Below are 72,089 nucleotides of genomic sequence, written 5' to 3' on the forward strand. Positions count from 1 at the left end.
TTCTCTGGATCAGGACCAACTTTAAACAATATCCAAGGGAGGATAGATTGAAAATATTTAGAAGTACCTATGCTACCTTAATTAGGAGCAAACTTCTCTTTAATGGTCTTAGCTTCTTAAAATTAATGAAACTTACTACAGCAGAAGTAATGTTTAGAGAGAAGATTTCTTTAGGTATAACATTCACCAAAACCTATGCCAATCAATATCAGTGAGATGAAATATTAAGATAAGAACGATTCCTATGAGGTGTGGGAAAGTGCAATGGTAAGTAATGCAACTTAGCTCTCACATCAGACTTGAATTTGGTAGTTCCCGATTCTGGCTGCATCGTAGAGCCATCTGGGAGCTTTAAAAAATGCAGATGCTAGGGTTCCACCCCCAGGGGTCTGATTTAATTGGTTTGAAGTGAGGTTTGGACATTAGGATTTTTTAAAGGTAAGTTTACTGTATAGCCATATTGGGAAGCACATGTTGAAGATACCATCACAGGCAAGTTTAGTAAGGAACAGAAGAAAGAAAATAAGCTTTTATGCTATGGTATTAATGGAAGGACTTGATTATCATGCTTCCCCCAAAATAAGACCACATCTTATATTCAATTTTGCTCTCAAAGACGCATTAGGGCTTATGTTCAGGGGATGTCATCCTGAAAAATCATGCTAGGGCTTATTTTCCAGTTAGGTCTTATTTTCGGGGAAACACGGTATATAGCCAAAGAGGAGTACAATATAAAACCAGGCTTTAATTAACATTAAGCTGACGACTGGGCTGAGAGAGGAAGGGTTATGTGGGCACGTCTGTAGGTATGAACTAAAGAAAACCAGTTTGTAGGCTGAGGCAATAGGACACCTGAGAGGGGATAAAGGTCTGAAATAACTTTAAAATAGGGAAATAAATGCAAAGGAAAGATTTTCTTTCTGATAGAAACAGGAGGCAAGCAGAAAGGAACATGTCCCTCCTCACTCTTCTAAACTTTCAGTCTCCCTCTAAATTAAACATTGTCTTTCAAATTGCTCTCTCTCTCTATTTTCAATGCAAAAGGGATATTTTAATTATTCATATACAGTATTTCTTTCTCCAAAATAATCTCTAAGAGAATAAATTTTGCATGTATTCTAATGAATAGTTGAAATTTAAAAAAATATATGTTAGCATATTTAAATCTTAATGAAATCAACACATATGTTCTCATATCAAAGCTCCTTTTGGAATAGATTACAGAATGTACACCTGCGTAAGTAAAGACCTTTGAAGGAACTTCATGTCAGAATAAGATCCTGAAAAAAACTAATGAAAACCTGCATTTCTGGTATGTAGATTCTACACAACAGGCTCACACAGCTCAGAGACAGCAGATTATCTCACAAAATTAAAAAGTTTGCTACAGCTTGTACTTGTGAAGCCGAAGTCCAAATTTCTTTGTCTTAAAATAAATAAAAGGAAATCGCATAACTCTCTGACGTTAGCTCTACTAGCTGTATTTCAGCTTCTCCAGTGTGTTATGGTGCCTCCCTTCTTTCTTCCACCATGTATTGACCTGAGCAGCTCCAGGGGCAAGTGTCTGCTGGGGTGCCACCTTTCCTGGAAATCTCTCTCTAACCCCATAGCCCATGTTCTGAACATTTACCACCAGACACAGCTTCCCTCAACTATCACTGTCTGTAATTACACTGCCATTTTAAATCAATTGATTAGTATCAGTCGCTTAGACTAGACGGTTGGCTTTGGGATGGTAGGAAATGAGTCTGCTTTACTTTTATATTTTTAACACCCAGAAAAGTGCTAGACACAAAGCAGAGCATGAGGATGACTGTCAAGAAAATAGAAACCATATCAGTTTCTGTTTTATCACAGAGATAGTTTAAAATGGAAGAGCATCATGGCACACAACAGAGCATAGAAGGGTGAACTTGGAGCTGAGAGTCAATGGCTTCATAACTAGCACACCTAAAGAAGTGCCTAGTACATAGGAGTTATAGAATACATAGTTGGAATAAATGAATGAGTCAGGATAAGCCAAATTAATGAATAAACCCAAAGGAAGAAGGTAATGAACAAAAAGTGGAATGTACTTGACGTATCCTATGAAATAACACAAGAATATTAGACTAGGGGTCCAAAATCTAAGTTCTAACTCTGTGTGTCCTTGAGCAAGTCACTTAACATCTCTGTGTCTTAGATGCTTCTTACATACAATGTGGTGTTAAACAAGATATTCTCCAATGTTTTTTCCAGCTGTGAAATTTCAGTCTCTTTTAGTTGATTCCTTATGGTGTCATGGAGTTTTGGGTTTCTCACATACTCCACAGTGATATGCTGAGCAGCAGCAACTAGCATGGAAAGGTGTGTTATTAGGGAATGTGGGTGGAGAGTGATACAAACTTGAAAACACCATTTTAACCGTAGCCCAGGGAGAGGGTAAATGTTCCCTTTTCTGTATTTGCCCTGACAATTTATACAGTCCCATATTATTATACAACTTATCACTTTGTATTTGAGAGATCAATTTAATTACCGTTTGGTTTCCCTGTTAATCATTGACGTCTGAGACCCTGATATTTCCATTCTTGAATTCCGAGCATCTGGTATATGATAGGTTCTCCATAGAATAGTAGAATTTAGTGAAGAACGTTAGCTAGTGAGGATAGGTTGTTTAGGATTAATTCAATTTTCAGGCTTCTCAGTGGATTGACTTAGGTCATGTTTTCTACATATTCCTGCCAAAAATAATAGTTTTGGACTTTATACCAAAACAGTAACAGTGTCTTCTTTGAAATCAAGGAGCCTCATGTAGATGGGAGAAGACAGAATTTGTGGGGGGGGTGAATCATAAATGAATTGTCAGTCCATCCACTAAATGATCTTCATACCTCAGACCATACCAAACAGAGAATTTATAAAGTCACTAAAAGAAACTGCAAGACATGATGCTTCTACTTTAAAGACTTAAAGTCTAGCTGGGGAGGTCAGTATGAACAGTATACGACAGAATCTAAGAAGGACAGTACGTCAGAAATTTTTTTTTAATCTTCCAAATATATTTGGAATCTGCCCACCGATCACCACGTCCAGTCTGGCCCAAGCTGCCACCATCTCGTGGCTTCCTCACTGCACTCCATGGCAATAACCTCCTCACTGGCCCACCTGCGCTGCCCTTGCCTCATTGCAGTCTGTTCTCAACTCAATGGCAAAGTTATCCAATTAAAGTCTATACCACATCAGGACACTTCTCTCTTCAAGTCCACCAAAGCCTCCATTGCTTTAAGAGCAAAACAACCATCTTTGCAATGCCCTTTTACAATCACCTTTCAGTGACTTCTGAAAGTTACTTCTCTGACCTCCTTGGTTATTGCTCTTCCTCCCCCTCACAACTGAGAGTCTCACTCAGAGATGTACAACCTCTCTGGCAAAACTTAGAAATTTTGGAGATGATAGTCAAATAATCCGAGATTCAAGAATGCTTGGAATTGGTTATGTGTATGTGTGTATATCTGCCTCTCATAGTCTAAGGGGAGCTGTGTGCATAGCATTGGAGTCTGACACATATAAGTGACAATCCTGTCTTGCTATGTACTAGATGTGTGACTAGTTATCCAATATCTCTGAGCCTCAGTTTCCTTTTCTATGTAATGGGCTTGATCACATTTCCTCTTGGGTTGTTGTGGCTTAAAGGATATCATGACTATTAAAAAGATTTAGTTCTGCATTTGCTACATAGTAGATGCACAATTACTAGCTCCTTTCAGTTTTGTTTGTGTCAGGATTGGGCATTTATGGTGCAAAAGAGCAGGGCAGGGGTAAATGCTCAATGTGGGCTCACTAAAATGGCAGCTCTGATCAAAAAAGAGATCCAGGCCTAATAGAAGTGGGATGGATAAGAATGGGTTAAAGGCGCTAACAGGATGCCCAGCTGGACCATTCTCAATCAAGGGCCTGCATTAAAAGCCAGCAGGAACAGAAGTGGGGGCTGGCCATGCTGAGAGTGCCTTGGAGGCCAGCCGCTGAGAAGTTGCTCATCTCTTGGTTCAGCCTGTTGTCAAACCCTGGAGTGGGGGGCTGGGGGTGGGAGAGGCAGGATGGCCTTTGTTAAAACCCTGAGAGAGAGAGAGAGAGAGAGAGAGAGAGAGAGAGAGAGAGAGAGAGAGAGCAGTGTTTTATGTTGAGCCTGACAAATAAAAGACCAACCTGAACCATCTGGTTCTGCAACATATGGGGAACACAGATTTCTATTGTAGATGACCAAAATATTAGCCTATTGAATCTTAAGGCATTTGACCATCAGGAAGAGATTGAATAATGGAAAAAAATAACTCTTAGAATGGTCACTCTGATGAGGGGAGGGATAGAAGAAGGTTTAGATATTGCAAACAAAGTGATTATTGATTGTGGTACAGTGCCTCTCATTGCAGGGCTCCCTTGTTTAGAAATATTAACTCACTGATCCTTAGAATATCGCTGGGTGGGAGGGAGAATTGCTCCAGAGGAGGGGAGAATGGGGAGAATGAGCACACATTAGCTGAGAAGTCAGACTGCTATTTGAGCAGGATGGATCAGAAGTGACAGTGGGACTAAAGTGCTGCCTCCTGTTCTTATTTTTATACGATGTCTTTGATGCATTGCGAAACAAAGATTAAACACAATAACCAGAGCCTGTTTTTAATTGAGCCCAAAGAAGAGCCCTTGAAAAGCCTGCTGGTATGTAGGCAATTAGTTAAAAAATGTATCAGATTATTTGACAATCATTCAAGGGTTTTTATTTTTAAAAAGCTTTTTAAAATGTTTTTTAAATTTTCTTTCTGTTGCTTTTGAGGCCAGGTTCTTCAACCCTTAGTAACAGAATGGGACAAAATTTATGCAAAATTGTACTATAAAAGTAGATAGAGAAAAATAACATAGGTTGATAATTTCCATGTTAAGCAAAAAGCATTATACAGAGTTTGTAGTTGAAGAGCAGAATGCAAGAATAACTGATGACAAGCCCAGTGGGTATACCACAGCTTGATTGTAGCAAAACATTTGCAAATTCTTAAAATTTATCTTTCAGTCTTACCAAAATTGACTCGGGCAGGCTTGAAAGTGGCATAATGCTTTAGTAAGTTGATTTTTAAATGGTGGAGGTAAATTCTAACATATCCAAAAGGGAGGTGGTACGCAGAAGGCATTCAATGTTGCTGAATTGTGTTGCTAATTTGTAGAGTCCTAAGTGACATCTGCAAAGACAGAGGGGTGACAAGTGCCAATACTAACCAAGGGTTTAAATAAAGAGGTCCAGAATGATCAGAAGTATTAGCAAGAAGTGAACGGGCAACAGCTTGAAAAAATAAAAATACATTTGTGGAGGGTACACTGAAGCTGCAGATGTTCAACCTGGACCGACTTTCTCATGACAGGCAGCAGCAGAGTCGATAATAATAATGTCTGGTATTCATAAAGCATGTGTCTTTGGGGATTTCAAAGCGCTCTGGGTGTGTTTTATCTCATTCAGCACTGCCCCCTTTTGTCTGGAGGAGCCCAAATGGCGGCCAGGGGGGATGCGGCCGGCATGCCTGCTGGAGACTTTATCTTGTGTTTAATGACATTGAGGCGAAGTGTCTGGGGCAAAGGTCATTTCAGAGAGCTAAGCGACCCGGCAATTTTGCACTCTGAAATTTCAGAAACTGGACTGTGACCGTTCTCAGCTTAGCTGTTTGCACCTGCTTTTGATAGGGGATGAAGAGGTGAGGGGAGTTGAGAATATAGGAAGAGGTATTACCTGGATGAAACTGAGGCACATAACCATGGAATGAACTTGAAAGTCACACTGCATACTGGTAAATGGGAGTTAGTCTCCCTCAAGAGTCAATGCTGGGCTTTCTGATTGGGTGTCTGTATAAAGATACCCTTTAACATTGAGGTGACCATCAAAGGGGATCATGGGGTGCTGGCCATGGAATAGAGGAGGCAATATCCACTCAACTCTGGCTGACCATCTTGGAAAGTGGCAATATAATTGTATTCCTTATTATCAAGAAGATGGAGACAAGTTGGAGTCATACAGGGCTGCAGGCATTCATTGTCTTGAGGTTAAATGAGCTGCCGGTTGTGGGGAAACACTAAATCTACGACAATGTGTGAGTAAATCTGGGAATAATGGGCTGTAATGAAGAAACCTTTCAACAAAAGAAATCTTTTAGACGGTGTGACAATTCTAAGTCCGCATCATATTGTTGATTGAAAATAACATGTATAGTAAGTTCTATCTTTGCTTTCTGAATGGTGAAACACATCTTGCAATCTATGATCATGATGCAATCAACAAACACCTTGCAAAGTTTTGTGCATTGGTCCTTACTACAAAGCATCCAATGATAACCTGGAAAGATTAAACTCCACATGATCTTTGTGGGGAAACACAGTTTCTAACTTTATAGCTGATGCATTTCACTGAAAGAATGAGAACAACTTCACATAAGCCCACGGTCATTTTCAGTTCAGCACAGAGTCAAACCTTAGCAACCTGATTTTCTATTTTCCTGGAAGCCCCCAGGATGAAGGATAACTGCTACAGAGAAAAGTAGAAATTGTGGTGATGCTATAAAAAGTTGAGCAGTTTGGCTCTAAAATCATATAAAATATCTTGATTCATGCATTCAGGCAGAGCTGGTGAAAAAAATTTCAGAAATAAACACCATTATGATTCCTTCAGGAAGTGGTAGCTGTAGCCAATATAAGCCACTTCCTATATGATTCTGCAGTGGTCTTGAATATATCCTCGCTCATTGTGCTTATAGTAAAAACAACTGATTAGAGTAGGGGAAACAACAGTCAAACAGCCACGTTATACAGAGAATGCACAGAGACAATTAATGAAACGTGATCAGTCTCGACATTTTTCATATTGCAAGTGGAAACGTGCGTAGGATCTTATTACCTAATAAACTCTTGAGCGCACTGAAAAATTCTGAACACAGTGCTAACTGTTCTGGCACACACATATTTCTTTCTTTTCCAGATTTTTGTTAAACACATACAAAAATGCCCACCACAATAAGTAGAGCCACTCACATGCCAAATCCCATTAATAACGTATTATAATGGTTCTCTCATGATGCAGTTTTTTATCACTGACCTTGTAGATTTTATCCGAAGTATGCCTGACCTGCTAGGGTCATGCCAGGGAGTCTGTGCTCAATTTCTAAACATCAACAGGACCACTCAGACATGAAATCGCTGTGTCCGAAGAAGTAAAGCCAGCTCCTAGCTGTTTTAAAAGAAGCCTCTTCTGTGTTATGATTTTTTTTTTTTTTTTAGTATTAGAGTCCTGATTTCACCAAAAGACTAAATTAAATAAATGAGCAAGTGATAATATGTAGCTATTTCTTCAACTTTCCTGCTCACTCCCGCTCAAATGAGTTGGCAGCCTTTCTAGGCTGGTTTAAACTTAAACAATTACAGGCTTCCAAACTAATTAGGGAGCAGAACATTATAGGACTTGCAGAATTTGGCAGCTATTGCTAAAAATAAGAGTTTAAAACTATCTGTTATGAAAATGACTGGAAGTTTCCAAGGAATAGCAATAGTAAACCATCAGCATGGCCCTGACCAACTCTGCTTCCTTTTGTGCACCTTTACTTCATTTTTCATGCGAGTTGCTAGAGGAAGCTGCACAGCTCTCTGTGCCAAAACAATGCCACCCGCACTTAGTCTAATTTACAGAATCAATGCATCAATGCCTTCGTTATTTCCCCTATAAAGCATCTTTTACATTTTTGAAAGTTCTGAGGTTAAAACATTATTACACTTGTCTCTAAATGTTCTACTGTGATACTGGATTTTTTTTTTTTCTCCTAAAGAACTGTTTCTGCTTTAATATACTTTCTGAAAGGAAGTATATGCCCTGACTGAAAGCTTTCTGGGAAAAATTCATAGATTGATGAGAGTGCATATCTGCTAATTTATAATTTTCAAGTAAACTATAATTAGGAATTAACAATACAGCCACACAGAAGTAAAATATTAGGTAAAGTATTGTTATTATCATATGAAGAAAGAGAGGTCTCAGAAAGTTGGGTGATTTCCTCCATGCTCCCATAACACATTTGCATGGGGTGAAACCTGATGGAGAAGACAGCTCTTTCCCTTCTACCTTGTTGTCCACACATGAATATGAATGCCTAAGTCTTTTACGTCACAGGGCAGAAACCCTGACCTTGGCTATGAGTGTGGGAATAATAGTGAACAGATTCATTTTGATTCTTATAGCAGAAGGTTTAATTAATGAACAACCAGAAACAACATAGCCTGATTCATAATGAAATCTTGCCACATGCCCCCAGGACAGAGCCAAGTTGAGGCCACAATGCACGTACACTCATGCAGATACATATAACGCTATTTTCTCTTGTACATCTTTTCACCCTCCTGAGCACTCACTGAAATTATAAAATTTAGTAAATGAAAACATCCAAACATCCTGTAGTTAGCTTGAAAATGTGCTAAGCACAAAACTTAGCGCATAGAAGTGATTGATAAAAATTTGTTGACGGGTTTAGTTTTAGTCAAATTGAGAGTTGTTCTTGTATATAGTTGGAAAATACTGCATTTCTCTCTCCACACTCCCCACCCTTCCTCCTCCCCCTCCCCCTACCGATTCTAGCAGGACATAATGGAAAGTCATTTGACTCAGTACTGAGGGTGAACTTCCAAGGCCCTGGAGTAGATCTTCACTGACTGGCCAGTAAAGGAGTTAAGCCTAGTCTTAATTTGGACACGTGTATATTTAGACAAAGGTGATATTGTGTAAGTGCAGCAGAAGAGCACAATACTCTTTTTTCTCTTTTGACCCCCTTACATCACACTACCTTCCCTTTTATATTTTAATGTCCCCAAATAGCTGTGTATGCTTTGTACCTATACCGACACAAAAAGAATACAGTATTGTGTGCAGAGCAGTGATTTTTTTAAAAAATCAATCCATGTTTTATTTTTCATATATCCATTTCTCCCCAACAGCAAAAAATGGAAAAAAATAAAATAAAAAAAGATTTTAATGAGATAGCAAACTCAACTTGTTCGTATCTCTCCACCTCTTCTTCATAGCCCATGTTCCCTCCTTGTCTTTTATTCTCATTCCAATTAATGATTCTGTCATCTAGTTGGTCATCTAGGAAAGAATGTGTGGATTCTCTTATTTCCTCTCTGCCTCACTCTTCCTATCCAGATGGTAAAGTTTGCACAAATCTGTCTGTCTCCCTAACTGGTGACACACTCCACATCCTGATTATCTCAATGTAGACTATTGCCATGGTTTCTCCTCTGGGGTCCCTCCTGTCAGGACTGTCCCCTTACAATCAGTCTTTACCTTGTCCCCTTTCAGGCTATTCTTATCAAGAGTCATTGTGGTCCTATTAAAATACATGTCAGATCATTTCACTCTTCCGCTCAGAACCCTTCAATGATTTCCCATCTCACTCTGTGAAAGCCAAGGCTATCTTCAATTGCTTTTTCTCTTTTTGTGCGATGTTCATTTTCCTAATTCCCATTGAAAGGTTTATATACATTGGTCCCTGCATTAATTAGAATCCTCTGTTACTTTCTGCATCCTAAATATTTCTTAATAACCACCTCATTTATCAATTAGTTTTGTAATGTTTTTCTTTTTACCCTGCTACACAGAAAAGATATTATTTAAAATTTAATGTGGTTCTCTGCAGCTGAACTGTACAAATTGAGAGTCAAGGAGTGTACCTTACATTTCTTTTTATCCTTCACAGCTTGGTCCATAGTATAAGATCCAAGAAATGTTTGTTCCTATTATTGATTATATCAACATTACAAAATAAGTGGTACTAAGCCACAGGATTCTAAATATATATACTTTACTGGCAGAAGCGTTAATTTTGGTGGTCCAGGAGCCCTAGACCTTGCTAACCTATGAAGGAGAAATAGCTTGGTGTTCATCTAATTAACAATAGCCACAAAGCTGACCTCAAGAAACCAAGTGTTATAGCTGTCTTTTCTGTCAATATGGTGTCAGAGCCCCTGAAAATATTTCTGATTTGCAGCTGTCTAAATTACATATCTCCCTGAGATTAGATGGATACCCTACTCAGAATTAGACTAGCTTTTGGAGAGTTTACTTTTGGCTCTTAACCTTTTGGGTGTTATAGACTGCTGGAGATTTTGATGAAAACTGCGACCCTTCTTCTGCCCAAATGCCCATACACATAGTCACTTAATATTTCTACAATTTCAGGGCTCAAGTTATTAAAAGCTGATCCATGATTTTCTAGGATTCCATAGATCCCAGGTAGAGGATCACAGAACTCATGGGCCAGAACTATATTTTTTTCCCTTATTGCCCTAAATGGTCGCGTGATTTTAGGTAAAGCACATACTGTATTTGTGCCTTCATTTTCATTGTTTACAAAAAAAGGAAAAGCTCCTAGTGCCAATGTAGCACACAGAGGGTGGGCTGATCAAATCCCTTGGGCACCATGCAAATTAAAAGCATAATTTTATCTAAGAGGAGAGTTAAGTCCATAACTGAGAATTGTGACGCTTTACGTAGTAGTAACTCACCTTAGTAAATAGTCATGGTAAACTGAACCCAGTTCACCTAAATGCAATGGAATATCAGCAAAGGGGAGAATCAGCTTATCTCAGTAAATGCTTCATTTGAAAGTAAATAACTGTAGTTCTCAGAGCCAGCCAGTCCTTGCTCTACTTTTCTTAATCTGTAAAACAGCTCTTAGCATCAATCTCTCTTTATCCTATGATTAATTAAGCAATCATCTCTTTTAAAGATTTATTTCTTTTTTTGTAAAAACTGATGGCATGTTTTTAATGAAATTGTAAAATCTGATCAATGTTCTGCAATCCCACAAAAAAAGAATACAGTATTGTGTGCAGAGCAGTGATTTTTTAAAAAAATCAATCCATGTTTTATTTTTTATATATCCATTTCTCCCCAACAGCAAAAAATGGAAAAAATAAAATAAAAAAAATTTTAAGGCAGTAAAGAGCAACAGTGTTTTATAAACAGTTCCCTTAAGTGCCCTGGCATTCAAGAGGGCTCATGGATGGTGACAGGGCCCCTGGCAGGGCTACCAGATGAGATTTATGGCACTATTCCTAAAGGGTGGTTTCTCATTGCAAACCTTTGCCAAAATCCAATACGATATGACATGCTCATGATACAACCACATATCCAGGCTGGTTCCAAAGTGTCTAGACTGCTGTGTTGCCTGTGTCACTTGTGAATGAAAACTCATTCCCTTAGAGTTACGTCTCACCTCCTTCCTTCTACTCCTCCCCTTCCACCTCATCATTATCCCTCACTCCCATTTACTGAGCATTTAATAGAGGACAGCCACTGTGCTATTTTTCTAGGTCATTACCTTATCAGCACAACCTCACAAAGTAATTATTAATCTAATGTTCCATTTGAGAAAACTGAGGCTAAAATGAGTTAAGCAGTTTTTTTCCAGGTCTTTAGTAGATAGTGGCCAGTAAACTGGAGATAAGTTAAGGGGAAGGACACCAAGGCAACCACAAATCAGAGGGTGAAAGGTGGAAAAAAGACTATGAGCGAATTTAAAAGTGTTCTATGAAGTTGGGATAAATATAATTTCACTGAAAGGAAATCTTACAAGTAGAAAGGAAAATAGATACGAGTATTGACCGTGTTTGAAAAACAGAACTGTTAGGGTAGAACACAAAGCTACACGAAGACCCTAGAGTCAACACTTCCTCCTCTTTTTCACCTTAAGCGCACAGGGGCTGAAGGTCCTTCCTCCTCACACGAGCTCCTCCAGCGACTGAGAGGGAGCAAGCTCTAGACGGAGGGAGGGATGAAGCAGAACCACTGGTGGAAGGGGTCAGCCATTCAGCCATTGTCCAGAGTAATTCTGCTCTTGTCCCATATTGCATTTCCCACTCCACAAAGTTGCCCTGCAGGTAGCCAAACCCACATCCCTGATGGCCTTCTGCTGTTCCTTGAGCCTGTGCCTTTAGAAGGGGCACCCTGCCCTTCACCGGGTTGACACCTGTCTCTCTGACAAGAGTTCTGATCATTGAAATCAATGTATCCTATTTCAGTGATGTTTTAGCACCCCCATAGGTTAGAGACCTGAGCATCTTCCCAGAGGCCCGCCCCTTAAACGTATATGTGCTTTCAGCTAGTCACTAACACAATAATTCATTTCACAATTATTATTGTATAGATAGCTGTCACTGTGAACAAAATAGGTATTACTCCTTCACATGTGAACCTTACACACACACACACACACACACACACACACACACACAGCCAGAAGTGGAAGAACAAAAGGAAAAGGGAAACCAGTGCTCATTCTATGCAGATCATGTGCATTCTTGTTATGTACATGGGAAGAAGGAAGGTCACATCATAAGGATATTGCTTCTTTCAGTCATTGACTTTATCACTTAAATGAAAAATTATAGTTTTCTGTACTTACAGCAACAGGAAGAAAGAAGTGGTTGTGATACTTTTCTCCTCAAATCATCCTCCTTGGGATGGAGTGTATATAACCTACCTACCCAGCAGAGAATGATATCGCATCTCTCCTCCCCATGTTGCTTGGATGAAACCCACTCTTGAGTCTCTAGGGCTCAGGGGAGTTCACTGGGCTAATAGGCAATCCCAGCTGAACCTTGGCAGACCTTCCCACCAGACCTCAGGGGTTACTGGATTTGTAATGCAACCCCAAAGGCATTTATGAATCAGCTGCAGTGGAAGTGCTTGCCTGTGGCATCTTGCCAAGACCCTATTACAAGTCTCTCAGAAGAGCCTGACAACAAATATTATAAAGGCTGCAGAAGGACGATTATGGTCTGTCATTTGAAGAGTCTACACATGGACTACACATTTAGTTTTCTTTATTATAGATGAAAATGAAAATGCCCCTAAATAAACTGTCTAGCCAGTACCATCTACTGTATACTGGCTGCAAATACAGTGAAGGTCTTTTAATCATCTCAACTCTCGTGTGGGATGTTGGTAAACTTAAATGATGAAAAGTCCATAATTCTGGTACAATTTTGGTATCGTCACCATATTTAACCAATTCCTGGTTTAATGCATCATCTTTTTTTAAAAAAGGTATGACTAGGCACTGAGAAAGACATATCTCTGGGGCTGGCACTTGCTCTTAGAATCAGATATACTCTGTCTGGGTTTCGCAGTCTGAATGTGAGGATGTAACACACGGAGACAGTGCTGCTTAAAAAAAATAAGAAAGAGACAGAAAGAAAATCGTTCCTTATAAGACTGATGGAGAGTTTCAACATATGCATAGAGGGAACAAGACAGTGGGAAGGAACAAGAAATCATGCTGGAGTGGTGCTCCAATTAAAGAGAAAAGCTTTGGGAAAAGCATTCTTTTCAATCCTCAACCCTTATTTATATTAGACTATAATTATAAATGAATAGACTTTTAAAAGTTTACAGGTTGTATAAATAGCAATTTTTTTCATTGCTGCACAGAATACACTGGAGTTGCCAAAAAAAAATGTATACAAGTGGACACTTTGGTCAACGTTGCTCAAGCAGTAGTTTGCTGTAATCAGAAGTGTCTTGATGCTGATGGTAATCACTTTGAGCACCTCTTGTAATTGCAGAAGTCAAACAAGACTTGTGTTCATCTTTTTTTTATTGGTATATACTGAGTATTAAATTTTAATACAATTTTCCTTTCTTAAAATGTGTATACATTTTTGGCACCCTCTGTATAAAGAAAATAAGCCCCTTTCTGAGACAGCACACCGACTACAAAGATGTTACAAAATGAAACAGATGAATTCTATTTGGGGGAGTTCCCAAAGTATGGTTTCTCTCACCTGTGTCCTCAGGTTGGTGAGGAACAACATAATTCTTGCTTCCTGTAGTCAGTTTTGGATTTGATTCAGCAGAGTTACAAAAGAAGGGGTAAAGAAAAGTTATTTAATATAAAAGTAGGGGGAAAGATAATGAAATTGAGTAGAAGAAGCATGCTGAAAAATATTTAAGGACGGAGAGATTGATACATTTGGAAGTAACTCATAGTAAAGTGACAATGATTAAAATTATTGGACAAAACAATCATTCAATCATTTACATATTTATCAAAAGAGCAAGCTTGTCTCTCCTCTAAGAATATTATTCTTCTGACCTCTCAACATTTCCAACCGCCTTTGGTGTGTGATCTTCACCTAGCTGTTTTATCACTCTAGTACCTTCTTTTTCAATATCATCTAACTACACCTAGTCACTACTTCCCAGTCAGTCGACACCCATTCAGAGTCTTCCTTTATTTCCCATTAACTACTTGCCAACAACCTATGTGATTCCCGTGTCCAGACCCATGACTTCTGATTCATGGCTTTTTATTTTCCTTTCTCCAGTATCTTTCTTTTTTAATAGACTTTATTTTAGAGCAGTTTTAGATTCTCAGTAAAATTGAGAGGAAGGTACAGCGATTACCCATATATCCCATTCCAACACATGCATGGTCTCCCCCATTATCAACGTCCCCCACCAGAGTGGCACATTTGTTACAGTTGATGAATGTACATTGACACATCACTATCACCCAAAGTCCATTGTTTACATTAGGGTTCACTCTTGGTGTTGCATTCCAGTATGTTTTCATCTCTGTTCTTGAGCCCTCTGCCCCTATGGCACACATGGACCTTGTTACCACCCAGTTCCATTCCTCATCAGACGGCTTTATCGCCAATATCCCATTCTGACCAAAATTCCCATTCTTTTATGTCTCGCAACTACCACATGATTCTTCAACCTCACAGAGATTTTCCAGCCTTTGAGCCCTCCATTTTATTTCCTGTTGCTTTTCTATGTATCTTGGAATCCTTCTTGATCATTTATTTTACCCTTGTTTTTAGAACTTTTAATGTTTTACATCCTCATCATTCCACTTATCTGTCAAGCAGAATTTTTCAATACTTCAGTTTCTTGTCCAGCCCAGTTTTCTGAGAGTAACTGGGGGAAATGCTATTCCCATGCATATTGCTCCCGTTACAGTCACCTGGTTTTCAGCCTCAGCTGAGCCCTGTGTTCTAGCTGACAATGTTTAGTTGTTCATAGTCAAGAGCCTTAAACACCAGTGTTTCCACTCTCAGCCATTAAAAAGTGTGCAAATTCACTCAGCCACTGATTCTTGCTCTCTACAAATGTATCTACGTCAGCACCTTATTTTTCTTCCATGTTCCCTGTGCCTTTCATCACCGTCAGGATATGAATCTCGTGCTTTATCTCATTTTCTTGTATCTTCAATGATCCCTCATTAGATGTTTCTTTCTCCAAAAGATAAAAATGTACACTAAATTTACACGTTCTAAAAGTCATTAATACAAATAAAATTTAGGGGTAAATGAAAAGATTACAGAGCTGTATATGTAGAATGAACTCAACTTCATAAAAGGATTACATAGAACAAAATCTAAAAGGAAATAAACCAAAACTTTGCTGTAGTAATCTCTTAATCGTGGGGTTTTAGATTGATTTTATTGTTCATTCTTTTTCATAGCCTCTAAACTTTCTACGATTAGTATATATTACTTTTTATTTACAGAAATAATTTTTTTCCCTAAAAATACATTGTAAAGACATAATCATACTTTTGATCCTGTGTCCTATCCTTGCTTTATTTTATTTAGGTAATATTTATCTAACCAAGCAAATGTCTACATTTATTCCATTTATTTGGTTTTCATTCATTCCTTAACCCACTGCCATGTGAATCCCACTTCCCTAGTTTCACTAAAAGGCTCTGGCATTTTCAATATTCCCAAACTAAGGACTATCAATTCTTGTCATACTGAAAACTCAGTGCTGCTTTTGCTTCTGTTGCCATCCCTCTTCACTAAAATATTCTCCTCCCTTAATTACCACTCACACCTTTGGGTCTATCTCTATGATGTCACCCTTTTTTCCCTCTCACTCCTTCAATTCCCTTGGGCTCAGTCACCAGTCCCCTGATTTTCTTTTTCTTTTTTTCCTCCCTGGGCTATACCATATACACAAATGCGTTTATCCAACACACATCTGCTGGCCTTTCTAAAATCTCTACCTCTTGCTCTGGTTTAAGTGTTTCCAAGTTTAGGGGACATAAATGTACTTCATGTACAGTGGTAAGAGAAATAATAGCCCTTTTAAAGAACACATTTAATAGATTTTACACTGTAGTATATTTCATGCTTCAAATAGAAGTTACACTTGTACAAAGAAGATAGTTCTCATTATAGCCAACTGGGAATAATATACTCAGATACAATCACATAACAAAATCTCAAAGAAGATGTGTATTTTCACATTTGAGTTTATTAGTGCTTATGTGATAGGTTTTACATTTCAATAAAACTGTGAAATGAAACTGTAAGTGAAAGAAAGCAAACACAATACAAGAAAAATACTCTAAAATAAAAGTAAAAATTTGTACTATCATTTGCAAATAGTTATTATGACAAATGCTGTGGATACATGATTATTTTATTGGTCACCTAATAATATTACAATGAGTGATAATGAAACATTCAAAATTATCTACTGAAATTTTATAAATGGTAATAGAAAAAAACTCTTAAGTTTTTTTCTCTCAAGGATATCAAGATCATTAAATTTAAAAAAATTCAATAAATTCAAATAATAATGTACAGAGAGTCACTTGACAAATGGTTAAAAATTAAAGCAAAGAACTATAGGGAAGCCCTGACCTATCCATAGGACAATTGGAGAATGAACAAAGAAATGAGATTCCCACTTGGTGTAATTAGTCTTCATGTTGCTAGTTCTCCGAGATGGGTGTGGCTTACCTTTTCAGAAGCCTGTGCCATTCACAGAGCCTTAGATTCCAAGTCAGTAGAACTGGCTCAAAACTAGGTTCTGCCACTCAGACTTTGTGTGAATTCTGGTCACTCATTTTTTTTGTTTTGTTTTACTCCTTAAATTTTCTCTCTGAGCCTCATTATGTCCATTGGTGAAGGAAGTTATAACACAACTGGGTTGTTGTGGAATAGTGCACGTGACAACAGTTACACTCTGTCAAGCACAATAGACTCAAAGTCTATTGGATTTTTTGAAATAATAATTGAGTCTTCAGACTTCATAAGTTCTTGTTTTCTAAAATTAAAGGTTATTGGGGTGACAATTGTTAGTAAAATTACATAGATTTCAGGTGTACAATTCTGTATTACGTCATCTATAAATCCCATTGTGTGTTCACCACCCAGAGTCAGTTCTCCTTCCATCACCATATATTTGATCTCCTTTACCCTCATCTCCCACCCCCCTCCCCCCTTACCCTCTAGTAACCACTAAACTATTGTCTGTGTCTATGAGTTTTTGTTTCTCATTTGTTTGTCTTGTTCTTTTGTTGTTTTTGGTTTATATACCACATATCACTGAAATTATATGGTTCTCCACTTTTTCTGTCTGACTTCTTTCGCTTAGCATTATATTCTCAAGATCCATCCATGTTCTTAACTTAAAGGTAATAGAGACAAAAACTGGACTTTATTATTTATTCTTCCATGCACTAACTGACTGATCCGGGACAAGTCACTTAAACTATCTGGGTCTAAGTTTCTCAGCCTTAAAATGAAAAATATAGATGTGATGGATTATTTTTCCACTCTGATTCTATAATCCTAAAACCATTTAGGAGGTGGCATTCTTTCTAAAACCTTAACATGGTCCTTTTATTTATTCTGCTTCTTCATATACCTCATTTAAAAAATGTTTGGAAAACATTTGGAAGTCAATATTAAACTTAACAGACCATTTTGAATCTTAAAATAAAACCTAAAAAATAGTATGTTTTTTTCTTTTGCTTGTCACAAGTTTCTTTTGGAAGTAAGTGTGTAAGTAATGAATAAAACATCTAACTGCATATGTGTGCAGATGCAAATAAAATTAGGCATTTCATAGCTGGTTGAAGCAAAAATTCCTATTCTAAGTCTCTCTCTTTGCTTATGCTGCTGCTCAGAAAAAGCAGGCAGAGAGAAGCATTTCACATCCATGGCTAGTCATAAAGCGACTACATTTATTGGGGGGTAAGAATACAGAAATGACATCTTTAAAATCTGGAAAACTTTACATCCAGGCATTTGGAAGCTTAGACAATTTGGGAGCAATTTCCAGAGATTTAACAAAACTCTCAGAACCATTTTGAGGTAGCCTAGAATTATCAGTAGAATCCCGAGTGAGTCTACCTGCAAAGGACATTCTTCCTATCAGAAGAATAAATCACCCATTGTCACCTTGGGAGACAGTTCCAAACAACCAGGGCAAGTTGGGAAGTTTCCCAGGGTTCACTACCCAGAATGAGACAAGATGGTGGAAATAATAATAGTAAGAACATAGAATATTTCACTGCAATTGATATATATATATATATATATATATATATATATATATATATATATATTCATATACATATATGAAATTTGTGTAGCCTCTGGGAATCTGGATTTGTGTCACTGACATCTAGTCATTTCTAGTGATCCTTAATACTTTTAAGGGTTAAATGTAAATTTTTGAACTCATATTTAAAAATAATTCAAAAACAAATAAAAGTCCTAACATTTCCATTATTGTAAAATTTTAAAATCTGGCACCACACGATGTTGAAAATAGATATTAAGATGAAATAAGAATCCATGTGTGTTTAAACAATTCTAAATAAGAAACTAATGTCTATTCAAACCTTTTCTATAATGAGACAGACCTAAAAGGGACAGAAAGAAATAACTTTCGTGGGGTGGGAGGGGGTGGAGACTCAATATCTAGTATCTCATGTTTTGTACTTTGAGTTGTCTGCTAATATAGTTGTACCGCAAATCAGTGGAGCTGGTGCCCACCATACCCTGTGCGTCTCATTTTAAAACAATCATTTATGGATGTTAGGGATGCCTAGGAAAGCAGGAGGGTTCCGTGTCAATCAAAGCTAATCACTGGTACAGGCAGAGGGCTTTTGTTGGCCTCCATGCTCTAAGCCGCGCTTCCACATCTGTGTTTGAAGAGATTAGAGAGGTGCTTCATACAAGAACTGTATTAGTTAAAGCTGATCGACAGTATTTGGAATAAATCATGAAAAAGTTGAGTGCCAGAAGGGAAAGCATGGCAAGTGGGAGATTGAAACTGACGAGGGCTAAATCCAGCCCTGCCTCCACCCCCCCCAGTCCCACCAACGTTTGTATTTCGGTTTTGCTCACTGGAGAGCATTACCAGGTGCCATGCTCTTGCCACTTCCTGGCAAACATACAGCAACTCAGCCAAGAAGCTCGACGCCAATGTTTGCAGTGACACACTTGCCACACTTGGGCAAAGGGCTCCAGTTTTTATTTGAGGTGCTTCATGAGAAACAGATTAGCCCAAGTGAGTAAGTGGGATTTGAAGACCAAGGACGGGAAAGAATGCAAAGTAAAAAAAACATCCCAGCAAAAATGAACACCAAAGCCCCCTCCCTGTTTATAGCAGTGTTCTCTCTGCATGAAGGCCATACACTGGCAAATAAATTATGAGTGACAAGTATTTGAACCAATAAAGAGGGCACTATATTTTATATGCAGTAAATTTAATTCCAGATTGTGTTTCACCTCAGCAGGGTGACATGTTTATTGCCAGTGAAAGATGAAAGCCGAGGGAGTTAGAGGCAAACGTCAGCAGTTCTAGTGGGCACCCGCAAAATGAAGATTTGACAGACCGGTGGCGGAGCCCTTGAAATGAAATGCCAGATCAAATTTTACCCCAAAGGGGTCAGATGTACTGTCGTGCCCCCAAACTTGCAATACCAGCTGAGTAAATGCGCCCAGTTCAGCAGAGAGCAGGAGGCCAGGAGCATGTTCTGTGAATTTCTGCTCCTGGGATCATCAGCTTTTCCAAGTGCAGTGAGCCTGGGAGGACCAGAGTGAGGTGTGTCTCAGGGAGGATGTGCTAGAAGGATGTGAAGTGCTACTGCCTCTGTGGGGCTCTAAGTGTCGTTTTAAAAATCTATTAAACAGATCGAAAAGTAGAAGTGAATCTAAATTGATCTGCCCATCTCTCAATTTCATCCTACAAGCGCTCAGCTCAGGTGTTCAATTTATTGAACCATCACCCCTTTTTAAACAATCAACATCAACACACAATAAATATGCTCAGCAAGGGAAATATTTACATGCATGACTCATTGTTTTAGAAGATTTATTTATGGGGGAACTGACTGGTAATTACATCGGACTTCCTTCGGCAGACGGTGGCACAGTGGCATGTGGGCACGGTTACTGCAAAAATTAAGCACATCAAAAGGGGGAGCCCTGCTCTCTCCTACGAAATAGGTCCTGTAATCTAATTGCAAAGGTGGGGAGGAATTTTTGTTATATGTGCATATGACTTCACCTGTCATCGTAGAAAGAATGAGAAAGGGAGGGATGGAAGTAGGGAGTGAAGGAGGGAAGAAGGAAGGAAGCAAAGGAGGAAAAGGAAAAGTTGGTGGTCTTAGGAAAGTGTGTCCATGAAGAGTTTATGTGATAATTCCGTAAAGATGTTGATAATTCATGTAAAATTGTAGCCCATCTTTTCTCTCTGCACTTATGAAACAGGTTCTGCTATCCAGTATATGGATCGCGCTAGCCAAATGCTTTCAAACTAATTTGTGTAGACATAGTGTCATCAAGTCTTGAATTAATCTGAAGGGTGAACATTTTAATCAGTTTATTTATTTATTTATTTATTTTTTACCAACCCTGCCTTGCAGGACTAACAGTAGAATCGCCTATGTATTTAACTTCACATACATTTATTTTATCGAGACGAAAATGATGTAAAATTTTTGGATCCTGTATTTTCAGGGTTGCTTCCTCTCTTAAAATGTGTAACTTTTCTCAACAGTGTGCATCTTCTCTATATATTCATTGAAATTATAGAGAGCATGTCCTCTCATGCCTGGATGGAGGACAAAAATCTGAATAATGTTACGAGCACCATCTAATTAACTTTTGGAACTTTAGTGGACCTACTTGTTTCCTATAAGAGTGACCTCACATTTGGTGAAAGGGGCTCTGGAAGAGAAGCAACAGAACCTGGTGTCCTTCCGGTGATACCTAGAGATATAAGTGAGAACACCTACCATCAGCAGTAATTGTTGATTACTCACTGCTTAAGAATGTTTTGAGGATGGCTGATGGTCAAGATGTGTGTAAATTTTTTGTAAAACTTAGATAAGAGTTGCTGTATGCAAGACACTTTCATACGTAGAGAGATGAAAGACACCTAGCTGTTACCATTGTTACACTGTGGTCCCGTACTGTTTCCTGACCACTAGTTTGCTTTGGTCACTCATTCCCTTTGCTACATTCTCCCATGGAGCATAGAACAGAAGCATTTTTAAGCTCATATCATCTGTGTTCTCCGTCTATTCCAGAAGTCTCTCTACATTCCCCTCCTCCCAGGTTCTATGTGCCCTGACCTTCCCTATCTCTATGTTCCCTACTGTTTCCTCCATTTTTCTCTTTAGCCTCCTTTGTCTGCTCTTTTCAGACCTCTTGTGTGAGCTGTACTTGGAACAGAGTCCCATTTGTCTGGCACACACCCTTCATCTTGGCCAAAGAGCTCCCGAAGACTCCACAGGCTTTCAAAGCCATATAGCATGAATTCCTGCCAAATAAATCTATTCAGTTTGTTTCCCTTTTTGGAGATCATAATTATTGGTCCTACTTACAATTCATTATAAGTTTTTGGGACAAAAGAATCAAGTAATAGGGTAAGAGGGTCGGTATTTTCCAGACAACTGAAAATATTAATGATGTCAGTAGAGAAATGATATTTAACTTGACAATGGTCAAATTCATTATAATTGTATAATGTACAAGACTTCCAACACATTTTATAGTTAGAATAAACACAATTGACATCATGTACACAATGATAAACCCTTTATTCCTACCCTTCAGGGTTTGCCTATTATTCTGTTAGTCCTGAAATCCTGTTGTCAAGTAGTTTCAATGCCTTCTCTCAAGTTCCTCTTAGAGTCATCCCTCCTGTCCAATTCCACACCGACACCAACAATCAGGCATTTTTCACTCAAACTCAGGCTGCCTTAGGGACCTTCTAACCAGGACATTGAAGCTTTTCTCTGTTTCATGGCTTCTTGGAAGCTATTTTGTTTGTGTCTCCCTTATAAAATTAAATTCAAATTCCTTTTGATTCTATTTGCAGCCCTCCATTCTCTGCCCCTTGCAAACTCGTCAGCCTGGCATTGGGTTGCAGTACAATTATTGGAGCTTCGGTTTCCTCTTGAGCATCGGCCCTGCTATGTTTCCCTAAAGCTAGAAATAGGCATGCACAGCACTGCCCAGCATGCCCAGCACCTGATGGTTGCTCAGTAAATGGTAACTCATTATTTATTATAACAAATGGTCCCTCGGCCTCTGCCAAGCTCGTCTGAACCTCCTTCCTAGAAAATGACTTCATATCCTCCCCTAACTTTGCTCATGCTTTTCACTACACGCAGGTGCTCTCTTCCATTCTCCTTCTTTATCGGGATGACCTGGCTCAAAGCTCCCCTCCTGCCAGAAACCTTTGTCGCCAAGTGCGTTCATATTCTGCATGCCAGGAAGAAAGGATTAACAAACACCAGAATAGCTGGGTGCGTTATGTTTAGTGTTATTCTCTATAGCTCATATAATTTAGGATTACAGTTGCTCTGCTAAAATACCCACATTTGTTCAATAACAACTGTTAAATTATGATAATCTATGTTTTAGGTATCTATTCATAATTAAGTTCTAACCGTCCTTCAATGTCCAATTTAAATGCCCTCTCCAACTCCCAGGTGAGTTACTCTGATGATCTTTGGCCTTCGATGAAGTTGTTCTCTGTTTTTTTTTAAGGCTGAATTTTCTATTTTGCAGAAATCATAAATTATCTGATATTGTGGTTGAACCTGCACGTATCATATCTACCTTAATGGAGGTGGGGGTGAGCTCATGGAGGACAGGAACAACACAGTTCAATCTGACAAATGTTTACTGTGCACCTAGGGGAACACCATTGATTCTGGTGGTGTAAGCAGAAAAACATGGAATTGTGTCCTACCTCTAGGATACAAGCCCATACATTTCTGAGTAGCAGAAACAGCCATAAGAAGAGGAGGACAGAAAATGTAAAGCAAATAACCATGAGCTATTGCATAAGTGTAATTGGCAGTCTGGTCTTATTGGACCACCAGTGGAATGGTGAGGAAAAATTTGATTTGATTCTACTTGTATCAGGATCTATTTAAAAGTTTGAATAGGCAAGATTATTTTTTAGTATTTAGGCATGTAGCATAGTGTCGCCAAATAGTGTATGGTTAGTGAATCTTTGTTGAATGAATAGAAAAGTAAATGATGTGCTGTTGTATTCTTTCCAGATAATTGGATGTTTTCACTTTTGTTGATCTTAGAGGAGTTGGTAGCATCTGACTTCTATAGGATATGTTTACCTCCTAAGATGAGTGTCACCTGTATGGTAATCTGTAGACCTTAACTTTCAATTGATTATAAATGAGCTAAAGTTGAATTGAGTTCAAATTGATAGTGGCTGTATTGAGACAAGGAAATAAGCAAGAGAAACAGTTGCAATTACAGTGTAAAAATGAGCATTTTAGAGCAATGTTGAATAAAAATATTGTCTAGCATATCAAAGTTCAATTATACTTATACTGCTAAGATTTCTTTAGTGGTTCTTCCATACACTCTTCCCCCAGAAGGTGTTAATTGATGTTGGCATTGAACCTTTTGAAGTGGTCAAATTCATACTTTAACATGTATAATTAGCAGCAAAAATGAGTGATAGAATGTGTCACTGAATATTTTTAAAGGCCAGAAGCACCTTCATTTGAGGGCATCTAAAACACTGGTCTGAATCGACCTCCAAGGATCTTTCTTCCAACATTTTCTTGCTCTCTTTGTACAGAGGCTAGGACAGCCACAGACAGCCCCCAGAAGGAGAATCCCCACAATTTTCTTCAGAATGCCGAATGGCACAGTGAACGACAAATAACCTTTCTGTAACAAGCAGCCCCTTTTTCCCCGCTGGAACAAACTGTTCAACTCTATTTGAATAAAAAGCCCACACATATATCAAATTAAACAAAATAGCATTGTTCCAAATACAGATCAGGCAGTCTTTCCAGACTCGTATCCGTAAAATTTCATAGCACTCGATACCGTTGTATATTAGCCCCCTTTCTCTTCTCCTAATGTGTGAGTGCAGAATCACTATTCCTAGACAAAGGAATGCAGACACAGGCCATGTCCCCCATGCAGTTGAATAAAATAAAGGTGCAAGTAGAGACTTTGATGGCAAAGAAAGAGTGCACCACTAAAATTACAGGTGGTGACAGTACTATACAAGTATATTAGGAGCAATTGATCAACAGGAAGTTATTTTGCTTATTGCCAGGACAAATATTTTCCCATTTGATGAGGCATAACTCGGGATCAATGTTAATGAACCAGGAAGCTAATTGTGTGCTGTGTGTGCTGAGATGGGGTGGAGGTGGTAGTGTGTGGGGCTGCCTAGTACTAACTCATAAGAGCCGATTGTTAAATTTTTAGGATTTTGCAAGCTTTTTGTTATATACAGTCATTATTAAAAATTAATAGAAAAATATAAAACTTAAAATTCAATAAGTTATATAAAAAAGAAAGATAATATCCAAACTCATTACTTCTTATTTTACTCCATTTTTCTGTGATCTGTGCTCTTGAGGTTATTTATGTCTGTTGTGTTTATATGGTGGAAAGAGGAAGGAATGGTGTGATGCTTCATGTTTGTTCCCCACTCCTCATTCGCACTGACACGTTGGCAGCTTGGAATTGACTCACACTACAAATCAGAGTTATTGCTTTTTTTGTTTGTTTGTATTTCTTCGTTTTCCAGAGAGCTGATTGTTAAACATTTATCAGCACACCAGTGGGTAGAAGATCTGTGAGAATAGACCTAACTTCCCATGCAAACTTAGGCTGCTGAGCCGAGCAGAGACGGACTTCAGTACTTCAAGGTTAAGAAGACATGTCGGTCTATTAGGACTTACGGTGCACAGGGGCAGATTTGCATGGTGTGTTGCCTTCCAGAAGAGGATATTAAGGGGTTAGAGTTACTTCCTCCAGTTGCTTTTTCAACATTAGAATTCAACCTAGGAAGATATTTATTATTAGGATAAGTTGGTTTATTGGGAAAAGTTTCTATTCATTTCCATCAAGTGTGATATTTCATTAATCTTATTAAGTGTGGTATGTTGAGCCTAAATTGGCAGTAATTGAACATCAGTGTAGCCCCACAGCAGGATGGTAGCCGCCACTCTTCTCACCCTTTCCAAACTCCTGTTCTCATCAAACTGAGGAGGTGGACTAGAAAATTGTGAGCAAGGTGGGAAGATACAGAGGCAGAGTTGATAAGTGGTAATGGATTAGGTATCCTTCCACATTGGGGCATTTGTGCCACATATACCTCTCTAGGCTTAAAGCTAAGAGTGACAAAGCTTCTTATAGTATTTTAGCTGATTTGAAATCTGCTACAGGGGTCCTATAATTATTTCCCCCCTAATTCAACTTCTATGGCTTCATTAACCCAATTCAAGTATAATAATTTATAGTTTATTTAAATAATTATAATGAAATATTTCATATGATGTCCAGGGTTATATAAACACAGAGTACAGTATAATACACATATATACATACATATATATACATATACTACATATGTACATATATACATATATCTAATATAGACACATATACTATATATACATATATAGTGTATTATATATACATATATGATATGTATATTCAAATAAGAATATATTGATATATATTTGAATGTATATATTCAAATAAAAAATGTGATTTTACCTGGAATATATGGTCAGAATGTCTTGGATAATATGGCAAGACCAAGGCAGCATTTTTTTTTCAGAGTATATATACTTTGTAAACAATGCAAGTACATATATAAACAAATCAGCATTTCTAATTGTGACCGTGCTATTATTTTTTTATCTTATGCTATAAGAGGCCAGCAACTATTATAATGTTTCTCAGCCAAGTATCCTCTTTTGTCAGCAAGTAAATTCTTCTAAGAAGGTCATGTGATCTCGCTATTTGGTTCTGTGCACGGGAAAATCTCAATGTTTAAATTGCACAACTGTCAGGTACAGTATACCTTGAGGATCAAATCCCTTATGTCACAATATTAAACAATTATTTTTGGCTACACCATTGAATTTCCACTGCCTGGGGTGTCTCTTGTATTCCAAATCAAGTCAAATTAAGAATGTATACACTAGTAAATTGAAGAAACAGATAAGCAGAAGCAGAAAAAAACCAATAGGAAGATTATCCTTGTAATGTTTCATTAAGCAACTTCCATTAGGAAAGAAAAAAAAAATCATTAATGCTAACCCATGTTTGAACTTAAAACACAAAATTCAAACTGATTCACACAGTGTGTTTTTACATATAACCTATGCTTTTTGTAGTCACTCTTTGATACGTGGAAAGTATCATCTTGAATTTTATGTGAACTGATTCACAGAAGTCATTCAGCAAATTAATGTAGTTTTGGAAAATTAACAGCAAAGTAGGCATGCCGCCAAATGTCTAATGACAAATTGAAGGGTTTGGAGATGTGTCTGTCTATTTGCAGTATTGGAACTGTTTTCAAAACAAAGACACACTGAAAACAGTGCTGGCATGACAGGAGATGCAGTCATTATGCAATTTTAATTGACAAATAATTCCATTTTTATGTGAATAAATTCACCTAGCCAATAACTGCATTATCATCTATCATGTACTCGTTTCCCTTCCATCTCATGCACCCTCTAATTTTGATGAATTTGATCAAATGTATCTGGCAGCATAGCTGTACTGGCAAGTCAAAGAAAGACCACAGTGAGTTGGGGGTGGTGGGGGAGGAGCAAGTAGGAGGATGGTGATTTGTCACAGGGATGGAGACCATCTTTAGCATTACCTGTTGTGCAGATATTATTATCCTCCATTTATTTTCCAGCCTGAAGATTCGGATTGGGCTGTGTCATATTCTTTCAACAAGGTAGTAAGCAGCTCTCTAATTTAACTCAGGTATACAAGGGGTATATATGTGGGGATGAAGGCTGGGACAATTAGAAACCTTTATCGATCTACATATAATTAATCTTTAGATGTTGGCTTTAAGCTCCAGCATAATAGCCTCAGCTCACGTTCACAGAAGGAGCAGCTGAAATGCAAAATGATCACAAACATGAACATACTCTAGCTAAGGGCAGGTATTCCAATGGCGGCATTAAATATAAATACAATAGAGTATTGACATAATGTAGTAAGGTTCCCTTGCTATTAAAAGGCTTTGTTCTAAAGCGTATCTGTGTACACAATAAGATGATGAACACAGTGCATCACATAGCTAAATTTAATATATGCAGGGGTATGATGTTTGCAATGCATGCATTTCAGCAGGTCCCATTAGTGCGCCTTTCCCCTCCAGTGAAAACAGAATGAACCACAGCCCCTTCTGGTTTGCATAAAGCAAACAAAATTAGATTTGCTTTGCTGAATTGAAACCCGCTTGGGATTGTGAGCCTCTCTCGGGGACAAATTACTTCAAACAATCCCTTTGTACCATAACAAAATCAAAAAATTCAGGCCAATCAACATGGCTCAAAACCCTTAACACAAGAATTAATAATACAACCTAGTCTATTTTTATTGCTTCTGCGCTACAGCTCCTTGTTTTAATGTAATTATACTTATTTGCCGTCCACATGTTAAGTAAGCTTGCATATGTTAACTAATGCGACATAAAACAACTTTCCTAATTTTACCATTGCTACAAGCATTGTTCCCCCTGGAATAAGATCCAAACATTGGACAAGTTGAACACTGACGTTATTAAATTAAATCTATTTTTAGACCCATGATAAATGAATATAGGCAAAATGTCAAATGTTTATTCAGATAGGTGCAAAACTTGATTGACAATCAGATTAGTCTATTAAGAATATTGGTTTATGGAGTGTTATTCACTTGATATCTCTTGGCTTTAAAGCCTATTTCCCTGCAGAAGAGAAGAACATGTATGTCTGTAAAAATGGAATCTCTTAAATCAGGTATCTGGTCAATGACCATTTAAATTCAGCAGCTTGAGTCAGTATCAAGATGATATATATTCCCACTGCTTTTAACACCTGAAAATCAACAGAGGTTATATGCCACTAAAACTTTCATCTGAACCACAAGTTTACTGACTTTTCAGATTTGAAATTGAGAATCTAGGATAACTTTTTGCCCACTGCTTTTTAAAATGACATGTCAGATAGAATATTTGAGTTCACAGACTCTTGGTCTTTTGAGATCAAAAGCTCTTTTCCCTGTTACCTAGTCCATTACAAACATAATCTCATTCTTAGGAAATAAAAAGTATGTTAAACATTTATATACTGAGGAAAGTTTTATCTGATTGTCAAGCGACAGTTAATTTTTTATAATTTGGGTGAGCTTCACCCAACACTGACCAAATACCTGAAAAATTGTAAAAAAGCTGTCTTTAAAAGCTGAATTTATGTAGGTAGCTATTGGATCATTTAAACACAAGTAACCTATCAATTTGGTTCAACAACTTGTCAATTTTGTCCAAAAGATCAGTTAGTCTTGTTGTTTGCTGTTGAATAAATAAATATGTTTGACGTATTTCTCCTCGTTTCTATCAGCTATGCAGATTCTGAGTTTCTCATATAAAACATACACAATTATACAATCAAATGATTTATTAAAGGTCTCCTTGATGTTAAATCTTTCAAATTAGACATCTCCTTCTAAATATGGCAGTCAATTGATCAAAACAGTTAATCTCACCCAGAGGTCTCAAATTGGGTCTATAGGTGTGTTTTGTTTAGCAAGGACAGTCTTTAAAAGAGATAAAATTAGAAAGCTTTTATATGTGACACAATTGCTGCAGTTCTCTATCATGCTTCTTATAATTAGAGCATGTCTGACCCCTGGAAGCACTTACATTTGAGACCCCCTGATCAAGACTCCCTGATTAGTCATTTATATTGAAATAGCTTAACATACAAAGTTTCTGAGATAAGGATCTAAAAGCAGAATCAAGACACTGGGATTTAGCCATATAAACAAAATCCAACCCTGAAGGCTGTGTGTGTGTGTGTGTGTGTGTGTGTGTGTGTGTGTGTGTGTGTAAAATTCCATTTAATCCCCCTTTAGAATCTGAGACAGATTGAGGTGGAGAAAATGGGTGCCATCCTAAGAGAAGACCCAAGGTCTGTGTATCACATTGGCAAACTATTTTGAAAGACCATTCTCTACTTCTTAAAGTCAAAATGTTAACAGCTTAAAGAACAAGAGATGATGTCATTATTGTAGTTTTATTCATAAGACATAGGAATGCAAACCACCTCAGTTTTTTCCTATTTTTACTTTCTATTATTTAGGTCCTATATTAAGTCCTTGGATCAGTTCCCAACCTATTGTGATTCTAATTTGATTTGTATACCCCAGTCTTTCTCAGAGGTACTTTAAAATCTTAGATAAAAGAAAATGAATTAGTTGTATGTACGTGCCAGAGCAGCAAGAACAGGGATATAAGATCAGTGAGCTGAGTTCATCCGAAAGAATAATTAAGTGATCTTACACCTACCTACCCACTCTCCTCCTTGCTCCCTCACCTCGCAAATCACTCTTTTTTCCTCCAACTTTCCCTCAGTGTCCCATTTGTTTCTAGTGCCAGTGCAAAGCACCCAGTTTAGTCTTCTAGCTTCCTTCCTTGTAAGACTTTGGCTAAATGAATTAGCTTCTCAGATCTTTGTTTTTTCTATCTCCAAAGTAATGATACCTGCCCTGAGTGGATTTTCTTAAATTATAATATTATCTCCTTTGACTATTGTATTGCATAATACATATGTCACTATTATTTCCTTGCTCTGCCGTCTCGCCTTGGACAATCTCTCTTGTGTGTCTCACTGTTAATTATTTAGATGAAGACCATTAGCCTAGTAAAGGTAAAGGCATACTCTCTCAAATTAAATTCTATTAATCCCCAGTCTATTTTTTTTTTCTTCTGATTCCATGGAAGAGGAAACTGATGTTGATCTAGTGTCGCTGGGAGAAAGCTAATGGACTTGCTTGAAGTGCTCAAACTGCCACTTGAACTTTAGATTCTGCCCTGACATTCGTGCAATGTATAAAATATTGTCATGGGTTATGTGAATGTGATATAGGAAGTGGGAAGATTCTGGGCTTGAAGGCCAAATAAGAATAGATTTTAGGGCATTTCCACTGCTTCCTAGTAGGGCACATTAACTTTAGTGGTCTTGCATGTGCAATGGGAATAGTAGTATTTAGCTTGCAGGATTGTTATAGAAATTAAGTGGAATAATTTCAAGAACATAATAGGCACTAAATAAATCATAGCCGTTATTTGTTGGATTGTCATGTGAAGTATATATTACCTGGCAAATAGTACATGATCAAAAATGTTAGTTTCAGTCACCCATATAGTCCTCAGTTTAATCAAAACATTTGAAAACTATGTCAGCACACTGTTTAAACTTATAACAAATACAAATTACTTTATCCAAGAACTTTTCACATTCTAAATAGAGTTGCATATTGGAAAAAATATTTTTATCTCATTATGAAAGTGCTAACTGATTGATTTGATTAATCCTAAAAAGTATCAATAAAAGACCACAAAAGAAGTTAGCAACAAGAGAAAAGTCACTAATTATGACAATAGGAGCAACTAAATGCCTTTATACTGTGCCCAGCATATATGTTTTACACAGAGAACAGAGAAATACTTCACAAATATTCAATTATTAATTAAAAATAGGAACAGTTGAAATGTTCTTATTCTGAATTAGCGATGATATTGTTACTTTTGCTATGTGGAAACTAGCACCATTTCCTGCCAGAAAAATTCCCTTCTTTCCTTCCTTTCTTGTAAGCAACGTCTCTCCTTCCTTCATACTGTGCTGTAAAAATGCAGTAATCAAGACAGTGTGGTTAGCATGAAGATAGATATATAGAACAATGGAACAGAGGCCAGAGCTAGAACCACAGATATGTGGTCAGGTGATTTTTGACAAAGATGTTAAAGCAATTCAATGGGGGAAAGAACAGCCTTTTCAATGTATGGTGCTGAATATTCTAATGGGGGAAATTAAATGTTGACTTACCATTATACACAGATCTAACTCAAAACTGATCAGAGACATAAATGCGAGAGTTAAAACCATAAAGCTTGTAAAGGAAAATGTTGGAGAAAATCTTTGTGTCCTGGGGATAAGGATTTCATAGAGATGACACAAAAAGCACAAACTGTAAAACAAACAAACAAACAGAAAATGATATATTGTAGTTCATTAAAATTAAAAACTATGCCTTTCAAAATAGGTAAGTCAGAAAATAAAAGGCAAGGCATGAACTAAGCTTTGCAATACATATATTTGCAGTTCACATATCTGATAAAGGACTGTATCAGGATTTATAAAGAATTATTACAACTTAATAATAATAAGATAAACAGCCCAGATAGAAAATTGGGCCGAAGATTTAACTGATTTTCCAAAGCAAGATATACAAATGACCAATAAACACATGAAAATTTGCTCATCATCGGTAGTCATCGGAGAAATGCAGGTTCAAACCACAGTGAGCTACCACTACACACCTACTAGAATGACTAAAATTAAAAAGACTGAAATGCTAACTATTAACAAAATTACAGAGTAACTAGAACTCTCATACTTGGCTAGTGGAAATGTAAAATGGCACCACTACTTTGGAGAACTATTTGTCAATTTCTTATAAAGTTTAATGTGCACTTAATTTTTGACCCAGCAACTTTACTACCAGTAATTTGCTAAGAGAAAGGAAAACAATGTCCATATAGGATTGTTGATAAAAGCTTTATTCACAATAACCCAAATCTGGAAATAATTTTAAATGTCCATTAAGACATGAATGGAAAAACAAATTTAGCATATCCATATATAATAGAATACTACTCAGCAAGAAAAAGAAATACAGGTGAATGAATTTCAACATTAAGCTTAGCAAATGATGCCAAACAGACAGATATTGTATAATTCAATTTATATGAAATTCTGGAACAGGCAATTATAATCTATGGTGATGGAAAGCAGATCATTGGTTGGTTGGGGCTGAGGCAGGGGAGAGGGAATTGACTAGAGAGAGGCAGGAGGAAATTTGGGGTGTGTGTGTGACAGAAATCTTTAAATCTTGATTGTGGTTGTAATTATACAGATGTATGCCTTTGCAAAACTCATTAAACTTTATATTTGAAATGGGTGCATTTATTGCATGCAAATTACACTTAATTTGCATGCAAATTATAATAAAGGTGTTTTTTTTAAAAGTAGCTAATATCTAAGTGCACACACATTGGACTGTTTGGCTACTACTGTAATACTATTCATTATGAAGCTGATTGCATGTGTAATCACATATGGCAGGATGCTTTTTGGGGGAAAATCATGATTTGAAAATTTCCCTGCTAAAAATGATTAGAAATTTTCATATTTGATTTAGAAATTTGCTTGTAAGTTTAGGCTCTAGTCCTGGCAAAAGGGAAATATCATTTATTTCCCTTTGGTAAGCCAATTAATGTCTCCAAGCCTTGGTTTCCTCCTCTGTGGCATTAGAGGCCTGGATGATATTCAGATTTAAGAAAAATGTACTTAGTATCTACTCTGAACCAGGCACTCACTGTGCTAGGTGGCCTGACATATTTTACCTCTTTCCACTACTGCTCTTACATGTTCTTCTGTATTAAAATAACAAAGATTTAGGATTTTGGACTTTTTTATTTTCAAAGAAAATTGCCTCTACCCCAAAATGTAAGTTTGTATTGTATTACCTACCAATTCTGCTAGCAAGTGGAGAACTTCTAAATTTTGCTGTGAAGCACAAATCTGATTCAATGTGTCTAAATAAACTTTTACTTTCTTCCCTTTTGAATTCACCTCGGATAGTCTGAGTGGATAAATGTTTAAGTTTTAAAGCCAGATCCCAGTAAGCTCAATAGCTTGAGCCATCGAATTCTCCCGCCAAAAGACTTTGACTCTTGATATATTCATATATGCCAGGGTCTAGGGCAGGGGGAGAAGCCAATTGAGCAAGCCCAGAGCATGGAAGATCTTCTTCCAGTAGTGCCTGAATGGCGCAGCAGAGAAGGGTGGTACCACGTGACTGAAACAAATGCAAACATAACTCAGTTGTCTTCCCAAGGGTTTCTCCCCAGGAGAGGGAGTTAGAACAGAAGCCCTGGGAAAAGAACTATTTACAAAAAATGCTCTATTCGAGATAGTGGATGTAATATAGTGATTATAACACAGCGCGACGACTCTCAGAGCATACAAGGAGATGGTGATTAGGAATGTAAGCTTTTGTTCTTCCTGGACACCAGAACCACTCAGGGTTTTCTTTTTAGAGTCATGTCTGATGTTCCTGTATCTTTCAGTCTATCTTTTTCTTCCCAGAGGCCTCAGCCTATCCTATTTATCTGTTTTTTCCTCTTGCACAAACTTCCCCCTCAGTTTGCTCTTTTTTATGTTTGTTTATAATATTTGCCATTAGAGTAGTAGTATCTGCTCATTGAGAAAATAAGAAACTATAGATAAGCAGAAGTAAAAACCACATACACACGGTTATTGGCAACCTATCTGTAAACCTACCACTTAGATATCATTATTAATACAAATAATACTTTATTGTAGAAATTTATTGGCTTTTTTGTTTCAAATTTATATACAAGCAGGAAAAAAATGACAATGGAGTTAACAGATGATTTAAGGAATAAAGTCAGAACTGAAAAAAAAAAAAGGCAAATATCCAAAGAGAATCCTTGGAGAGATTTGAGAAGATATTATATCCTAAATAATAATGAATGTTGTAAATAAGCTACAATCAGAGTACAAAACCTTTGGGGAAATTTAAAGTATGACTGACAAAACAAATAGTTTAATACAAGCTTTGGAAGATAAAATTGAAAAATGTTTCATAAAATTAAAAGACAAAGAAATGAAGATATGAGAAGAAACAAAAGTCATCCTGAATGTCTATGTTATGTGTCTGGAGTTTTAGAAAGAAAGGAGAGAAAAGTGGATGGTGAAAATTATAATAATTATTCACTCATTCAGGAATTCATACTATGTGTGTACTTAGCCATGTTCTAGATATCTGAAATACAGCAGTGAACTAAACAGTCAATATCCCTGAACTACTAAGCTTTTATTAGTGGGAGAAGGAAGGATGGGGCTAGAGAGGGGAAAACAAATAAATCATTAAATTGTATCATATTCAGATAGTGATTAGTAGTGTGGAAAAAATAAAGCAGGTGAGGAGAATAGGAGTGCTGGAAGGAGAAGGTAGAAGGGTTACAGTTTTATAAAGAATCATCATGGAAGTCCTCACTGATAAGGTGACATTTAAACTGAAAGAGATGGGAGAATAAGGCCTACAATATCTGGGGAAAGAGTTTCAGGTACAGGAATCAGCAAGCACAGAAGCTGTGAGGTGGGAAAGAGTCTATGATACTCAAGCAATAAGAGGGTGGAATGGAGTGGGTTGAGCATGTGGGGTGCGGTTATAAGAGATAAGGAAATGAGGAATCAGATCTTATACGAACTTGTAGCCACGGTATGGGTTTACTTTGACTTTTAATCTGAAGGAAATGAGGAGCCATTTAATTGAACAGGTTATATGATTTATTTGATCTTCTCTCTGAATATCATTTATACTTCCCTTAAAAACAATTTAGTGGTTGCACCATGGTTTACAATATTTCTTTTTAAGTAATCTAAGTTCACCTTCACATAACACTGTTTTACTTCATGTGTGGTATAAGTACACACAGAATACTGACTATTCCCAATTTCTCTCTCTCATCCCTTATGACATTACTGTGATTACTTTTAGTTGTCCATATGCTGCAGTTACTGAATATATTATTACTATTATGGCTTTAAAAGGTTATATTTTAGATAAATTAAAATAGGAAAAATAAAATGTTTTGTTTTACTTTTAGCCATTCCTTCTCTAATGTTCTGCCTTTATTTTTTGAAGATTCATGTTTTTTGCCAACATTTTTCTTCTGCCTGAAGATCTTTTAACTTAAAAATATTTTTTGGCAAGGGTAAGTCTATTAACAATCAATTCCCTCATTTTTTTTTTTGTCTGACAAGTCTTCATTTCTTCTTTCCTTTTGAAGGAACATTGTGATGGATATATAAACCTAGGTTGATGGTTTTTCTTTCAACATTTTAAAGATCTCTCTCTACTCTCTTCTTGCTTGCATGTTTTCTAATGAGAAATCTATTTTCTTTTTTATCTACGTGTCTCTATAGGTAAGGTATTCTTTCCCCTTGCTTTCTTCAAAAATTTGTCTTTGTCTTTAGTTTTCTGACTCTGTGTATATATCATTATTTTATTTATTTTTATTTTTTTGGTAGACATCCTGCTTGGTGTTCTCTGCGCTTCCTGGATCTATTGTTTTGAGTCTGTCATTAGTTTTGAAAAGTTTTCAGCCATTATTACTTCATATACTTGTTTCTCTGTTTTTTTTTGTGTTTTTTTTCTCATCTGGTATTTTAATGATTCATATATCATTGTCCTAGAGTTCTTGCATTATGTTCTCATTTTTTAAAATTCTTTTTTCTCCTTGAATTTTATTTTAAGAAGTTTCAATTGACCTATCTTCAAGTTCATTCATTCTACCCTTTGCTGTGTTGGGTCTACCAATAAGTCTGTTGAAGGTTTCATTTCTGCTACTATATTTTGATTTCTAGTATTTCTTTTAATTTTTTTCTTAGTTTCCTCCTTTGTGCCTACATTACCCATCTATTTCTGAATCTTGTCTACTTTTTTATTAGAATTCTTAACATATTTATTAGTTATTTAAAATTCCCCATATGATATAAAGATGAGAGCAACAACTTTCAAGTTTATTATATGTCAAAGCTGAAACTGGAAGTATCTCTCAATTCTATTTCTAATTATAAAAGTATAGTTTGCTTAAGAAAGGAAATATCCAGATAAGAAAAAAATATCTATAATTTACTCACAAATTACGTAGCAGGACAATCCTTTACCACGTCACCATAGCCCTTTGGGAATTGTTTGCCAACCTCTGTATACACACACTCCCAGGTTATGTTGAGTGTGCCATTTCCAAGCTAGAACTCTGCTCACTGAGCAGTTGTAGTGATGGTTATGGTTATGGTTAGAAGCGAAGATGATCCTCTGTGCATGTAAGACTCTTTACTTTTGTGGACATAACATCAAATATACAGATATTTGGGAAGAGTCTAAATAGTAATTAATGTGTTTCTTCAGTTTTTTTATTTTTTATTTTATTTTAATGGAGTCTATTTTGTTTAACTATGCAAAGACTTTTTTATTTTGTGGCTATTCTTTTTATTTTATTTTATTTTATTGGGGAATGTTGGGGAACAGTGTGTTTCTCCAGGGTCCATCAGCTCCAAGTCGTTGTCCTTCAGTCTAGTTGTGGAGGGCGCAGCTCAGATCCAAGTCCACTTTCCATGTTCAATCTTTAGTTGCAGGGGCCATCCCATGTGGGAATTGAACCAGCAACCTTGCGGAGAGCTCACCCTCTAACCAACTGAGCCATCCAACCACCCTTCCGGAAGCTCAGCGGCGTTGTCTTCAATCTAGGTGTGGAGGGTGCAGCTCACTGACCCATGTGGGCATCAAACCGGCAACCCTGTTGTTCAGAGTTCATGCTTTAACCAACTGAGCCATCTGGCAGTCTCATCTTCAGTTTTTACTAGATATTCAACCTAAGTCTTTCCTTAGTCCTCCTCAGAGTTTTCTTCTATCTAATGTTAAATATAAGTCCTAATATATTTTTTCTACAAGGAGCAAATAAACATTCATGTATGAATGAATAAATATGTTAGCTACTATTACACCAGTAGCTCTACTTTGCTATTTTACATAAAAACTTGAAAGTTGATATTGCTATGAATAGCAGCTACAAATGAATTTTGGGTGCATCACTGGCAGGTTTCTGGTATACAAATGAACATGACTTGCAAATAGCAATTTTACAGTTCCCACATATGGAAATTCAGTTCTGTGTGTAATATTCTGCTTCAAGGTTTAGAACAAGTATGCAGAGGAATGTTCATTCACCCAACTTTGAAAAATGTGTTTGCTTAACTATTTCAGTTTCTTCTATGGATGAGTCCCAATTGCATCAAGTATTACTAAGTGCTGAGTTCAAGGATACTGTGCTCAAAGAGATCAGGGCATATTTGGATCCAATTCCTATGCGGACTTTTCTAATAGGCTCTCGTCACAGAGTTCAAAGTAGAAGTATCTCTTACACGTGATTTCCAGGCTTAGAGTTCCATAGCTCTGAGTCATTGCTGGAAAGCAAGTGCCCAGCCTCAGATATTTCTCAGCCCCTGTTGCTTCTAAGTGTTGCCGTATGACTAGTGCCTGACAATGAAATGTGTGAACAAAAATGATGTGGGTCCCCTCTAAACCAAGTGAATGTTCTCTCTCTGTGCTTTATTTTCTTTCTGCTACTGGGCACAGAGGATTTGAAACACTGTGCGATAGTTGTGTCAAAAGATGGTAGAGACATCATTCCCTGACACCAACAATAGGAGGAATGCTGCCCACTGACTAGAAGCACTATATGGCTTTTCTATGTGAGTGCAAACAAACCTCATTGTGTTGAGCCCCTGAATTTTTGTAGTTTATATGCTGGCAGCTTGCATGACCCTATAGAAATTATTACTGTAAGTGATAAGCTGATAAGCAGACACTGGCACTATCCCACCTACGTTTCTTTGGAACAAACCATCTTTTCCCAGTTGTATTAAAATATAACTGACATACATTACTGTATAAGTTTAAGGCATACATCATAGTCATTTGACTTATATCTATTGTGAAATAAATAGTACAATAAGTTTAGTTAGCATTTATCATCTCATGTAAATACAATAAAAAGAAAAAAAAACAATTTTTTCTTGTGATGAGAACTCTCTTAACAACTTTCATATATACTATACAGCAGTGTTGACTATAGTCATATGTTGTACATTACATCCCTAGTATTTATCTGTTTTAAAAATGGAAGTTTGTACCTTTTGACCACATTCTTCCGATTCCCCCTCTCTCTCCCCTCCACCTCTGGTAACCATAAGTCTGATCTCTTTTTCTATGAGTTGTTTTTTTTTAAGATTCCACATATAAATGAGATCATATAGTATTTGTCTTTCTCTGTCTGACTTATTTTACTTAGCATAATATCACCAAGGTTCATCCATATTGGTGCAAATTTCCTTTTTTGTTGTTGCTGAATAATATTCCATTTTGTGTGTGTGTGTGTGTGTGTGTGTGTGTGTGTGTGTACCACAACTTTATTATCCACTCATCCACTGATGGACAGTTAGGTTGTTTCGATGTCTTGGCTATTACAAATAATGCTGCTATGAATATTGGAGTGCAGATATCTTTTCTAGTTAATGTTTTTGTTTCCTTTGTATCTATTCCCAGACCTGGGATTGCTGGATCATACGATAGTTTTACTTTTATTTTGTTGAGGATTGTCCATACTGTTTGGAACAGACTGTTTTAAAGCATGCTGGCCCTGATTTCCAGCTGCCAGCATCTACATCTCTTTGCATGAAAATAAAGTCTTTGCGCTCACACATATGGCTGGCTTGATGCCAGAGAGAATTAATGCCCAGGAGACCTCAACTAATAGCTGGTGGCAATTGGTCTATAAACACATATATTTACTGGTGGAAATTGACTATACAAAAGCCATTTTACTTTATACCAAATTTCATACTCTTCCTCCCATAAGTAGAGTCACTGCTCCCTTTCCCCTGCTAGCAATGGGTTGCAGAGTACTCTGAGTCCCTAGGGGATTACAGAGCAACAGAGTGGAAAAAACCTGAGTCCGTGTTTCACCATGTTGAAGTAAGCCACTTACCAGCAAGACACTGTGTCATTATTATGTGAGTTAGTAGTAAACTTATTTTGAGTGAAACCTTTGAAATTTTAAGAGTTTACTTCTGATAGAAGTTAGTGTTCCATTAATTAACATACAGGTAAACAAAAGAGACTGTATTAAAAAAGGAGTACCAATGGTGAGCCAGAAAAGCATGTCCAACAGTCATCAAGCAGTGCGAACAAATATGAGGATCCAAATTACTGGAGGGAAGATGGGGTTGGAGAATCATGGAAAGTGAGAACAATGCACAATAGATTAGAGTAAGCAAACAGAAATATATTTGGACTAATGCCAGAGATAGGAGCCATGTTTGTGATGAGTTTTTATGTTCACCTGTCAGCAGATTATGTGAATAAGCTGAGTTTGTGTAATGGGGCCATACTAGGATATATAATACTATTTACCTGGCATCTTACCTGCTGTGATACTACAGAAGATTAGGTAAAGACTCATTTAACGCTTTCCAGTGATTAGAGAACTGTCCCATGAATCATCCTGTTTTATGGTTGTCCATTAATAATAGCTAAAGATTATTAAGGTGTTAATTTATTTTGATCATGTGACCACCTGGTTTTTCTTTGATTTGCCGCCCCCCCCAATTCTCCTCTGGTAAATTCTTTTCTGCCTCCAAGCCCCCCAAATTTGGTATGATCAGTAATCTCTACCAAGGCTCTTCTCATATCATACCCAGTCCCCCCGAGTGAGGTTGGGTTCTCACTACAGTCCACATATGAATAATCTCAAATGAGCATGCTCAGTTCAGATGTCTCTCCTAAGTTTTGCGTTCATCTCTCCATTTGTCCACTGCCCATCTCCAAGCGGATGTCCCATAGGCACCTAAACCTCAGGGATCCAACTGAATTCCTCAGCTACTCATGAAAACTTCTCCTCCTCCTTGGTGACTTATTTCAGTGAATGGCTTGTAGTTCTATCTCTTAACAAGCTCATGAGTTCAGGCAGTTTTCTCAACACCATTGGTAGACTTTAATTTAGTCCAGAACTATCTCTTGCCTAGATTACCACAAATTCTTCGAAACTGTTCTCCATTTTCTACACTTGCTTTTCTCCATTCTATTGTCTAGGTAGCAAGTACAGTGGTATTTCTGATTTAAGTCTTATTATATCACTCCCCAGTGAAGTGGAAAGCCCTTCAATGGCTCTTAGAATAAAGCCAAAGTCAATAATACACTGTACAGCATCTTCTGCAATCTGGCTCATCTCTTACAGTGTCCATTCATAATCCATACTTTATAATCTACATTCCGACTTCTTTTGATATCTCAAATATTCAAATATATTCATTTTCTCTCTCCTTAGAATATTCTCCCGTCATTGCCTTTCCTTCTTCAGTTTAACTCCTATCCATTCTTCATTTCTCGCTTAAACGTGCCTTATTCTGGGAAGATTTACCTGACTACCTAACCTCTCACCAAAAAACCTGGATTATTAGTATTTTCACATGCCTTGTAGTTCCCGTATTGTAACAATTATATCTGTTAACAAAATAGGATCATATATAATAAATATTATAAAACAAATATATTTTTTTCATTTACAAATGTGTCATGAACATGCTTTCATGTCAATGTACACACAATAACCACATTTTTCTAAGTCTGTGTAGCATTCCATTGTAATTATTTACCAAAATTTATTTAACCATTCCCTTATTGGTTGACATTCAGTAATCTACACTTCTTGAAATAAGGGTTTTTAAACAGTAGAAAAATAAATTTACAAAAATTTTCCACTACTAGGATATATGTCAACTTCAAATAGTATAGTTATGTTTTTACTAACATTTTTAACTTCCCAAAGAGCATATGAAGTCTTGAGTCCAACACATTTTCTGATGTCTGAATTTTAGCTGTCTGTAATTTACTAAAGATTCCTTTGTATCTGGAATTAGCCTTACTTAATCCAGACCTAGTGATTTTCCATTGTCCTACCCTGAATCTCTGTGACAAGGTCAAATCAGTCGCAAGTATGGGGTGATTTGTGTGGAACAGAGTCATGCAAGTGCACATAGAAATTTGTCATTGGAAGGTAAGTAGAGTACAATCTTTCTCTATCTCTTTGTTCCTGCATTTAAGGAGCATATAATCTACATGGGGTGCTGTTAGCTATATGCTTAAAATGATAACTCATACTACAGAAAATTAAAGATGTGACAAAGAACTAAAAGGCCTAGTGAAAGAAGAGTATACTTTAAACCCTAATATTCAGGAAAGGTCCTTAGTTTATAATAATTTAAGGAAATATAATATTTAGTACAAAAAAGAAAAGGCTTATTTGGGCCTCAGTAACTGGCTTCAAACAACTGAAATGTTCTCCAAGTTTGTTTACTTCAGGTAATCATTTTTTTTCTTGCTATTATTATCTGTTTGCTTAATCTTAGTGAAACCTCTAAGAAATATGCCACTGAATGATGATTTGTGATTTGTCAAATTATGATTACAAATCATTACAATGCATTAGATTCTAGCATACTTAATTTATATCTTTACCTTGCAAAGGTGCGAAGTTAATGTATGCTAGAAATGCATTTAAAGTAACATCTGATGAAACTATTATACTGTATCCTATTGGCTATCTGCATGGTTCAATTTTTAGGCAGAATGATTTCTTTTCATTCTCTCCTTTTCAATTCTGATCAACTATAGGGCAATTTTCAGGCAAAAGTTTCATGATTGGTGAGACTAGACCTAGTTTGATCAGTTTCTTAATTTACAATCAATAATACAGAGGAGAAAAATCATTTCGGGCAAATAGAGTTTGTTTGGAAATTTTGTCTTCAACTTCAAAAGTATCTAAAAACCAAACTCTATGAGCATTGTATCCGGCCAAATCATAACTCCCATAAGAAATTGGACTTTATGTCACTTTCCTGGATGCTTTGCCTGAATTCTATGAATCACTCAGATATAGCCACAGTGATCTAAATGTTTCTGTTAAATCATCCAGTTTAACCACTCCCATTATGTAAATTCTCAGATAACTAATTGACAGTCTCCAAAGATTTTATACTACATCAACCTGATTTCCTTAGAATTTCAGTTAGTTCTTTTGTAGTTTTTAGAGCAGTCCTATCTAACATCTATGTAGCAATTTATAAGCTTAACAAATACTCTAGATTCAGCATCGTTTTATGATCAATGGGACACTTCAAACAAGTAGTTGATTAAATGCCCTAGATGTATACATACTGAGAAAGCATACTCACATAGCCCTAGGATAGACACTGAATATCTTTCTACTTCTGCCAAATATGGAAAATAATGAATCTGCTCTGAAAGCCGGACCCACAGGGAAGCTGCAAGGCATGCTTCTTGAGGGTTAATTCTCAGGTGAATGCAAGGATGTGTTCAGCCTCCAACAAGAAGTCTGTGCAGTTAGTCCTTATGGAGGCACACTCCAGTCTTCAGAAAGGTGAAACTTGGCTGAGAGGATGTTATGCACCACTGTACAAGCAGGAAGGAAGGCAAGACGGGTCTTTTCAAGTGTGTGCTGTAAGCCTGAAAAAAGAATAGCAACGTCCTTGGAGCTTTCCAAGGAGAGGCGAGCCTGGCTGAATAATCAGTGAGCAGAAACCAAACCCTGCGACTTATCAGGCAGAGGGACATGAAGGCTAGAGTTGCTGTGATGATGCAAATGAAGGGCAAAATGGTACAAATTCCTGTCTCCCAGAAGGTGTAATTAGAGAGCGGAGGTAGAAAAACAGCTATCTCTAGAAGAGCAGAGGAGATGCTTATGCAGACTACCTCAGGCCTGGGTTAACAGTTAAAAGATAGTGACGATTTTCATATCTCGCCTTCATTTCATATAAAAGTTTGCCTGAGTTTCAATTGATAATACTAATAACATATCACAAAATAGACATTGCACACTGTTAATGCAGACGCTATGCCCACAAAGCACTTAAAACATCTGAGCCAAAAAAAACCTGGGCCAAATATGAAAAACATATCTATGATAATCCATCTAAAATTATGCACATAAAATCTCAGTCTACCTCATGTGAACTGTTTGACGTTCTAGTCATAAGAAACTTCAAGTTCTTTCTAAATGCATGGGTTTGACAATACAATAATATATTTCACTTCTAGTCCACTCCCTTTTAAATAGTATTTATGCTCTAAATCATTTATAAACTGGCATATACAATGCACACATTTTGGGCAGTTGCCATGGTGTTTCTCCTTACCATTTGAAGTTTTCCAGGTAGCTTCAGTATAAAGTCCATGTGGTACTTTGCAGGGACACCAGTATGTGAGTATTTTTCTCATGTACAAAGGCAGAGAACAGTGCAGCTGTTTTATGAGTCTGCATTAGCCCATAAGACTCTTAATTTAGCCTCATGTTGTTGGTGAAATGGTCTTATCTCCTCTTGATATTGCTTAAGTTGCCTTCAGTTTTCTTCATGTTAGATGATGGTTTTCCTCTTTATATACTTGGCTAATTAAAATAACAAATCTTCAAGCCGTCTTTTTCAGATGCCTTCTTATCACTCTAAACTAATTAAACTGGAGGGGGGAAAGAAGAACCTGCTACAACCTAGTAGCAAATCTTTAAGCATCAACTATGTTTAGTATCTTTTACAGAATAAAAATACTTTATCTTGGACAACTCTTTTCTTCATGGCTAATATATTGTTCCCTAGGGTACTCAATCCTTTTTTATTCTGTTGTCTAAGTGGAGAAACTTCTGTACCTCTGCGACCAAATGGACAACAGGGAGAACAGAATGCATTTTATAGAAATCCCATAGAGTAGAATCAATCCCACCCAAATCCATTGTCAACATTCCAAAAGCTAATCGGTATGAAAGCAATGAAAAACTGAATGGCTGATAGAGAAAGTTTTCAAAAAGACAAATTTTAGCCTGTGAATTTCCTAGGCAGTCAGGAAATTTTATAAAAAGTGAAGAACCATTGCCTCGTGGAATTATCACTCTCTTATTCTGGATTTGGAGTTAGGGAGCTTCCCTAATAGTTAAGATTCACATACATTTGCATTTGCCTGGGACATTTTAAGTGTGGCCCGAAATAACTTCTCAAGTTACATTATTCCAACCATTTGATTCTTTAATGTTCAGCAACTTTGAAGACATCATTTTTTCACTCTCTGGAACCTCAAATTATAATTCCATGTCAAAGAATTTGAATAGAGAGATGAGGTTAATCTTGGCATCAGATATATTATTAAAGAGTTTCTCTATCCATTTAAACTACATACAGTGTTTGATCTGTATCTTAATTTATAGTAAATTACATTTTTTTTATAGAATCTTCCTAATGAATATTCTAAATTAACCAGACTGATCTGCAGTTTCTCTCGGTTTTATTTCTGAAGAGTTTATGATCAAGCACAACTCATGTGGACAATAAAGCTTAACTAAATAGTTTGAGATTAAGTAAATTAATTGCCGGCTTTAAATTTCAATGAACAACTAATTTCTTTACTGTATAATTTGTTCCATGAGACACTCAGAGAAGAATCTGTAAAGGAGTTAATTTTTAAGGATTCCAGAGCCTTAGAGCATCTTGGAGTTAAATGATTAGTATGAGGCACAGTGAGTAGGGGAATGGGCAGAATGATGGATGCATTACCATCTGAGGCTGTTTTGAATAAAGCAAAGTAGCAAACTAAACAGGGAAACTGAAGCCAATGTGGCCTGGCAGATTTCAGTTGTGGGTACCCTTAGCATCTCTAGCTTAGGTCAGTCTGCGGCTGCACAGGAGAACGGGTCTTGCAACACCCACCTGGTTCTGATCTTCAAATAGACCTTCCTTCCATTCAGAGCTACTGATTAATCGTGGGAAGGTGGGATTGATAAGATTACAAATTCACATCTATCGAGTACTTTATGTGCCTCTCATTATTCTAAGTGCTTTATACAAGTATGTATTAACTTACTTGATCCTAAAACAACCCAGTGAATTGGGCACTATTATTAACCCCACTTTATAGCCAAAGAAGCTGAAGTGTAGAGAGGTAAACAACTTGCCCAATGTCACACAGTTTGCTGGATTTGACCTCAGAAAGGCTTGTTCTAGCACCCGCACCCTTAAATATGTACTAAAGTACCTCTCTAAGAAGATAGTGTCATCATTTTATTTAATACCTATAGGACAATTCCTTTCCAAGCTGTCGATGATTCCTTAGAGGTACCAAGAAACTATCAAGTCCATGAATCCTGAAGGCATTTAGGATAACTGGAATTAGCATGAATAACTTGTCATTTAAAATTAAGTAAAAAAAAATTTTTAGCCATGAAGTCTATCTTGCAGTAAATGTACACCTGAAAAGAATGGATATGTAACAATTCCTACCAACAAATAGCTCAAAATGGAAATATTAACTATTCTTCATTGTACATGAAAACAGAGTTTCAAAATTTTTATTGGAGATGTAATAATAACAAGATATTGTCAAACCCACTGTTTAAAATTTCTTCATATACAGAGTGGACACTCAGTAAGTGATTGTTGGAACAATGAGTCTAAAATGAGCTACCTTATGTCTGTCTTTTGGAAAGATGACAGGATGTTGTCCAGAAGTCTGTGTTTTTAATAAAACTTGGCATTTATAATCAATCTATGCAATTTCTTCTGAATCCCAGAAAATACAACTTCAGACTATACACCTTCAATTAAGTGGTTTTTTAAACTTGATTTTGATGTGTTATAAGCAATCAGCATCCCAGAACATGCTATTAATTTATAATTATAGGTATAATACTATGTTTCTAATTTAATAGTATGTTTCTCAAGAAGTAGTCAATGTTGAAAATTTAGTGGTTCTACCTTAGCAAGAGCACTAGGTCCATTTCTCATCTTACTCTGAATCTGGAGAGCACAGCTGAGCCAAGATGAGCCCTGAAGGAGGTGAGAAACAAACTGATGTTTGTTTAATTATAAAAGATGTTTTCAATTCTATATCCAATAGATCCCAACTGTAAATGCTTCAGGACCAACCAAGTGTGAGATATTGCTCTAAGAAGAATTATTGCATTGGTTTAAAAATAATATGTGCAGGTAGAGTTACTTATCCAACGAAATTAAGTAATACTTCCCTGTGTTCAGTTATAAAGTTGAGCTTGCAGTGATTCTTTTAAAAGTTTAGTTTGAGTTCTGTTGGATCAGTGCTTAGAGGGGAAATCTGAATTCCACATAGACGATAGTGATTTCTGTAATCCAATGAATATCTGATTTTGAAAAGAAGTAACTTTCTATATTAGGTTGATATTTGCTATGGAGATACACTGATCTTCAATAATCAAATTCAAGAGTAAATGTAGTGAGATTTTACAAATAATCCAATTTGATGCAGCACACATAGAAAGTGTTATGGGAAATGTTCCAGATATTAACCCAATTTAGAAGTCCAGATATTCTAAGTCAATCACTTTCAAGAACATAATGTTCACTATGCAAACTATACATATACAATGTTATATTTCTTGACCACTTCTCGACTGAGAGTGTATTACCGAGAAAACTAGCTACCAAAGAATGGCATCAGTACGCCAGCCAGCCCCAAGACCCTTGAAAAGTTTGCATAGTCATTGTGAGGTCCAGCCTATTGTGCAATGGAGACAGATGTAACATTGATATTATATCCATGTTCTTTAAAACTCTCTTCATTGTCTATATAAACCTAAGCTACATAAACAAAAATGCACATCACCAAATGTATATAGATGATGGAGCTATCTCTGTTGGGTTAACTCCATTGCTCAGAAAGATGAGTACTGTATATCAGAAGTGAGAAGGATCAAGAAGGCAGAGTACATTGTCAAGAATTTCTAAGCAAACATATACCTGTGGGATTTGGTAACTGCTGGCTCTAACTGGCACAGATAGGGTGGTTGTAGATGAGCTGTCTGCATGAAACAGTGGCATCATTCATCTTGAAGGCAAAGGGATAGAGCCAGAAGCTGAGATAATCCTGCAATGGCTATAGCCATATAAGAAAAAAAAAAATGGCTTCTGATCAAGTTGTGCTTAGAAAAAAAAAAAAGGCTTCTGATCACTAAGAAAAAGAAAATGGCTTCTGATCAAGTTGTGCTTACATTTCATGTGAAATATATAAGAAACATTGTGATCCTTTTCATCTATTTTGATAAACGACAACTGTATAGACATCATTGAGAAATGTGGAGAGCAGATTAATGGGTCTCAATTCAGTGGGTTGATTCCATTAAAAGTGGGGGTTGGGGGTGGGAGATGAGGGTAAGGGGGATCGAATATATGGTGATGGAAGGAGAACTGACTCTGGGTGATGAACACACAATGGGATTTATAGATGATGTAATACAGAATTGTACACCTGAAATCTATGTGATTTTACTAACAATTGTCACCCCAATAAATTTAATTAAAAAAAAAAAAAAGTGTGAGTAGAGTGAGGGGATCTTGTCTATAGACAATTGACTGAAAGTTTAACACTTTTGAATGAATTAGTAAATTTATATTTGCAAAGTATTTTGGGGAGGTTTTGAGATGACAGAGGATATGAAAATAAAGTGGAACTTTATCTATACACTATCATTAGATACTTGTATTATAATAACATAAAGTAGGTTACAAATTGTTTTATGTTCATTAATAAAAAATACTGTTTTATTGCAGAGTTTATTTACTTTGTTGAAGATAGATATATCTGATTTCTCAATTTCAGTGTCTATAGTTCACTATCTTCAAATTAAATCATGACCAATTTCCCTTCAGCTTTAAATGCTCCCTTGCCTCAGTTGTCATCTTAAATTGTGTTTTATATTCCTTGTGTATTAATTAATTAGTTAGTTAATTAAGTCACCTTTTTGGAGGGAAAAGTAAGAAGATTATGTTTTAGCATCTGTAGCTCAAATATTTAACTGATGCATGCTGTTGTTTTAAATATATTTAAATATAATATTTAAATTAAATATATTAAAATATATTTTTTAAAATTAGTAACTACTTGTTTAAGAATAAATATACAGTAAAATTATTTCACATCTCCAAGACTACATTTCCCTATTGATAAAATAAAGATAAAGGGATTATACTGTGTTAAGGCTCTCCTGTGGTACATTTTCCAGGAAGCCTTTTAGAACATTTTGATACCACATCATTAATTTATACATTTTACATATGGTGAGATGAATAAAAAGGTTTTTTCCTGAGTAATGCTTTATACGATTTATTCCCAAATCATGAAAAAGTTGTATGGAAGGTTTGGGAGATGTCAGGTCAGGCGTGTGTTGAATTTTTCCCATTAAGACTCAATGAAGAAGCAGTAGAGTTCCAGTGAACTTTTAAGGAAATTGCCTCATAGAAAGAGAAATTCACAATAGCCATGAACTTTGAAAGGAACCAAAATACATTTTACTCCATATACTTTGTTTATAACAAATAAATGGCATCCTGTTAAATAAAACCATGGCATTAGAAGGTATAGGATTAAATTATTTTAAATTTGTCAAGTGACTTTTAATGTATTATCTTCAGTTATTATACTAATCTAAGTTATAGCACTGAAAATGGTGTGTTGTAATAGTCATTTTTATGTATCAACTGGACTGGGCCATGGGGTGCTCAGATATTTGGTGAAACATTATTCTGGCATGTCTGCAAGAGTGTTTCTCGATGAGACTGAGTAAAACACATTGCCCTCCACAAAGTGGGTGGTCCTCTTCAACTCTGTTGAAGACCTAATTGGAATAAAAAACTGAGTAATAAATAATTCTTTCTCTCTGCCTCACTGTCTTTGAACTGGGACATCAGTCTTTTGCTGCCTTTGCAGTCAGACACAGACCAGAACTTTTGCCATTGGCTCTCCTTGTTCTCAGGCCTTTGGATTCAGACAGAAACTATACCTGGGCCTCCAGCCAACCAACTGCAGATATTGGACTTCTCAGATTCCATAATCATATGAGTCAGTTTCCTACAGTGTGTCTATGTCTGTCTATCTGTCTATCTATCTATCTATCTATCTATCTATCTATCTATCTATCTATCTATCTATCTATCTATCTATCTATCTACCTATCTATCATCTATCATCTATCTATCTATCTATCATCTATCTATCTATCTATCTATCTATCTATCTATCTATCTATCTATCTATCTATCTATCTATCTATCTATCTATGTATCTACCTATCTTCTATTGATTCTGTTTCTCTGGAGAGCCCATAGTAATACAAGTGTGTAGTGATAGATTGGCAATTTACAAAATCTCTTGGGGATTCTTTCAAAAAGTGTCAAATAAATAGATTTTTAGCCAACAACTTTATAAGCCTTTTTTTTTTAGAATAAAAAATTATTGTGTACCTAGATAATAAAAATTTTGAATAGTACTTAATGGTACATTATATTTATCTTTTTTATTGTCTTAAATACTTATTTTGAGAAATCTATGTGGTCTAAACAGCTTCATAGTATTTTTTCTGAAGTATTTCATCATGTGATCATTACATGAATTAAGGTAGAAGTTTCCAAGTATCTGATTAAAGGATTTTGTTTGATTTTTATTTTTTCTTTTATAAAAAGGATTAAAATGTTCCAGAACAATATAGGCTCAACTACTTCTGGCTTATTTTTGTGAGCTTTATCCTCACTTGAAAAAATGTTTTCACAGATTTCTACTCAACGAGCAACACAGAGTAGGTCTTCACTGAGTGTCTTCAAATCCCCCAATAAATTTCTATGAAAACAGAAAAAAAGATGTAAACTCACAGAAACCTGGAAAATTAAGATTAGAAGAGTATAGTGCTTGAGTCATGGTTGGAGAGGAGTTTCCACTGACTAGCAGAGGAATGAAATAGTATGAGAAAAATAATTAATGGTCTCCAACTTCTTCCCTACAGTGAAGGAGTCCTGTTTCTTGAAAAAAAAAAATAGGAAGACACCTCATTTTTTCCTCCCTGCATACACAACAGTGTAGAGACTCCAGGTCAGTATCTAACAGAACACTGAGCAGTCATCCTTATAATGTGAAAGTGTTGCTTCTTAAGGTCCCAAGGCATTCTCATCACCCCCACCCCCAGATTTCCGTCAAGGTTTTTTTTTAATTGCAAGAGATTTATTGGAAGTAATGCCTATTTTAAGAAGGGGAGCAGTAGGATATAAGGAAAACCTCCAAAAAATATGGGCCTGACACCACAAACTTAGAGTCTTTCTTAGCACAAATTTAGTGTCTTCTAGTTTTGGAAGGTCAGAAGTCCCAGCATAGCTTGGGTGAGCTGATTTTCCCCTGAAGGTCTCCCAGGACCAAAGTCAAGGTATTGGCAGGTCAGAACTCTTATCTAGAGACTCTGGGAGAAACTTTCATTCCAGGGTAATTCAAGTTGTTGATAGAATCCACTGTCTTGTGATTGCAGCTCCTATTTCCTTACTGGCTGCCAGTTGGGGGGCCACCCTTAACTCCAGAGGTCTCTCTCTGGTTCTTGACCATTGGTCCTTATGTCTCAGAGCCAATGCGACCATATACATCTTTGAACATTCATACGTAGAACACAGTTCTAATAAATCACCTGTGCAGGTAGTGCCTGGCTAACACAGGGAGTTACATCTTAAAAGATATTATCCTACAGGTGTGGGAGCATAAATGGTCTACAAGCAGAAGCTCCTAAAGCAGTACAATATAGAATTTTCCTCTCCTTCAGGTCTAGGGTGTCAGAGATTCTAGCAAAGGAGTTGGAAAATGGTTCCATTTTAGGCCTGAAGAACTGAACTAGATAAACTTTTATTAGACCTTGATTTATGGCTGCTCATTGTAGATGTTAAATAGGCAGATAACAAAAGATGATTCAGTTAGCACTTGGTGGGCCATGAGCAATTTCAAAGGAAATTGATACTTTGTCACATGGCAAACACTGATTCTGGATCACTCTGATTTGAGAATAGGAAGGAGGACAAAATAAACAGAAATACAACACAAGGTCTAATTGAAAAAAGAAAAAGAAAAAAAGAGGTAAAGAGAAAATTATCCTGATCCCAAGGAGAATCTGAAAATAATTACAGAAATCTGAAATCACATAAGAAAATTGTGTGGCAGTCGGCATTAAGTACTAAGATACATCCTCTTAGTTGTTTTAATTCATAACCAGAGAGAATTTAGCACAGGAATGTTAGTCTTTTTACTAACATTAGACATAAGTGTGTGTGTTTGTGTGTGTTGTATATATGACAGATACAACTATATATAAATAGTTTAATTTATAATTTCATATATATATATGTGTGTGTATGGATAGACAGATAAATACAAAAACAAATCACATAGTATTTCTTTTGCTCTCTCTTATTTGTTGATAAAAAAAATGACTTTAATAGCATTCCACACTCATGTCTCATTAAAAAAAAAATAATTTCTACAAAATTAGGAATAAAAGGATCATACATATGTATTTCAAATTACCTTAAAAAGAGCCAGTATTACATTTAACTAAAAATGAGAATTTTGTTATTACCCATATTGATTAACACAGATAGACTTCCTTGCCAAGGCAATAAAACATAATACTGAAATAAGAAAAGGCAAGTTTTTGTTATTGTTTGCAGACAATATGACTATTTAAATGGAAAACTCAAGAGAATCATCTACAAAACTCTTAGATTTAATATTAAAGTTTATTACAATAATTGGATACAAATTAAATGGCAAATGTTGATAGTTTTTCGTTATAGCAGCAATAACCAATTAGAGAACATAATGAAAAAAGGTACTATTTATATAATAGAAATACCTTATTAAGAAATGCACATAATCTACATGAGGGGTATTAAAATACTTTCTTAGGCAATATAAATAAAGACTTTAATACAATAGAACACAAACTGTATTTTCATGATGTAACACTGGATTTTGTAAAACATGCAAATTGTTTTTTCCAAATTAATTATAGAATTAATAAAATGTTATTTGAGATCATGATAAAACAATCCTGAAGTTTATTTAGGAGAATAAATAGACAAAATATCTATGAACATCATGGGGAAAAATAAATAACATATTTAAATATATTAAGAGATGTAAATATATTGTTATGCTAAAATAATCTCTGGTTTCGGTTGATGATTAGTAAGATTAACAGAACAGATGTTACTTCAACACACTATATATGAATTATATCATGGCAAAAGAGAGAGTATATCATAAGCCAATTTTTTTTTAAAGTACTGGGAGAATTGATTATTGGGTGAAAAATGTTAGAGGCTCACCCTACAACATATATTAAATAAACACCTTATTGGAAAAATAGTTAAATAAATAATAAGGCTTTTAAAAACTAAGAGAAAGTATGGTTTAACTTCTTAACAGTGATCTTCAGATAGGCAAATAGTTTCCATATAGGGTCATCTAAAGTGTGTTCTGAGACATATTGACCCTTCTGGCATGCTCTACGAACAAAGGCATTCATGGTCAAATATATTGTATAAATGCTTTATACTTTTTCCCCTCATTGGAGCTTCAAATGCTCAGTAACTTCCTAAAAGCACAAAAAACATGAAATAAACTACTTAAATTTATACATCTTCATTTTCTCCAAACTTATTAGGCCATATAAATTTATTTATTTAACAAAACTTGTCAAAGCCTCGTATTTCAGAAAATATACTTTAGGAAAAGCTATTCTAAGTATAAAAATGGTAGACATAAGAAGTTTTAAACGATAGATGTATTTCATTAATGATTTTAAACTTTTATATCAAAACTATCCTAAGTAATTAAAAGGCAACTGTTGAAATATTTAAAACAAAAATAACAGCAGGTTATTATTACTACACTTAAAAATGCTTAAAATCTAGATAAAAAGAGAAATATCCCAATAAAAAATAAATAAAAGACATTAAAATATTCATGGAACAAATACAAAAAATAAATATAAGACATTTTTCAATTCACTAATAATGATAAAAAGACAAATTTAAGAATCATCCATAAGACACATACCATTATTTTTCCTAGTACCTAAATATATATATGTATTTACCTTCCAATTTATGAGGCACTATAAAAAGTACTTTAAATGAATTATTTACTTGAAAGAAATTGGAATGCAAAAATGCCAAAGATTAAGGTAGAGGAAAGCTCTCATACATTTGGACATGATACTGTAATTGGTCAAACATACTAAGGACTTTTGGCAATCATTACAAAGGATTAGAATAATTTACATACAGACTTTAATACAGTAAAATTTTAATGTTAGGTTACATATGAAATAATAGACTTAGAACAAAACTTATAAATAAGTTATTTAAGAAGATACTGTGCATATTAGTGAAAAATTGGAATCACACTAACTGCATGCTAATAAAAAAATGACTGGATAAATCATGGTATATTCACTTTCTAGAATATTCTGTAGTCATTACAATGATGTTTTCATAGATTATTGGCAACAAGATATGGAGAAGCAAAGGAAAAAGAAATGATGAAACTAGTGACTCAGTCTAATTTCCAAATTTCACAGATTTATTTAGCAATATTCACTATATTCATTATATTATTTCTATGGGATTTACAGATCATTAACGATATGGTTGGTCCCTGCCCACTGTAGTCTTCTACAGACAGAAAAACTAGCTTTGACACTAATCAGAAGGAATCAAGGTGGAACCCTGAACTCCGAGGGAATCAAATTGTAACAACATACAGATTCCAATCTTCTGTGCAACAGTGAGGACAGAGAAATTAGTCCGTCTTTCTCATAAGCCGTAGTTTCCTTTGAGTGGGTTATAGTTTCACTCTTAGTGGGTTTAGGACCCATGTCAGTTTAGATGGTATCGCGGCAGTGTTTTTCTCAACAGTGTTCCCACTGGGTGGGATACACATAAGTGTAGAGAAGGGACAGCAGCTGGGCACCCAAATGGTTTCTGCAGAGTCAACAGAAACAAAGTGAGAAGAAAAAAACAATACCTTTAAAATTCTCTGAAGAGTATGTTCTAAACTGATAGATCATAATTCTTGCAAGCTAAAACAGATCAGCTTTGAAGGGGAGGAGTGGCATTTTCTGACCTTTTGTTTTTTTAACCTTTATTGAGCTATCCTAATTCACATAGCATAAAATTTACAGTGCAAAGTGTTCGAATCCATGGTTTTAGTGTATTTGCAGTTGTACATCATCACATTCTAAGTTTAGAACATTTTCACTGTTTGGAACTTTAACAAAATAAGTTTACAGGAATAATTTTCAGAATCAAATTCTTCAAATCCTGAACACATGTATGAATCAGAAGCAGTTTAATAAGTACTGTTTTCAGTACATGAACAGACAAAAGTAATCTCTGTTCCTTTCTATATTTCTTAAACATATTTATTTCATAGCAGAATATGGCGTGTATTTACTTCCCAGTATTGTTAGGACATTGCTCACTCTTATTTCAAATCCTTTTCCCTCAGTCGGTGTGTACGATCCTAGGGGCTAGGAATTAACAAGTATGTATGAAAACATGGTCATTGACCTCACTGATCTTCCAAAGAGAAAGAAAAGGAAGCTTGTACTAAAATTTCTGCTATTTTCCAGTGTGCTTCCGACTCTGCAGAACATTCAGTAAAAACTGGGTGGCTTCTAAAAGTAAGCAGCAGCAAAACTTTCAAAAATAAGCAATCTACTGGGTGATTGCTTTCATGCTGAGAATTGTTTCTTCAGTGACATTCTACAGCTTGAACAATAATTTTGGGATTCAGCATTATGGAGAAAGTTAACAAGTAGAAAATAATAAAATCTACTTATTTTTTTCCTCATATTGTATAGGATTTTGAAACTGCCAACAATTATTACCCATCAGAAATGAGAAGTCGTCATAATTTTGAAGTGAAGCCCATAAATATGATTTGCAACATTAATGTAAAATGAAAGCTGAGTCTCAATGCTTTGCCACCAGGTGACACTGACTGTAAAGGCCCTCATCACCTAGTCATTCAGAAAAAGCATTCTTTGGGGATAATTGCGGAGACAGCAAGATGAATGAATAAGGAAAAAAAAAAGGAACAGGGAACAGGTTATTGTTTTCTGAAGGCAGGTATTTCAAATTATGAGAAAATCAGTGTTAACTGAATGACATATTAATCTTTTCAAAAGGAAAAAAATATATATTTAGTGCTAAAAGCTTCACTGTTTTGGTTTAAAGAATACTGGTCCCCTGCTCTTTTATCCGGGTAGTAATGAGTGCCGACAACTTAATCCAGGTGTTGCTATTTATTTCCAATAGCCTTAGGCAAAGATACTTAACCTCCATGCCTCATTTTCCCCATCTGTAGAATGGCAGTAATGATACTTACCTGTCTCTCAGGAGTGTTATGAGGCTTAATTGGTTGTTTGTAAAGTACTTTGCAGATGAAGAACTCAGTGTAAATGCTAAGTACCATTATTATTATAGCATCTTATGTTCTGTGCATCATTGCATTTTTTCTTTTCAAAATATTGCAATTTTCCATCTGTCATTTGTATTTCATCAAACAAAAGCTAAATTCTTGAATTTTCTCTAATTACCCTGCTAAGGAATGTATCTAAATAAAAGTCTCAAGACAATGTACATGGTACCCAAGTGGTTTAAGGCAATCTCTCCAAACTCATTGTCACTAAGCAGCAATGTTACATAGTTCATGTATAACTATTTTCAGAAATGTCCGTAGTCCTATAAATCTTATGATACCAAAAATAAATGAAAATCGGTAATGACTTGGTCTCTGAGTATGATCAGAGCTAAGTTTTGATTCCATAATAGTCAGTAGCCATTTGAGGAGATAATGAGTTTGGGTTCTTCCTTCTTACATCCTCTCTCCGTTTCCATGTTTCATTGTCCTTATTCTTTTAAAAATAGTCCATCAAAGATTTTAATATGGACCTGATCTGAATTCACAAATACTTTTTTTTCTCTTTTGTTTAGGTCATGGCTCACTGTTTCTACTGTTTGTTTTTTTTAAACATAGTTTCCCCGATCATGTTTCCCTTCTGTGTAGGCCTACCTCACTACAGCCAACAATAAATGGTGAGCAACAAATAAAGACACATTACAGTGGGTCTAAGCACAATTGTCTCCCCAATCCATGCATTTGATAAATGTCCCGTTTCAGCCAAAAAAGATGTATAATGTTTCCCTTATACTAAATTTAGTGGCAAAAATCTTTAATAACTAAAACTGACTATAATTTCCTCCTTTCGACTGTTCTATTTCAAGGTCTCATAAATCCTTTTTATTGATTAGTTTTACACAGAATGCTGTAGAGCTCTAAACACAAGAAATTAAACTGAATGGCAGGTGGATTTTTTTCATGGTCTTTCAGCTAACCCAGCAAAAAAAAAAAATTTAATGTGATGGTTGACTCTGTGAACATTTCTTCTTTTTAACTCCTTTTATAATTCTGCTAATGTGTGTATAATTTTATGTCATTTACTTTTTATTCTGAATTTAATTTCAGAAAAGAATAGCAAACCACTTAAAATACTAGTTTTATTTTTGTACTTTTGAAGTGTATCATCTGAATTTACATGTTGATATACATTATCTCATAAGGGAAAATAATAAAATTCTTTATCAAAATGATTGGCATATAATTATGAAATGGGCTTCTGAATCGAATGTCAAAAATATCTTCATGAAAATTTGAGAATAGATTTCTCCACCTTTCATGTATATGGAAAATGCATATTAGCCTTAGATTTAAGTAATTAATATACACTTCCAATAATATGTTTGAACAGGAAAAAGTATTTTCTACTAAAGTAAGACTCAATATGACAGCAGTAGTTAAAAGTCTTAAACACTTAAAAGGGAGATGTGTAAAGGCAATTTGCCGCTTTTGCATCTTTCTTTTTTAAATTAAATTTATTGGGGTGATAATTATTAGTAAAGTTACATAGATTTCAGGTGTACAATTCTGTAATACATCATCTATATATCACATTGTGTGTTCACCACCCAGAGTTAATTCTCTTTCCATCACAGTATATTGGATCCCCTTTACATCATCTACCACCCTCTTTCCCCCTTACTCTTTGGTAACCACTGAACTATTGTCTGTGTCTATGAGTTTTTGTTTCTTCATTTGTTTGTCTTGTTGTTTTGTTTTCAGTTTTATATACCACACATTAGTGAAATCATATGGTTTCTACTTTATCTGTCTGACTTATTATGCTTAGAATTATAATCTCAAGATTCAGCCATGTTGTTGCAAATGGTACTATTTTATCTTTTCTTATGGCAGACTAGTATTCCATTGTGTATATATACCACAACTTCTTTATCCATTCATCTATCGAAGGACACTTTGGTTGTTTCTATGTCTTGGCCACTGTAAACAAAGCTGCAATGAACATTGGAGCACACTTGTCTTTATGGATAAATGTTTTCAAAATTTGGGGGTAGATACCCAGGAGAGGGATTGCTGAGTCATATGGTAATTCTACTCTTAGTTTTTTGAGGAACCTCCACACTGCCTTCCATAGCTGCTGCACCAGTCTGCATTCCCACCAACAGTGTATGAGGGTTCCTTTTCCTCCACAGCCTCTCCAACACTTCTTACTATTTGTCTTGTTGATGATAGCCATTCTGACTGGGGTGAGGTGATATCTCATTGTGGTTTTTATTTGTATTTCTCTGATGATTAGTGATGTTGAGCATTTTTTCATATGTCTATATTGGCCATTTGTATGTCCTCTTTGGAGAAATGTCTCTTCAGTTCCTCTGCTCATTTTTCAATTGGTTTGTTTTTTTTTGTTGTTGAATTTCATGAGTTCCTTGTATATTTTGGATATTAGCCCCTTATCGGAGGTGTTGTTAGCAAAAATCTTCTCTCATTTAGCTGGTTGCCTCTTTATTTTGTTGATGGTTTCTTTTCTGTGCAAAATCTTGGACTCATTTCCTTTACTTCTTGGGTGTTAACATTTCTCAAGTCACTCCATTCAGAAGCTTTTTATTCCCAACGAAAACCGTGGGGCACAGTACACAGATCTCATACTCGTGGTCAAGGGATAAGATCACAAGGAGAAAACTTATATGTAACCAACAGTGACTCATAACAGAATGGGCAATAGCTGTCTAGGAAACATCAGGGTGAAAAATTTCATGTGAGATGCGTGGAGTTTACTTACTTTTACATCTAGTGACTCAAACTCTTAAAGGACAAGGAACTTATCTTTAGGAGCAAAGGTTCCAAGGGAAGTCAAGTCTTGAGAAGTAAATAGAATGAAAAATAGGTACTGGTGACCTTAATTCAGCAATTATAAGACATAGGAAGACAGGGTAGGAGGGAAACATACAACATATAGAAAGCTAAAGAATTTTAAGAACACTCAGCTAGATGAATAATGAATCTCACTGGCAGCTAAAAAGAAGTTAAGGAGAAAAATGTGTTGCTTTTAATATCTTTTTTAAACCAGAATAAGTAAAATAATGGTAGCTGAAGGAGCTATCAGTTCTGCGGAGAATGTGCATAGGATAGAGAGAGGACACCGTGTAAGGCCAGCACTGGATATGCCATTGGCTCTCTCCCCCAGTGGAAAACTTTGATCCAACATAGGTAAAGTGGAAATCCTATCTGTGCTGGACATCCTACAATTAGTGATATACATGTGTATATGAACTGTTAAATCATATATAAGGAGTCTTTATTCTTCTTTAATAATCCTTCTTTGCTTTCAGAATCACAGGTTAAATAATTTGATCTCTGCACCTTCAAAATGGAAACACTGAAGTCATAATAGTCAGTTAAACACATGGTGTTGATCCAAGAACCCTTATACAGACATCCTTGAAAGATGGTGCTAGTCCCTTTGTTACACAGTCTCTAGTCACCAAACCAGCACTGGAGCAGGGAATACACATTGATTAAGCAGGGTGACCTGGGCTTGTTACCCCAAGAAGCTGTTCATGGTAAAATGACCTCAGTGATATCATGGATGTGAGGTTGCTTGGCACTGTTTCATAAATGGATGCTACTTTTATTGTTGTTGTTCTTATCATTGTTATTATTATTCCAGTAAATTTATATATATTTTTGAAGTTAAAACATCATAGCTTCTTTTAACATTTCTTTTCATCTTTGGGAAAAATTAAAAATATCGTGGATGATAATACTCATTATTATAAGCAAACTGAGCTGAAAATTGTCCAACACCTCCCAATTTCAGCATATATGATCAATGGCCTGTTTTTGTAATTGTCCATTTCTTTATTATTGTGGACTATCTTTGTATTAAGAATGTTTTACTGTCAGCTAAGGCTTTAAAGCAATAGCTCTCAACTGCCCCTCCAGGGACATTTGGCAATGTGACATTTTTGATTGTCATAACTGAGGGGACGGGGGTGCTACTGGCATCTGGTGGGTGGATCCAGGGATGCTGCTAAACATCCAACAGTGCACAGCACACAGCCTCTCCCAACAAAGAACTTTCTAGCTCCAAAGGTCAATAAAGCTGAAGTTGAAAAAGCCTAATTAAAATACGAGTACTTGCCTAAAATCTACTATGTAGAAAGCGAGCCTTAGAAAACACACACTGTGATCTAATATTAAAAGTAAATTTTTCTTTTTTAAACTATAATCATAAAAATATATGTGTCAATAAAGAGTTATGTTCAAGTTATCATATAATAATCTTTATTGCTGCATTTAGAGAAATGATAAGGCAGACTAGAGCACTCAGAATCACAGAGGGTGTCAGATGTGTGGGTGTTTTACTTCAAATTTATTTATTCAATCTCTTGTTATTTATTTTATTAATTAAGTTAATTTTTCTAAGAGGAGGATTGTCTGGAAAATATTGCATTTATCTGGCAATGGGACAAAATAAAGTACATCTCTTTATTTACTCCCTAATGTCAGTATAACCAGCAGCAAAGCTATGGGCCTAAAAAAAATCCTAAATATAATTCTTGCCACCGACTCATTCAAAAATTTTTAAAAATGGATTAAATACTCACATATCACGGGTTCACAAGAATCCCACACACAAGCATGAAATGGTTACCCTCTGCTTCTCAAAGGCCCATTTAAAGCTCTCTGTACATATACGGCAGCTGAACAGTTGCCGACCCATTCTGACTGCACCTTTTGGCTGATATTGAGTGTGTAAGCAATCAGCCATGTGTGCACCTTTTACAGGGCAAAGTGATTGACAAAAACTTGGAAATAATCTTTGGCTCAACTGGCCTTCTCTGTGAACAAAGAGTGGTTTATACCATCGTCTGGAAGTTACAAGTCTGAGAGCCTGTTTTGCCCTCAGTTTTACCCTCAGATAAAGAGCTTGAGTTTTCAGTTAGATGTTCCTGCTTGCATAAAACATAGTTTATTTTTCCCAAGACAGGATAAATGTGCATGTATAAAGTCCTCATTTAGAAACACTTATCATACCCCAAAACAAAGTCCCTTGATCCCCTTCAGAGTGAAAAACAGTTTCCTGTTAGAGGACTCTTACCAACAGAGCTGCTCATGTTGAGAGAGAGAGAAAAAAAAAAAAAAAAAAGAAAAGGGAGAAAAATAACCCTCACAATTGCACAAAGGACGACTTTATAGAAGACCTTCAAACACTGAAAATCAGCCCAACGCTCCTGCCGATCATTATTGAGACATCTGTATTCACTTCACACTGACCCAGGCACTAATCAGCCAGGAAGTGCAACAAGCACTGGCAGAAAGTATACAAAGATAAAGTACCAAATGGTATGAATATTAAAATCATAAATACAATAAAACAAGATAATGAGTGTCCTCAATTATAATAAAGCTAAAGCCCAATTAAAACATAATCAGTGACTTATTATTCACAATTTTTTAAGAGATCATATTTAGCTGATTTGTTACACTCATTTCCCTTTAAAAGATTTCATCATCACTCTCTTTTTTGCATATCCACTTTAAGAAGATTCATTTATCCATCTAATTGAATAATTAGGCTTTTTTGATTAATTGTTTTAAATAGTTTCATGTCATGGGTATCTCCTCACTGAAATGCTTTTATATTATCTTCTGTGCCTTGATGTTCCTGCTATAAATTACAAGTCATAACATCTTTTCACCTCACCCTCTGGCACATCCAAAGACTGATTTTAGTTGGAGAGTTTCATACCAGTTCGTCTCTCTATCCTTTATTTCTTCTGTGGTTCTCACATCTGCAAGTAATTCCGAGTTTCATCACATGTGATCATTTTAAACAACTAAGCAATGGTGGCCCTCTACCTTCTTATGTTCATTCTTGCCATCGCTTACAAGATTCACAGCTTTAAACGTTTCCCCAGGGGTTCTAACCAAGCAGAAAATCCTGATTATAAGTGACATTTGAGTGGATTTTTAGAATTAGTTTATTAACAATTATATCCAACCCAAGGCTCTTTATTAACAGTATCAAGACAGTCACCCAGGACAGAACTCAATGCTGCTGCGTTATCTTGGCATGAAAGCAATTTTTTACACCGGAAATGATCTCAAAGATTATCTGAAGGTGAGTATTGGGAGATGACACCTTCTTCTAAGACTGGGGAGTCTGAAATCATGGGGGCTAGTGTGGGGAGTGGTGTGGGGCATCACTTTGTGATGGCTACGTTGCTTCTGCCTCAGGATCAGGAATTTCTATTTGCGAAATTAGATAGGCAAGTTCATCTGCTACAGCTTGACTACAGCATATCTTCGACACACCTCACCCACTAATCCCACTACTACAAAAGAAGCCTGAAGTGAAGCATTTCTGTTGCCATGAATACAAACTAGGTCATCACTTGTCCCTAAAAGTGATTTAATTGAGTCATAATCATTTAGAATAGTCCCTGAATATTGCTCTTTTACCAACAGACTGGTGCGTTTGTAATTGCTTCTTAAATATCAACAATTCATATGTGACAATTTTATAAATATGGCACTAGTGGAATAATTTCAGCATGTCTTATGGGCTAGTAACTGAGACGCTTCAAATAGTGCTGTGCTCAATTTGAGAGCATTGTATGATGTTTGTTCTTTTTTCTGGAGTAAATTATATCTGCCCCAGAAATGAAATGCAACCAGGTGAGGTCTTTTATGAATCTGGATTAGATCTTCTAGTTTTGTATTAAATCTAAATGGAATTGAGCTATTAACACTTGGAGGAGGAAAGACAAACATTCCTCTTTCCCAATGTTTTATCAGTAATCATGCCATTGGGAACAAATGGGGGAGTAGCATGATTATTAAAAGAAACATCTGTGATTACAGAGTACAATTATGGCTATTTCACATATTGATTAACCTGATTTTTTTTTTAAGGTAATAACTATGTTACCATTTGATTTCTAAGAAAAGAACACATTTTCTTTTAAGGGTTTGTAATACCGCAGATTATGGATAAGTCAAGTATCAGGACAAGGTGATTACTTAACATCTGTGACCAAGTAAAAGGCTAAAGGAGAAAAATCAACCAACATCTGCACTGTCAGTAAAATACTTGGGGAAAAAAAAAAAACAACACACAAGTGAAGTGTGATTAATCACCATGGATGTATGATTGAGTCAATTGACTGTTACTTTTTCATGATGATTAATCAGCTACAAAAATTATAATTGTCCCACTTCTAGTGGCTGCATGCTGTGCCCGATGACATCAGCTGGGGCTATAGATACTCAATGTGTGGTTTTCAAAAGAATATGCAAATAAGACTGGGTAAGGAGGGGTGGGGCTTCAATTCCATTGTAAGAAACACCATGGGTCCTTGCCCTTCTATTATGGCTGAAGTTTTTTTAGCAGTTTCCAGAGAGGGCAGTTCTATTATGACTATTTCATAACCTCATCACCACAAGGGAAAATTAGAGAAACCCATCTCTGTAAATTGGTCATTTTGATCTCGTTGAGGAGAAGATCAGATCCTCAGTGATTTATTTTCTTCCTTTCCACTGATTTCTTTTGTGATTAGTACAGAATGGTGACAAATATGTGTGCAAGAAATGATACTCTATAGCAAGAAGTGGCTGGGGACCTAGGTTTTCAGCTCATTGACAGATTTGATTTCTTTAACACATTTGTGGAACAAGCCAAAGGAATTGGGGTTACAAAGGTCCATCAGGAATTAGCAAGGAACATAAACTAGCAGTGACTGTGGCAATGATCAGAATAGGCTTGCTTGTCAGTGTAAAGATGTTTTAAAAGACTACTTTTCCACAACATTCCTAAAAGTTCAAGGCTGTGATGTGTCTTTGTAGTTGGCTCAGCTCACCTGTTCTTCATAGGTACAGAATGAAGCACAGTACCCATGTTTCTCTACAGATTGGGGTCTTCTGTTACCACTGGGGATGTCTTGATAGTGTTGAATGAAGCCCTTCATCATCCTACCAGATCCCTCTACTTGTAAATTGTCTTCTTTGGTTCATGGTTTACCCGAAGGGTGGAGGGTACTAAGGTCTGACACTATCACCTTATTGATGAATTCTCCCAAAGCAACTTGGTCTCATCAGGGTAGATCCAAATATACTAATGAAGTCTGTAGAAGGGCAGCACAGGACAAGAGCCTCGCTCCTCACTTTCATATTTCATGTTCGCTATCTTTCACCCTGAGAAACCAAACTACTTTCAGAAAATGTAGGCCACTTAAGGCTTGAAATTCAGACTCTTATTTAGGCTTTCAAAATGGGCCGGTTTCTTTTAAAGAACCCTTAGAGATAAGATCTTTAAAGGAAAAAAAATCATCTTTTACATTCATTAAAAAAGGGGGGGGGGTGGATTTCAAAATTCTTCCCAGCTACTTCTAAGCAGGCAATACCTTTCTCAGCCTTCAGCTGTATATAAAGTTCCCACTAATGATCTGTAATGAAGTGCGTTTTTTTGCACATCCAGCATTTTCCCTTTAAAGTTCAAGAAATAGCACAATTTGCCAACACTATTCCCCTTTTAGCACATTGACTTTACTTCTGAACTGAAGCACTAACATGCCTGGAAAAAATACTTAGAGAGTAATTTTTCCACTTGTGGGTCTTATTACCAATTCCAGTGCAGTAAGACATAGCCTTATGAACATGTATCACCCCTGGTTTTCTTCATTTTAAATAGGAATTATTAACAGCTTTTATATATACATGTTCGCCAAACCCATAGAGGCCTTCAATTTTATTAATATGAATCACTGAAGTCTCTCGAACTTCTTGTATTTAGATAAGGAAAAGAAACATGGGAGCTCTAGTCTCTTGAGCTTTCTCTAGGTACCTACTAATTGTTAATTATTAGAGACTAACTAAGTCACTGAAGTGAGTCATTTGGCTGGTGTCTCAAATGCTGTCATTTACTACTACACAAATCAGCCTGGTGATAGAGTGTCTTTAAATTAGGTTACAACCATGCAGTTATTGGACAGGGAGTAATTGATAAAACCATTAGTAACACTTGTAGAGATAACAGCTAGCAAAATCATGCAACCATAATTATTCCTAATGGATACATGCTATAAATTGTGGCAAGAAAAAATCTTGCATTATCTTTCAATCATATCTGACAGTCCTGAAAGATTACTGTAGACTAAATGCTTGTGTATGAGAAAGTGACCCATCAGAATCTCTTTGCTTTTTCTTATCCTTCTTTCCCATCAAATTATGGGTTTTTCTTTTGTAATTTCTTTCTCTGATAGCTTTCAGGGTAAGTAAAATGTTAGTCTTTTATTAGTTGTCTTTTTTGTGGTTTAAAAATATATATATATATTTTCAATCATATGTAAGACACTGTAAGATATTGCAAAATGAAAACACAAAAACACAAAGGCAGTTACAGTTTAAGGCAAATAATTCCAATTCATGGTCTACTTTTCAACAGCAATATGTATTTTTTCTCTGAATTTTGATGTCAATATTCATTTGAGCAAAGAAGGATCACTGGTTACAATTTAAAAAATACAATTGTTGACTTACTTTGATTCTCCCCCCAGGGGAGAAGGCAAAAAGATAAATCCCTGTAGAGAAAATACAGATAAGTCCAAACTTCAACAAAGCTTTCTTACTCTACTGATATCCTCTGTGATGTGGCATTTCCAAGACATGTAAACATGGCCAGCAATAAGTGAGGAAAACATAACCACATATTTTCTGAGTACAGAATTGTTTAAATGTGTAAGTAAAAGTTTCATATTTTTCATTGATTTTGTTGATGATTATAATAATAGATTGGATAAAATCTTTCCAAAGATTTAAGTAGCTTTCTGTATCTCTAGTATCAAGAGACTTCAATTTGTAAAGAATTAGTGATTGTCTTACCTAAACTTCTCAGGAACCAGAGGCATAGAGAATTTAATTAATTTTCTCAAACTTAAAGAAAAAATAATCTTAGTTTAGGCAAAGCTACATCTGAAACCCAGGTCTCATGGGTGATAGTCAGTGTTATTTTCCATTAAGTCACAAAATTATGGATACTCTTAAACATGAAATAGACTCTATAGGATCTTGTACATAACAACATGAAAATTAAATAAGTGTCTAAAACATGTTAGTTGACTCAAATTGTATTAACATATTTATGAATAATACAGGTATAAAGTTTTGTAAGATAAATGATAAATACATCACTTCTTTATTTCCTCTTAAAACTGGGTTTTTGAGAAAGGGCTTGAAGGCAAACAGTTAAATAAGCCATAAATTACTAACACACCCACACACACACACACACACACACACACGTGCACAGCTGCTTGTCAACTCACGCCATTTTCCCCATTCCTCCCACATTATTCTTGAAGAAATTTTAGGCTTGAATAAAGCTTCCCCTTTTAAACAGGACTAACACTCAAAAAGAACTTCATAGGAGACTCTGTCTGTATACATACCATCAAAATAAGGAGAGGAATATAACAAAACTAGTGCAGATTAAAAAAAAAGTACAAAAAAAAAAGAAAATCTCCAGCAAATAATAAGTTTCTCATAAATTTAAGGAGAAAAAAAAATACTGAGCAAAAAGGAACAATGATAACACTCTAGAATAATGTAATGCATAAGGTAACAGAGCTCAGAAAAGAAACTGAGTCAAACAATAAGACCATTTCATAAATTAAAATGGCAAAATGATGCCTAAAGAAACATAATAGATACTGCTGCAAAGTGTCATGTAGTTCACGCTTGAAAAATTATTGTGTAAGAAAGAATGTAAAGAACCAAGAGGAAAAAAGAATTAAAGGGAACATTATAGATATTAGAGAAAGCTAAAGGATAGCCCATGCATACATATTAATATTTCTAAAAAAAAATAGCAAAGCAAGTGGAAATAACAAAGTTGTAAAAGAAGAAAACTTTCTTAAAAAAATAGGAAGTAAGAAATCTGATTGTCATGTGAGATTTCTTGGAGAAAAATCACATATTTAAAACAATCAGATAGATTCCCATAGATGAATTTAACTGCAAAAGCAAAGAGTTTATTCCTGTGGGAAAATAACCAGAAATATTAAATAATTTATAGAAGCAATGGCCAAAATTGTCCACAGGCACATTAAATTTCTAAAAACAATGAACGAATATTCAGAACATATTACAAGAACAACTTAAAAAGTTGACCCAAAAATGTTATGACCAGTCAAATTGTGGTATATGCATGAAAGTAACAGAAAGATGTTCAAAACCTGAAAGAATCTCCAAAATAAGAAATTTCAAGGCCTTTTTGAAAATAATTATTTAATGAAAATAGCCACGAATTAAAATCAAGAACTTGAGACTAAGAAAGCTATGGTGTAAAAGAACTATTAGAAATTATAGGTATAGAGCCAAATGAAACTTTGACATTTTAAAAATAATATATCTAAGCAAAAATAGAAGATTGTCAGAAAGGGGAGATAGAAGAAAATGTAAGGGTACTCATTTTCTTTATGTAAGGTTGTTGGAGAAAGATAAAATGTTATTGACAGTGAGCATATATACTTGAAGGTTGTTAAATCAGTGAATAGTGTTCTATTCATTTTTGTTCTTCATTCAACAAAAAAGATATTGAGCAAGTTCTTTTTATTTATACTCTTCACTGTGATAAAATCAGTCCAAAAATAAAACCTTCTGTATATACTTAAAAAGTTGGGGGGGAGAGGGCGGAGGGAGGTTTAAAAATAATAACAACAAAAATCATTACATAAAATAATAAACTTAAGACAGAACATCTGTTATAGTAAACTATAAGTGCAATGCATTTATCTATAAAAAGACAGTTTTGTTGGATGGCATAATGTAATTCAATTTTATGCAGTGTATAATATACCAAATAAACAGAATATCTCAGGTAGGTGGAAAGTAAAAGGAATGGAAAAAATGCCAAAGCAGTAGAAGAGGAGGAAAAAGAAGAGAAGAGAGAAAGCCAGGACCTCAACTTCTAAAATGGTTTAATATGAAAAATGCATTATAAAAAACCAACTTTGTAATGATAAGTCATATGAGTCATAATAAAAACACAACTGTAATAAAATGTGTCAAATGATATAGCACCAAAATGTATAAAGCAAAAATTGTCAGAATCATAAGGAATTATAAGAACATACTTTGGCCCCCTAGCAAGTCACGTAGATAAAAAATAAGCATAACTATCAGGATCTACATAAAATGATTAGTGAGGGGGTAATTCTGTATTTAAAATTACTTAGTTTTGTGCCCATTGAATATATACAAATATTACTTAAATATTAGATAATAGAGAAAAACTACAATTAAAAATGGACAACTACTATTGACTACATTCTATGATTACAATATAATAAAATAAAATTAATAAAATTAATACTAGAACTAGTATTTTATTAATACTAAAATTAATAACTAGAAATTAATAATAAAGTCATAGTCAAAAAGTCCAACTTGGAAAATTTTAAATATAAAGTCTTTTTAAAAATACAAGAAAAGAAAATTTTAAAACAGAAGAAGAAACTACATACTAAATTGGAGACTGTACAGAAAATAAAATTGTATAAATATACTGTATTGCAGAACCTGTAGGACATGACTAAAGCTACGCTCAGAAGAAAATCTGGAGCATTAATATTTAGGAATTAGAGAAAGATGACTAAAAAAGAAGGAAATAATTAATTGAGATAAAATGAAAAGATAAATTGATAGAAAAAGTTGAAATTGCAGAACAGATAAAAAAGCTTGCCCTTTGAAAAAAGAAGAAACAAATAAAATTGATACGTCAACGGCTGGTCAAAGGGAAAATTAGGAGTGGTTGAAACAGACAAAATAAACATTAGAAACAAGAATTTTGATATAACCACATATACAGAGGAAAGTAAGAGAACGCTTTGCCCAATTTTATGCAAATATGTTTCAAAACTTTACGAACTGAACGAATTTCAGAAAATACAGGTTAGAATTGGAGAATGACCCTTGTCTATTATTTTGGAATAATACTCAGAAACATTTTCTCTCCATCTTACCAGTGTTGTTACTCATGATGGTTATGGCACCAAAATATATTTGAAACTCCATACAGCAAGCTCATTCTGAGAGCTACAGACTTGGAGACTATTTAAGAGAAAATGGACTTGTAAAGTAAACTGGTTAGAGAAGGGTGAAAGTAGTGCTCCAGCCTGAGAGCTTCTTTCTTTTTGTTTTATTGAATAACTCATTCTAGGAAAATTCTCCAACGTTTTTAGTGGCAAAAGAAATAGTGTCAGGTATTCCTCTTATTATTTAGCCCTAGAAAATTTTTTTTCTATGCAGATCTTTATAATGAAGCAATACATTTAAAATGGAAAATAAAAAGATAAAACAAAAAATAATATGTTGAGAGCTTGTTTTATAGATACTTAAAATATTAATCATTTACCTTATGTATGAATAGATGGTGCTGAATTCATCCCTTGAAAATTAAAGTATTATTGTACTTCTATCACTTTCTTCCCTATGCCTCATTCCCCTCTCTTGGAAGCTCCTTTCTTTTCAATATCCACATATTTCTTTGTTTTGAAGGCAGCAAGATTCATATTGAAAATATTATAATCTTCAATGGGTAATATAATTATAATTTTTTGTGTTTTATGTCTTTTTGTGTTTTATCAGCAATACAATTACAAATAAGATTGCATAAAACTTTACGTCCTTTATCTTAAGTGTAACAAAATCACACTTGTGAACTTGTAAGTATTCACAAGTAGCCCTTTGGTTTTTATCATAGTGCAATCCACAGTATTTTATAAAGATAGGTAAAAAAATAAGATGAGATAGGAACCACATATCAAATACTTGTATGTAAAAAACAAACATCCTTTCTTGACTGTTACTGTGGTCTGGTCATGGGTGCACTGAGGAAAGATAAAGTAAACAGATACACAGTCTCTGACATAGAGGCTATATAAACTGATAGGAGGAAAGAACAATTATAGGAAGTGGCTTTAAAACTCATGAAATTCTTACAGAATGAAATTAATGTAAATATTGCTATTCAAGCAACAAAGTACAAAACAGATGGAATGAAGCAGGGTTAATCCAGAGAAGTTTCTGGCACTGGTTAAGTTTTGAACAGTTAAAAAATATTGAAAAAAAATATTTCGGAATATTGTGAATGTGATATCCATGTGTGCACTTGATTTTTTTTTCTTTTTTTTAAGTTTTGTTAATTATGGAATCCTACAAATACACATACACTAACAGATAAAGGACAAATCAAGCCAATTTATTCTATTGACTCACATGGTAAATCTCAGAGCAGTAATCTTTTCTGATTAAAAAAATACATTTCAAATATGTTTCCATAACATAAAGGTCCTAATATGTTGCTTTTTCACTGATTATTTTGATGTATTTTTGACCTTTAACTCGTTAATTCTCAGTATACTCCTTTGAGGAAGATAGAAAAGGGAATTATTACAACCCCAGTTTATTAGTCAGAGAGTGAATCAGAGAAAGATGGAGCGCCTCATATAGGGTCACACAATTGGTTAGTACCAAAGGTAAAAAATGAACCATGTCAGAAGTCCCCAGCCATAGGCAACTGTGGCTGCCTTCAAAACATCAATCAGTGAACATATTATGTTTTTTTAATGACATGTTAATGGTTTTAAAAAACCTCTCCTGGTTTAGAATATAAACTGGTATGTGAATATCACAAATTAAGTCAGTTAAATTAGTTCCAGTGAAACCCTTTGTCCTTTAAATGAAAAATTAACCAACTTGGTACGTAGATCAGAGCCAGACTAGCTTTAATACACTCACATTCTTATAAACCTCACACTTCCCTGGAGAAAGTTGAGTGTCTAAAGATTTAATTCAAGTTCCAAGGTCAAGCTAAATAGATCTGAATTTCTTCTTAAAATGAGAGTTTCATTCCAATATGCACCTGACTTCAATTTGCTGCTTCTTATATTGGGATGGCATGGCCCAGGTCACAAAGAAAGATCAAATCACTCAGAACTACAGAAGGATGCCCTGGAAAAGTTATTTTTCCACTGGTCAGGCACGGGGCAAATAAGCAAGGAAGTAAGTAGCTCTCTCCAAGAAGACGAGGCAGAGGCAACACCTTGTGGTTGCTTTAAGGAGAAGCTTGGGTGGAGTGTGCCTTACCTTGCTCTCCAGAGGCTTTTGGGAAGATGATATCTTTGATTGTATTTTATGGGCTTGAAAGCGTGTTGAGTGATATGTGATCAAATAAATAAAATAAATGAAAAAGTCATCACATTTCTATCCTGCTTTTTAAAATGCCATAGCAAAAGGATCAGAAATCCAAAAGTGTAAACATATATGAAAAATCTTACCATAATCCCTTATGGATAACCATGCTTCATTTTTGACAGTGTCCTCTAACACTATGTTTTGTTTTTATTTTGTGGCTGTTTGTGTGTTGGTTTGTCTGTTTTAAATAATTCCATATTGTGGGGAAGCAGTCTAATAATGAAAATGGCTGAAGTTCCAAGTTTTGTAATTGTTTTATTTTTACAGGTGTAGAGGAATGGGCTGGTGGGTGGTTTTTCTAATTTTTAATTGATATTTCATTCTAAATATCAGAATTTTTAGAGACAATAGGACAATGCTGAATGGATAGGAATTATGTGTTGTTGTTTTTTTGAAATTTCTAGTTAAGTGTGGTTTTTGTTGTACTGAAAAACCTTTCAATAATAGTGATGACAGTGTATGTTTTAGTGACAGAAAGCATAATTTTCAAGAACTTCATCAGTGATGTAGTGCCACATTTTTAACATAACCTCAGATGAGCCGTTATGACATTGAAGGAAATAATAAAGCTCAAGTAACAGCATACTTTTTAATCAAGCTTTTAAAAGGAATATTTAAAGGCATAACTTAAAAATAGCAAAGTCTTGATTTTGTTACTAAGAAAACCAGAACTTTTAAATGCATTTTGGAGAGATATAGAACCTCAAAAATGCAGGATGACTTTTCCATAGAACTTTAGAAAGTGATTTCAAAGACAAGCATATCTAGATAATTAGAGCATATGTATAAGAATGTGAGACCTTGAGTTGATGGTACTCTTCAGAGACCATGTCAAGCTAAGTAAATTGCAGAAGATATTGCTGTGCTTGAAAATGTGACAAGGTTGAAGATATGAAGTCTGAGGACGGACCAGAAAACCTGAAAGTGTGAAATCTAGTTAAAAAAAAAAATCACTGGAGTAGATTCAGTCGAGTATTTAAATTTTTAAATGCACAGATAATACCAATATGAACTGCTATTTTCAGTGTGGCACAAGAAGACAGGACCAGGAGAACATAAATGGAAATGAAAAGAGAACAAATTCAGAATAGACATAAGTATCATTCATGCCAGGAATAATAAACGTGCAGAAAAAGATTTCACAGGAATGAATATTATGGTAAAAATCCTGTGGTGGGCTGGTACATAAAAGCATTTATCCTGAGAGGAAAAGTCAGAAACACTCTTAATGTGCAGTTTCCCATCGCTCCCAGTCCAGAGCGTAGCACCAAGGACCAACTCAGATTTCCTTGCTTGCTACCTCTCAGCACAGTAGTAAGCACACAACACACACATAATACATATTTAATGAGGTCAACAGGTTAGTAAAATTAAGACAAATTAATGTAGTTAACTAACTTGTACTACTTCACTAACTCAAAATGAAATTTAAAGCTAAAGTGAAAGTAGCCAGAATT

This window comes from Rhinolophus sinicus, chromosome 2 (assembly GCF_057876585.1).
Source record: "Rhinolophus sinicus isolate RSI-liver-muscle chromosome 2, RSI-T2T, whole genome shotgun sequence".
NCBI classification, from domain to species: Eukaryota; Metazoa; Chordata; class Mammalia; order Chiroptera; family Rhinolophidae; genus Rhinolophus; species Rhinolophus sinicus.